A 72,089-nucleotide genomic window follows, 5' to 3' on the forward strand; every position below is an offset into this window, starting at 1 on the left:
ACTAACTAATTCTCCTTTATCCCTTAAAGTGCAGTGTAAATTCCACATTTATTTTGAACAATTCTGGAGTGTGTATTGTCTGGTGCATGAAGTGATCTTGCATTGAAACGGTTAATATTATGTTAGGAAGAGGTTAAAACCAGGGAAATGTATGATGCATATTATATAAAAAAATATTAAAAATTTAAAATAAAGGGGTTTAAAATTAAGGTTTCACCATAATGCATCATCGTTTTTTCCCCAGAATGTGCCAATTCTTCCCACAATTCTAGCATCATCATATTTACCAACAGAAAGAGGAACAAAAAGATTTGCCGTGCGGAGTTTGGCATTTTTTTGACCATGACCTTTTTTTGTGGTCACACCCCCCCCTTATTACCATGTTCATTTTACCAAATTTGGCAGGTTATGAAAGTTTGAACACATTTCTGTGTTTTTTATGTGTTATTACAGTTTTGCTAATGTAGGTGAACTGCCCTTTGAGCTGCACGTCACAGTTTCCCCAAAGAGACCTGCTTATCTTAAATTGTTACAATTGTTTCTTTGCTTCTCTTAAATTGTTATTAATGTATCTAAGTGCACCTGCCACATATTCTGGGCTCTCTGCCAAAAGCCAAGTAAGTTTTAGAAACTTTGTATCTATTTCTGGCTGTTCAGTGCAGGAGATCAAAAAGAATGTTCGGGACATTCCAGTAACAATCCCGTTGAGTTGTCAAAATCTGGATGGTCCCACAAAAAACGTGACTGTTGGGAGGTACGCATCATTGTGGTCGAGCTCTGAGTTGCACCTTCTGGGCTAATGGGAACAAGTCTGCAGTGATGGGCGAATTTGCGCCGTTTCGCTTCGCCGAAAAATTCGCGAATTTCGCGCGAAATTCGCAAAACGGCGCCGGCGTCTCGTTTTTGACACTGGTGCCCGTTTTTTCGGAAATTTTTTTTTGACGCCGGCGATTTTTTGCCGCGAATTTTCGCGGGCGTTTCGCGAATTTATTCGCTGGCGGCGAAACGCGCAAATTCGCCGCAAATTCGCGCCTGGCGAATAATTCGCCCATCACTACAAGTCTGCTGTGTCCACAGAGAGAAGCCAGAATTACCACCAGATTTAATGTGGCAGTTAGTGATGGGCGAATTTGCGCCGTTTCGCTTCGCCGAAAAATTTGCGAATTTCGCTAAATTTGCGAAACGACGCCGGCGTCCGTTTTTTCGAAAAAAAAATATACGCGGGCGTTTCGCGAATTTATTCGCTGGCGGCGAATTGCGCAAATTCGCCGCGAATTCGCGCCTGCCGAATGAATTCGCCCATCACTAGTGGCAGTAGCTCCAGGGTTCCCCTGTATCAATAGGAGTCATTTGGATGAGGTGCCAAATGCAACTATAGAGAAAGTGCAGTGATTGCTGTTGGAAACAAATAACAAACGACATTTATACCGACAAAGTTGACTCTGAGTTTGCGCAGTTGCCATTTTGGCTGTGTTCGTAAATGAGTCTTCTAGTGATGGGCGAATAGATTCACCAGGCGCAAATTTGCAGCGAATTTCCATGTTTTGCCACCAGCGAATAAATTCACAAAACTGCAGCGAAAAGTCAATGGCGAAAAATCCGCCACGTCAAAAAAAATTTGGATGCGTATCAGAATAGTCGCACGCATAAAAATTGCCCATTGACTTTAATGCATTTGGACAAAATAGGCGCGAATAAAAATTGTCGCAGGCGTCAAAATTGTCAAAATAATTTTATTGACTTCAATAAAAGTCAATATTGACTACAATGCGTTTCGTGAATTTTTTCGCCCATCACTAGAGTCCTCTAATGTGGGGGACTCATTGCATGTGGGATTTTCTAAGTTCACTGTTGTACATTAGGGGGCCGATTCACTAACTTCAAGTGAAGGATTCGAAGTAAAAAAACTTCGAATTTCGAAGTATTTTTTGGGCTACTTCGACCATCGAATGGGCTACTTCGACCTTCAACTACGACTACGACTTCGAATCGAAGGATTCGAAGTAAAAATCATTCGACTATTCGACCATTCGATAGTCGAAGTACTGTCTCTTTAAAAAAAAATTCGACCCCCTAGTTCGCCATCTAAAAGCTACCGGAGTCAATGTTAGCCTATGGGGAAGGTCCCCATAGGCTTGCCTAACTTTTTTTGATCGAAGGATATTCCTTCGATCGTTGGATTTAAATCCTTCGAAAGGATTTAATCATTCGATTCAAAGGAATAATCCTTCGATCATTCGATCGTACTATCTGCGCTAAATCCTTTGACTTTGATATTTGAAGTCGAAGGATTTTAGTTCCTAGTCGAATATCGAGGGTTAATTAACCCTCGATATTCGACCCTTAGTGAAACAGCCCCTAGAAGTCAATAAGAAGTGCAACATGGTGCAAACACCTTTTTGTAGATTCACTTTGCCTTGTGAATGTTTCTGACCCTCTGAGTAGCTACAGGTCGATCTGTGTCATGTACTTCACTGCTACTTTACCATCAACATACACTGCTCACACTACAGTGAAAAGTCTTTTATAGCAATGACTAGTAGTGATGGGCGAATTTGTCCCATTTCGATCCACTGAAAAATTCGCGAAGCAGCAAAAAATTCACGAAACCGCCGGCATCAAAATCTACAGCGCCGACTATTCCGACAATTGCATTAAAGTCAATGTGCGTGCAGTAAAGTATCGTTGACGTTGGAATTGGCGCCAGCATCAAAAAAAGTTGACTTTATTCAACGCTGGCAAAATGCGGAAATTTGCAGTGAATTCGCGCATGGCGAATAAATTCGTCCATCACTATTAACTAGTGATGGGCGAATGTCTCCCGTTTCGCGAAAAATCTGTGAAACTCGAAAATTGATGCCTGGGTCAATTGACGCCAAAGTCAATGGGCGTCCGAATAGTGTTGAAATTTTTTTAACTTTTCATGGGAGTTACGCAAATTTATTCGCCGGTGGCTAAACCAGAAATTTGGCATGAATTTGCGAATTTATTCACCCATCACTACTATTAACTAGTGCAAAGTAGAGTAAAACATGGAAACATATGAGACACATTGACATATTGCTTGGAGTAGTTTATAGTCTATCAGCATGTCAGCACGACAGCAGGGCCAATAGTGGAATAAACCACACAATTAAATAAATGACTCTGGCAAACTTTCTTTTGCATTGGCTTTGTTCAATTTCAGCTGTGTTTCAATGTTTCATTCCATTAATATCCCTTATGAAGTTCAATTGACTTTGACAGCGTCGTAATTGCTCCACCAACATTTTGCATAATGGAAATGTTATGGAAAGCATTTATATTCAAAACAAAGCCTTAAGCTCAGATTTGACTCAGGCTACTGGTATTCATATCAATTTGTCTTGGAAGAACCTGAGCCCTGACCAATTGTACAAGTGAAAGAACATATTTTTTTCCCATTACATATCTGGGCTTAATCTGGTAACTATTAAAGGGGTAGCAGCCCTTGGAATAAAGTACTATTATATAAAAAAAATATATGTGTATAGTTTCAAATGCTGATTTTTTTATGGGATCCGGAATCCCGTTAACAGGAAAGTTCCGAATTACGGAATGTTTGTCCCCCATAGACTGCATTTTAGCCAAATAATCCTATAATTAAATTATTTCTCTATAATAATAAAACACTACATTATACTTGATCCCAACTAAGATATAATTACCGTATATACTCGAGTATAAGCCGAGTTTTTCAGCATCCAAAATGTGCTGAAAAAGTCTACCTCGGCTTATACTTGAGTCAGTAGCTGAGATTGCAGTCACTTTTAATCATTCCTATACCAACAGTTCGCTTTGAGAGAGACTGCAATATCACACAGCGCCATCTGTTGGTTATAGGAAAGAATAACAGTGACTGCAATATCACACAGCGCCATCTGTTGGTTATATGAAAGAATAACAGTGACTGCAATATCACACAGTGCCCTCTGTTGGTTATATGAAAGAATAACAGTGACTGCAATATCACATTGGCTAGACTGCAGCGAAGCGGACCTATAACAGTTGTGAGTGAGAATGGAGATAAGATCCTAAGTGGATAGGAGATAGGATCTGTAGTACAGTTGGGCTGGAACCACTTGACCAAAAAAAAAATACTGTTGAACCTTGTCTTTAAGGTGCAACAATATTAGACTCATCCTCTTCACAGATGAGTAGAATTTTTATCCCAAAATTGAATAAAAATTCAAATATATAAACAAATGTAAAGGGTCAAAAGATGTAAGCCAGGTTAACCAGGTTAATAGGACTACTTTTAATTTTGCCCCATGTTGAAAACACATGAACAAGATGATTTCAAAAGTAGGATCTGTCAGTGATCACTGATCATAGATGGGACTTTATTCCTAATTTAGTTCCAAAACAAGATTCTTAAAAATGTTCAGGCTTAAAAGGTATCATTTAACCAGAGTTTGTTGCAAACTAAACTGGAAATACAAAAATATTGTTGTACTGAAATCATCCTTTGTGGCTCTCAGCCATAAGCTAATGGTTGTGTAGAAATATGAGGAGAACATCTTGTGAATCAGCCAAGGAAGTTTGTATAATAGGCCTTGACAGTAGGGGGTTCTGAATGTTTTCTCACTCCATCCAGTATTATGGGCAGTAAGTAATACTTGCAGTTAAATGGAGTCAGTTTTTCTTATTGCAATGTTCTTGGCCGGTATTGGTCCACATTAGTTGCATCCCTGGGGTATGGATGGCAAAGTTGTTGAGCAATGGAAAGCTAGCATGGAAAGTTTCTAGTTTGGTAATATAAACTCTGACTACATTGAAGTATTGTGTCTCGCAATGTTTTCATAATCAAAGGTAACTGTATCCAACACGTTGCCGTATTAAGCACAACATGTTACCGCTTAAGCACAACCATTATTTTATTTTCAACCCAATGAAAATTATGAGAGTTAAATACTGCTCATTATAGCGGGTAGCACAGGCTTCATATAGGTGTTTGTCAAGTGTGTGCTATGGCCATGGGTTAGCTTAATGGCTTGAAGATTTGGACTAACCACCACAACAAGAGCGTAACCAGAGCACATATTGTATCTGTACCTCTTATTGCTCATTGTGTAGATACAACAAACTGATCCTATTGCCTGAGGACCTCCGTGTTCTTATTTTTCTGTTTAATAACCATTCCTCATAGAAAGGTTATGGGGTGTTGAATGTCAGACTCTCATAGATACACAACCAAAGACTCTTACGAGCTGAGTTTCTGTTTTTTGGTTGGTGGTATGTTCATGGAGAGAAGAAGAAGAACAGCAGGCACTCACAGGACAGGCAAAGTAAAAGAACTTCGGACTTTCAGATTTTATTAAGCAAAGATAGACAAAGTCGTACGTGTTTCATGCACTTGGAAAACTTAATCATGGGCTCATGAAGCCTTACTAGCAGTCTATTAGCTGAACATGGGGAGACTGATTTGTCAGTTTTCGAATTTAAGTTTTTTCAAAATTTAAATAAAAATAAATAAACATAATCCCACCCAAAGGTCTGGTTACTGCCAGGGTAATTCCCATAAGGTTCCACTACCATGCTGAAGGAGAGGAAAATGGGAAAATTCTATGCTTACCGTAATTTTCCTTTCCTGGACTGAAGCATGGCAGTGGGCACGACCCCCTCCAGTGCCTTAGCTCAGATAGTGTAAAGAGATGAGGTAGGGGGTGGGAAGAGTCTTTTTATTGCTCTTCCTTTCATTTCCACAATGCAAGGGATTAACTGATTAGTGCCCACTGCCATGCTTCAGTCCAGGAAAGGAAAATTACAGGAATTATGATAGAATTTTCCCATTATTTGTGTCAGTACACAGTCCTGTGTACAGGTATAGGATGCCTTATCCGGAAACCCAATATCCAGAAAGCTCCAAATTACGGAATGACTGTCTCCTATAGACTCCATTTTATCCAAATAATCCAAATTTTTAAAAATGATTTCCTTTTTCTCTGTAATAATAAAACAGTAGCTTGTACTTGATCCCAACTAAGATATAATTAATCCTTATTGGAAGCAAAACCAGTCTATTGGGTATTTAATGTTTACATGAATTTAGGGCATGAAGACCCAAATTACAGAAAGATCCTTTATCCAGAAAACCCCAGGTCCCGAGCATTCTGGATAACAGGTCCAATACCTGTACTAACAGTCCTGTCCAGTCCTGTGTACTAACACCTATTCAAATCATTATCCCTCCATGCAAATCACGAGCGGAAATGAACAATCTGACAATTATTTTCCGAATTGGGATGAACCATTCCAGCATGAAAAATAAATTGTTAAATCTTATACTTTCATTATCTCTTGTATGAGTGGTACAGAACGGTACTATGAGCAAAATTAACCCCTATGTCAACTTCAAATTCATTTTCCATATAAAAATAATATTTTTAACTACAATACTTATTATTGCAAGAGATCAAGGTTTTCCATGTTTCCTAACAAATTCGTTTTTTTTATTATTTATTAATTATATTTAATAAGTAAAATAATAAAAAACAAAGAACACTGTGTAGTTCATTAAAGACGTTAAAAGATGTTCCTTGTGTCCACACCTGCTTAAGGACTTGTCATATTAAAAAGAAAAGCCACTGGGATTTGCTTTGTTTCTTTTCCGGTGTAGACCACAGGAATATGCAATAAAACCACAGGGAAGACAAATACCATTCCGTTCACTCAAGTGTTCTGATGTCAAATCCATTCTATTCTTCTTTCTTTCTTTTTTTTGAAGGTAGCCACCATTCCCAGGGGCTGGAGTACAATATAATCCATTCGCTTCATATGAATGGGCACAAACAGATTTTTTCACCATTTCAATATGTCTACATTTGCAGGCATATCCTGTTGGCCAACTGAAACAGCCTTATTTTCAATTTACTGTCTCCCCAAGGAACGTGCCATTCTCTTGAATGTGGAAAAGGCAATGAGCCTTTATTTTCCAAGCTAACATCTCAACTGGAAGTCTGACTTTTTCTTAAGATTAATGAACTGTAGGTTTGATGTCTATAACAGGACACGTCAACCTTATAAAATAAATAATGCAAAAGATGCTCATTTGTGGACGAGTTTAATGTTATTATGCAAAACCTATTTGATCTCTGGAACAGTTCCCTGGAATGTGACTTTTTTATGACTATACCATAAAATCGGGATTTCATTCAAAAGATCTTTTATTTAACGCTTTCTTCTCATTGGTGTTGGCATTAACCAACTGAGGTTAATAGTCATGGGCATAGAATAATTGCAGGGTCAATCCTTTTAGGGAATAAACCCAATACAGCTCTCTGTAAATGGGGTTTGTTGCTTTTGTTATGTAATGATTTCTCAAAAAAGAAAAAAACGTATTAGAAAATGTGTTTTAACTGCCAAGACTAATGATGGGCAAATCTGAAGTCAATGGGCGTCAAAATAATTTTGATGCAAACTTGAATTTTTATACGCACGATTATTTGGTCCAAATGAATTATTTTAATTAGTCCATTTTTTTTTTAACGCGGTAGATTTTTTGCCAGTGAAATGCGGAATTTCGTAAATTTTTATACGCGTGACTATTCGGTCCAAATGCATTAAAGCCAATGGGTGTCGGAATAATTTTGGCGCGTGACAATTTTTATGAGCAAGTCAAAATTGACACACAGATAAAAATTGACGCTCGTCAAAATTATTCAAATAAGTACATTTTCTTTGCAATTCTCTGCAAATTCGAGTCTGGCGAAAATTCACTGGTGTCAAAAAAAATGGACGTTGACATCAGTTTTTTTGGATGCCGGCACCGTTTTGCAAATTTTTCCCTGTTTCACGAATTTCAAGGGAAATTTGCACATTTTGCGGCGAAGCGAAATGGCCAAAATTCACCCATCACTATTGATTTCTAGCAATAAGCACATCTGTCCCATTTTGCCATAAATGGCAGGAAAATTTGCAAAACATGTTGAAGTCAATGGGAGTTTTTTGAGTAAAATCTATTGTTTTTTAGCTATGACAACTTTATTGTCACAGGCTCCATCTCGGGTCATTTTACCTGGCCATGTGCTTTCATAAAGAGTCAGCACAAAGAAACTGCTTTCAGATAAACTATTATTTCTGCTACTCAATGTGGGACTTTTTACTATTGAGTACTATTCTCATATCTACCAGAGGGCTGTTATCTTGTTGAATTCCTATTGTTCTGCTGATGGGTTGTTTGGGGGGAAGAGAGAGGGGTGATATCACTATAAGTTGCAACCCAGTAGTAAAGAGTGACTGAATTTTATCAGAGCACAATTCCCATTACTGGGGGCACCTGGAAAACTGTTAACATGTCTAGCCCCATGTCAGATTTCAAAATTAATTATAAAAAGTGTATGTTTGCACTTTTGAAAAAATGGATTTCATTGCAGAATTCTGCTGCGTTGGTGCTATTAACTGATGCATTTTTATAAAAAGCCATGTTTGGATAGAATCCCTTTAATGATAAGGATAAAATATTAGTGGCAAAAAATAATGTCCCTGACTGGTGTCTCTACAAACATGGCCAGTGTACTGAATAACATATTTCCATGACAGTAGTCATCGTATTTATCATTTATCACTCTTCATTCATTGTTTTCATGATGATATATGTGCTTGTATGGCCACTAAAAGTCACGTTTATCTTGTACCTGCTCCAATCTTGCGTCTATAGCCTCTGCTGATATTGGGTCCAGTTTGGTTTTGCAACTATATTTCCATTGGTCCAAAAATCATTGGTGAAGACCAGTGCTAGTATGAATTACCACCATCACTAGGGATGTAGCGAACTGTTCGCCGGCGAACTAGTTCGCGCGAACTTCGACTGTTCGCGTCCGCCGCAAGTTCGCGAACGTCGCGTGACGTTCGCCAATAGGCGTTCGCGTCAAAATCGTTCGACCATTCGACCATTCGATCGCTAAAATCGAACGATTTTCGTTCGATTCGAACGAAAATCGTTCGATCGAACGATTAAAATCCTTTGATCGTTCGAATCGAACGATTTTCGGATGTTCGAAGTTCGCGAACTGTTCGCATTTTTTGCCGGTGTTCGCGAACGGCGTTCGCGAACACATACTCGGCGGTTCGCTACATCCCTAACCATCACTGTTGTTTCTGGTACTTTAAAGCATTCCAAAGCTAGGGATGCACCGAATCCAGGATTCAGTTCGGGATTCGTCCAGGATTCTGCCTTTTTCAGCAGAATTCGGATTTGGCCGAACCAAATCCTAATTTGCATATGCAAATTAGGGGTGGGGAAGGAAATCGTGTGACTTTTTGTCACAAAACAAGGAAGTAAAAAATGTTTTCCCCTTCCCATCAATAATTTGCATATGCAAATTAAGATCCGGAATTCAAATTCGGTTCAGTATTCAGGCCGAATCTTTTGCGAAGGATTTGGGGGTTCAGCCAAATCCAAAATAGTGGATTCGGCACATCCCTAACTAAAGCATCTCCAACTGGACACAGTCCTTCAAAAAGTCCAAAGAGAAGTCAATTTGTTTCTGTTTTGTTGAGAAATGGTCAAACTGATATACGGCTTGACACCCCAAGTTTTTGTTTATCAGTAAACACAAGTTGCATAAATACATACAGCTTTCAAGGCATTTTATATTTCATGTAACTATACCAGATGCTGCCATTGTTATGGCTTCAAAATTAAATTTAGCGACATTTTGGTGGAACCTATCCATACTATAAAAACCAAAGCACATTGTTTTTTTCTTGACCTTCCTAAAATGTTCTTCATGAACCTTATTAAATTGAACTTCATTTTATTAAACCTATAAAGTTTTTTCTCTCCTCTGGGATTTTATCTGACATCACCAGTATTTCAAAATTATTCTTAATGTTGGCAAGTATGGGAGATTTTTGTAAATGTTTATAATCTGAAATGACACAGTGAAGGGAATAATATGTTAGGAACCACGTTCTCATCTCCTTGGACAAATGTTGTTTTGACCAGCATCTCCCTTAATTTAGGAATGAAAGGTCTAATTCATAAAAATTCTTTTTCTGCCTGTAACATTCCCTTGGCTCTGTTTTACAGAGCAAAACATGACCTTGAATAGAAAACATGTAGAAGAGATAAGTAAAAAAAATTACAGCTTTCTTATCACTCCATAAATCCTGCATCTTAATTTAGAGATAACCAGGAAAAAAAAATAAGCATATTTTGAAATAAGATGGTTTGACCCGAAGAACCAGAAAAATATGTATTATCATAAAACTTTACTTCCAGTATTAAAGGGCCAATAACCCAATAAACTAAACATCAGTGATGTTTTGCTGGCCTGTATTTGAAGTCTTCACCTGTATGCCTTTATACAGTCACAGAACCCCTCAATTGCTTCTAATATCCTTATAATACACAAGATCCATGAATATCCTGTAAACAATATCCTTAGAAACGGTGCTTAGTGATGTCATCGGTCATCAGTTATAATCTCCTTAGAGTTCCATGACCTGTATTAAAACACTTCCGCCTCTGCAACTTATAATATCCTTATATTTTACAAAAGGGGGTACATTATTCACTATATAATTTACAACAGGGAGTACATTATCCCTTATAATACATGAGCGATACTCAGAGTTCCCTGTATAACTCAGCCTTCAGCCTTGTACCTTTATATGGTCACAGAACACCTCAGTGACTTCTAATATCCTTATCATTTACAGTAGGGGGTACATTATCCCTTATAATAAATGAGCGATACTCAGGGTTCCCTGTATAACTCAGCCTGCAGCTTTATGCCTTTATATGATCACAGAACAACCCCTCAGTGACTTCTAATATCCTTATCATTTACAGTAGGGGGTACATTAACCCTTATAATACATGAGTGATACTCAGAGTTCCCTGTATAACTCAGCCTGCAGCCTTGTGCCTTTATATGGTCACAGAACCCCTCAGTGACTTCTAATATCCTTATCATTTACAGTAGGGGGTACATTATCCCTTATAATACATGAGTGATACTCAGAGTTCCCTGTATAACTCAGCCTGCAGCCTTGTGCCTTTATATGGTCACAGAACTCCTCAGTGACTTCTAATATCCTTATCATTTATAGTATAATGCACCCTTGTGCCTTTATATGTACATGGGTAAATTCAAAAGGTCAACAACTTTACTTTAATCTTCCTGTTGGTTCAAGGTTCATTATGGACTACTGAATGTTCTTAATGGCAGGTCTTATTGATTTGGAGCCACAGCATTCCATTTTTGGTAAGTACCATGTATCAGTATTTTGGACAATGCAAGAAGTTTTGGCTTTACCGGTTACAGATAGAATAGACAGGCATGTGAGTGGTGTAATTACCAGGCTGGGGATGACAGGCAGGTTCCTGTATTGAGCTATTGCAGGTGACTCTGAAACTTGATCTTTAACAGCTGCAGAAATGGAGGGGGGAACCAATTTGCAGCGCAAAGTTAGAGCAGGTTGACCTTTGTAAAACCAACATCTTTCTGCAGTTTTCTGCACATGAACAACTTATCACCATGTGGGTGAGTGGAGCTGTTTTTCTTATATATTTTTTTTTAATAGGGTGAAATTTCCTTTCAAACAAATAAATCATTTTATATGACCTCTTAATAAAGCAGGAAGGATTTGGAACACTAAAGTAAATGAAGCCAATGTCCAAGCCGCAAAATGTACTCGTGGAATGCCATCAGCAGTGTTTTCGTGAGGTTCATAAACCTAATTATTTCTGAGTGTTTAAAGCTTTGTTTAGTTCATCATGGGACTCAGCATCTCAGCTTGGTAATTTGATATAAAGAAGATGGATGAGAGTGCCCGGGGTCCATGTGCTTCCAGCTGGGAATGTTGGGATATGTATAACTGCTATTTAGCACAAAAACAAAAATTCTGACTATTGTTTGTTGTCAGCGATCAATCAACTTACTCTTGTTTTCCTAAAACAAATGTTAAAACTTGAGGGTCTTGCTCTCTAACTCAAGCTTTGTTACAGTGCTTATTTATATATTGGGCAGTATTGTACTATAAGATATGGCAATACTGATACAGTAGAAAGGAGATGAACACATCAGCTTCAGACGCGGTGGAAACCCAAACCTCAATAGTCCTTTGAGTGACATTTTACTTCTACTATGTAAGTGCAATCAGATGTTTCACAGATCTGGGACTTAGCACTCAAGGGCCAATGATGACAGTGTTTGTGGGTCACTCTTTGGAGGGGATTTGATGCCTAAGAGCAGTGTCATCGGGCAGGTGGTTCATGAGTTGGGAGTAAACGTGGAAAAGCCAAAGGAACCTTCAGCAAAGACATTACAGATGATGATACAGTGACTTCATCAACATTATGTTCTCTTTTTGATCCTGCTGCTAAAACTGTCAGTCTGTCTTCAAGCTACAGCATATTTTCCTATACTGGGGGGCTCCAGACTGTACCATTACCTTCCAGATGCAGGGATCCCCTCATTCCACTTTGCATTGATCATAATTACAGTTTTACATTAATAACATACCTCAGGAACCATTGTGCTACTTACGCAAGCAATCATCCTGGAACATATTACATTAATCCCATGTGCCTAATTCAACTGCTCCCACTCTTGCCTTTCCCAAAGACTATGTTTGCTTAAAGGAGAACTAAACTCTAAAAATGAATGTGGCTAAAAATTACATATTTTATATACAGAACTTATTGCACCAGCCTAAAGTTTCAGCTTGTCAATAGCAGCAATGATCCAGGACTTCAAACTTGTCACAGGGGGTCACCATCTTGGAAAGTGTCTGTGACACTCACATGCTCAGTGGGCTCTGAGCAGCTGTTGAGAAGCTAAGCTTAGGGCTCGTCACTAATTATCAACAGAAAATTAGGTTCCCCTGTAATATAAGCTGATGCTACAGGTTTGTTGATTATTAAATTCTGATGCTAATTGCACTGGTTTCTGTGCTGCCATGTAGTAATTATCTGTATTAATTACTAATCAGCCTTATATTGTGACATTTCTATTCTATGTGTACTGTATATTGTGAGTGGGTCCCTAAGCTCAGTAAGTGACAGCAGCACAGAGCATGTGCAGTGAATCAGCAGAAAAGAAGATGGGGAGCTACTGGGGCATCTTTGGAGACACAGATCTTTACTAAAGGGATGTGGTTGCCTCGGGCTGGTACAGAGGCCCAATACATAATGTACAACATTTCTAGCTACTTCTATAGTTCGCCTTTAAAGCTCAACAATGGTCTTGTTATTTATCATTGCATTGAGTTCAGGCAAAGCAATTTGAAGTCTATGAAAGAATTTGAAGTCTGTGAAAGAAGTGTAGGTTAAAACGAATTGTTTATTGGTTCCCCATAGTATTTTTAATTATTCTACTATCAGTTAGAAAAATTAAATCAAAGATCATCTAAGCAAATTAGCCATGGAATCTTACAGATACTAGTCATGCTCATAGGCACATTTGCAGTCTCAAAAGCACCAGGACTAGATATTTCAGGTTTTCTCAAAGTGCAAAGTATACATTTAAATATGGCAGTTCTGCTGAGTTTGGGGAGGCAACACTCATGACATCAATGTAATGCTGATTGGCTGGGCAGATACCAGTAAGGCGATACTAATTTTATTTTACAATGACATTGATTGAATATAATCAGTAATTTTTTTTGAAATTTAAGCATTGGTCTAGAAAAAAATATCCTGCCTCTACTTATTAATGGTGGCACAATATTGATGTACGGAGTCATTTATGAACACGCTGCATCAATATTCGCTCTTGTGCTTCCACATAACTGCCAATTCTTCCCTTTCCTGATGAATGGTGCAAATCTGTGCCTAGTGATGCTGAAAAACTCTGGAGCCATTACCACCTGGCTGTAGCTCCAGGCTTTCCATGGCGAGTTATATCAATAGCCGCACCAGACTTGCATCTAGTGAATTGGATGAAAACACAGTTTTTAACGTGTGCTCCAGAACTGACAATCCTATTCTGAAAATGATGGATGCAACTTGTGCAATTTCCAAGTGAGAAGCACTGTATTATGAGCAGTGGTGTAACTAGCACCACCACCCATGGTGCTCGTCCTAAAAGATTCCCACTGCCCTGCCATCCATGATTCCATGTATCGTGGTTCTGGGCCCCAAGGGGGTGCGGGCCTGGGTGCGTGCCTCCAGTATCCCCCAGTATCTACGTCACTGATTATGGGAAACAAATACAGAAACTATATCCGAAATTGCATTTTACACTCTGCACTCTTGCATTCATAATTGACACCTGCTGAGATGTTATCACCTAGTGCTTTTCATCTACTGGAAATTTAATCTCTTAAATGTTACCAATACAGTGACTACCATCAACATGAATGAAACCAATGGACTTATTGGATCAGCTCTGCCCAGGCTACAGAATTCCATGTCTATTCACACCCTGGCCCAAGTTCATTGCTACATATCCCAAATAAATAATAGAAACAAGGGGAAGGGCTGCATTGACTCTACATCTATTATGTAACCTATAAAAATGGGATTGGTAGCACTAAAGTGGTGAGTAACACATCACATAGGTGTCAATGAAAGAAGCCACAAAGATGGGAATGTGCACTGGCTGCAATTTCTTCCATCACTGGCACTCAATGCACCCACATCTTGGTATCTAAAATCAATATAATAAATTAAAAAATATTGTATTATTTTTGCAAAAATTCATACAACATAACTAGACTAGAATAAGGCTTCAGAGTTCTGCACAGAGCGACCCACATGGAAAGCTCAAAGACTTGTATTTAATAACTGACATCACAGCCCCTCGATATCTGCACAGCGTTCTGGTCTTGCACGTTCACTCACCCCTTTACTGATACACCAATATATTTTAAGCAGAGGTAAAGGCAGTGCCATAAACTTCATTTTGAATTAGTGTAAATATCATGTCTGACCTTTTTCTCTTGTCTCTAAGTACACACCGGGGAGCTCGAGTAGCCCTTGCAAACAGCTTAGCCCAGAGTTAAGAAAACAGGAACAAAGGAAACAGCTGTTATAACTGCAAAGAGCTGTACTTGCAGATTTAGAAAGTGAATGAAACGAAGTACCTGTAAGAGTCGTTATGCCCTAACCCGGCGTAATGTGAATTGTTTTTACAGAAACACATGTTCCTACACAGTGTTTGGTTCCTTTCAGTAGGGAGCCCACTGTAAGACTCCCCTATTCCCCCACCTTGTTGGCCATCTGTAACGGTATGAAAAACTGGGGAGGTTTCTGCTGTATTAGGCACCAGGACAGGAAATAATATTACTACAACATTTTTATTTTATTTAAACACATATTTGTTATTATTAGAAATGTTTCGTTAAAAGGTCAACCCCCAGCCAGGGATGTCAAAGTCAGGATCCTCCAGTATTAGGCAGGGAAGATATGAGCAAATCTGCTAAGGATCCCATTCACCAAAAGGTCTGCTTTGGAGGGAGTCATTTGATATATTGAGACTTGAGTATCCTTCAGCCCAAGGGGCAGATTTACTAACCAGTAGAAAATTCGCCAGTGTCCACTTCGCACCCATCGCAACACTTCGCCAAACAAAAATTTACTAGAATTTTACTAATCAACTAGAATGCGGAGTTTCTTCCTGGGCGCCGGACGCTGGAGAATTTTCGCTAGCGTTACTTTGGCAATGAAAACAATTCAAAGCGAAGATGCGCTAGCGATCATTTCTGCCTAGTGCAAATTCGCTAGAGGTCTTGCGCTCATGTTAATTTGCTTACAGCTGGAAATTTTAAGTTGAATGGACGTCTTTATGTTATATGTTGCAACACATACATTACATTTCCACTGTTAATTACACAAGTCCAGGGAACCTTAATAAAGACATTACAATTGTTATAATGTCCTACACTTGAGCCCACTGTATAGTTAATGTTCCATATGTTAGCAAATGTATGGGGTAAACTGGCTACCCAAAAAAAAATTTTTTTAGAACTTGCAGGCTATCACTCTGAAAAAAGAAAAAGATGCCAAAGTTTTTTGAACTTTAATGCTTTTTTTTATGATGTAAGTAACAGAATATTGAGGAAGATCTTTGCACTCCATTGCACTTCGCCTGGTCTGAGCTGGCGAAGGCAAGTCTGGCAAAAGAGGCAACTTTCAGTAAAATCCTCATTTAGCGAAATTGTGGAGTAACGTCCATACGCCAGAACGAAAAGTCGCCTGGCGATGGAATGAGAATGACCGCTAGCGTCTATATCTTTTACAAGCAAACTGGCTCCTGCGCCCATTAGTAAATTGGCAATGTCGCTGCGGGCGGTAATACTAGTGAATTGACACTAGTGTTAGTCACTTCGCCCTTTGGGAAATCTGCCCCAAGACACTATCTATTTCAGGGATGTGTAATAAGATAGATCTGTATAAATAAAGAAGTATGATAGTATAATACAGGTATGGGATATGTTATCCAGAATGCTTGGGATCTGGGGTTTCCCAGATAATGAATCTTTCCATAATTTGGTCTTCACAATGAAAAATAATTTAAACATTTTATAAACCCCATAGGCTTGTTTTTCTTCCAATAAGGATGAATTATTTCTCACTCTGGATCAAGTACAAGCTACCGTTTTATTATTACATAGAAAAATATTTACAATTTTTAAAAAATGTAATTATTTGAATAAAATGGAGCCTATGAGAGACAACCATCCTGTAATTCTGAGCTTCTGGATAATAAGCTTTCTGGATAATGGGCTTCTGGATAATGGATCCCATACATACCTGTATGACATTTGGGCTTCTCCCTTTTCAAAATATAGACCTAAAACAATTGACAACTCTTCAGTCAAGAAACTCTTGGCAACCACCACAACGACAGTTTTGGCAAATTGTACAATTTCATTTCTAGTTGGCTGACTAAGGGTCCCATAGACAGAATTGGAAGGGATATCTATTGCAGATCATTGGACGACTCCCTTTAACGAGATTATTAGGCCCCCACATGATGTCCATGTAGACATGTTTTGGCAGCACATTGGTACAAGAAGAGACATATTTTTGTTGTTACTGATAAAGAACCAGTAGGTTTTGGTAAATGTGATGATAATAACAATGGGTTCTAATATGATACCTGCCTTGAGATATAGAGTGAAATAATTGACAGTGATAAGGAATTTGAAAAGTGTAGTCTTAGTCATATTTAGTTTCAAGTAGTAAATTGCCATCCATGATGCTATGGCGATTAGGTATTTTGTTACTTTTGCCTAGATAGTAGGGTTAAGGTCAGGGTAGAAGAATAGGAAATGAGTGAAGAAGTCAAAGGATGTAATCAAGAGAAACAATGTAATGAGAAATTGCCCTGAGACCCTTGGAACGGCAGAGAGTTCAACAGATGATGATCACCAATTAGAGTAGTACTACTGAAGGTACGATTGGATAGGAATAGAATCAGGATAAGACCATTCATTTGAAGGTTACTTAAAGGAGACAGTGGTCAGCCATTTAAAGGATATTGAGAATAGAATAGTGTCCACTGTCCTTAGCAGCATACAGTTTGTGTCCTACAGGAGCTATCAATCATAAACTTGAAGTTGCCATTTTTTCCATTCCCCATCCCGAAAACACCTACATCCCAAAAACACCTACAGTTTTTTGTTATTAACAACAGATGGGTTTTTTTTTTGTATGTGTCCCAAACATTATTTTCCAAGTCTAAACTCTTTGGTCTTTTCCATTTCTACCTGTGTTTGGCATAAAAGATTCCTAACCTTTCCGGAGCCACTGGGCCTGTTGCCCTATCGTTACTCCCCTGCTTCCTCGGTACAAGAGGGGAAGGGGAAAAAATACCAGGGAATTCACGTCAATAGAATGAACTCTGTCCATACTTTTATTTTATTGTTTCTCAATACATAGAAAGAGAAAAGCAATTAGATTGAGTGCGGCCAGGGAATTGTACAATTATTTTGACAAACATAAACTGTGCAAAGAGCAAATGATTTGGGAAATAAAGGTAGGAAACGATTGCTCTGCCAACAGTTACAATAGACTAAAGTTCAACAGGAAAAACAGATCATGTCTCGGCAGAGGTACGTCTGTTTTAACATCCAAATAAGCCCTAACATGGTAAAACATCCAGGTTTGCGACTCCAATAGGGATTCGTGTGAGAAGCAGTTATCTGCCCTTTCCGATAAGGCTGTTGCACATATTCACCCACTGACATGACGTGCCTGGATTCCAGTTGTGTAAGCTGCAGCAAATTCGATGTTTATGACACGAAAACGAGATCCATCATCTGGTGGATATGTCACAGTTCAAGTATAAATAGTTCACGGCTCTTTGCCAGCAAAGAATGTACTGTAGCAATGAATTCTGGATTCCCAAAATGTGTTTTAGCACTCTCGTGGTCTACTGCAACTGGTTTCATGGGCCCATACAGGAAAACAGAGCTTGCAGCTAAAATAACATCTCACTAAATTAATATACTTAAATATACACTATAAAGTGTGTTAAAATTCTTATCATCCACAACTGGAAAATTTCCTTTTTCTTATGTTAAGAGCTTTGCCATGAAATGCATCACTTAGCACACATTATTTCATTTAAATGTCCGTCTCATTCCAAGCTGACAGCCCACATGAAATTAAAGTAACTCCATTCAAGAGTCGCAACATTCCCCCCTTCCCTGTTACTTCATTAGTGTTTTTTAATCTCCCAGTTATCATACGTATGAGTTTTCCAAATGTCATTTTAATGAAATTCATTTTTAAAAGGAATGTTCTGAGCTGGCAAAGGGCAAATTCAACTGTTCTTTTTTTCCTTCTGGAATATATCCAGCAGTGAAGAGTCTCAGATGGTTCATAGAATGAATTAAATGTTCCATTGATTTTAGTAATGCTTTATATTGCACATACACCTCGCGGTATATCCAAGCCAATGGAAGACAACTGGGATTAACAGGTTTTGTTGTCCAAAAGCATACACCGGTATCATAGAAACGTAGAAATAAATTGCGATCCTACCTTATGGCATGGAGATGGGGCCTACAAAGTAGCTGAAAGGAAACTTTTGGGGACATGTGTGATTTATTTGGCTGTTTTTCATTTATTTGTCCCAACTACTTAATTCGTTTGTTCATTTATGCTTTCAAATGTGTGTATAAGAACATGCTTGGGCCAAACTGGCTTGTCATAGGTCACTTAGGTATACAGTATAGAGGAGGTTCTAAGCTACAGATTTAGGTGGCCCTAATACCATGTATTTGTTGGAATTATCTGTCCCTAGCTTCCACTCACAACCAGTAGACAACACAGAAAATTATGCCACATGGATCCCTGATATGGACCCCTAATGCATAGGGAACAGTGGGGTAAAGAATGGGAATGGGTCAGTCTTAAAGTGTCCATTCACAGATACTGTAGGCATTTGTTGCCAACTTAGATACTCTTGACTGAAGCTGACCAGAAACCTGGGGGCAGATTTACTAAAGAGCGATGTGGCTAACGCTAGCAACTTTTTGCCAGCTTTGTCACCCGCAAAGACATCACCAATTCACTAACAGGCACCAATTCACTAGGGAACGGGACCGTTGCTAGCGGTCATTCATACTCTATCGCCAGGCAACTTTTTGCTATGGCGAACAGACGTTACTCCGCAAATTCACTAAAATTCGGATTTTACTGAACATTAGCTCTTTCGCCAGAGTTGCCTTCACCAACGCAGACCAGGCGAAGTACTAAAAAGCAGCTAAATCTAAATCTCCTGTCACTTACATCATATCCTGTGTGCCAAAAATGCATTCAAGTTAAAAAAAACGCAGGTGACTTTTCTTTTTTTAAAGCTGGATTGCCAGCAAAAGTCCTAACTTACTTTTTTGAGTAACTGGTTTTCTCCACACATTTTATTACATATGGAACATTAATTTTACAATAGGCATTATTTTAACTCTCTTGTCTTTATTAAGGTTCCCTGGACATATGTAATATGAATTGGTAACTTTAACCATTTGTAGCAACATTTATAATAAAAACCTCCATACAACTTTAAATTTCCCGCCCTATGCAAATTGACATAAGCGCATGATCACTAGTGAATTTTCGCTAGGCACAAATGAAAAGTCGCCAGCATTCGATGCCCGGGACGGAACTTCCCACCTTAGTGAATTAGTGTATTTGTGGTGTATTTTCGTCCAGCGAAGTGGTGCAATGGGTGTGAAACGGACACTGGCGAAAATTCGCCCATTAGTAAATCTGCCCCATGGTGATTTGCTCAATTGGCAAGATTGCCAAACAAGCAGATCTCTGGCTGATTTGGTTGGGCTAAATCAGGCAATGATGAGAATACCAGTTGGGCAAGGATCACATCAATGTTCTGGTGCAGTCTTTGACCAACAATCCCCCCCCCCCCATTCTGATCTCTTTATTGGCTCAAGAGCCTTATTTTTTTCTCTTTTGACTAAATCACCCAGAGAAAATCCAATCTGCCCCTTGTGTGTTCCTCTTCTGTGTTGGCTTCATATCACTCCTTATGCTTTACACGTCTCTCTGTTTAGTTCTATACAGACTCTTGTTTTCTCCCAGGTTTCTGGTCCCACCATGATTTATCCTTCTCCATTCACCACCATTGTTTAATAGTATCTACAAAACAGTAAAGTTTTATTGTTTTTATACATTGCAGTTGGATGATATACAGCAACATTGTGTCCCTATGAAGGATCACAGTGGAATGTTATTGGAAGTAATTACAGTCATTTTTAGTAAATGCAACTGTCTTAATTGCGTCCATTTTGGTAAAAACAATTGTTCCTTAAATAAAATATTATGGCAATGTAATAACCTTCATAAAGTTTGCTTCAAAGCAGGTAGCCCATAGCACCCAATAATATTTTGCTCATGGAACCTGCTCATCGGTTACTATGGGTTACAAGAACCAGATTAAAATTTCACCTCTCCACCTATCTAAATGAACCCCTGTGTTTTGACCCTTCCGGTCCATTTTGTTGTAGCCACTGAACACATTAGGGCAGATTCACTAAAGGGTGCATTGTTGGCAGCGACCGCTTTGCCATACCTCACACAACTTTGCCAGGCGCAAATGCGGTACAGGTATGCCAATTCACTAATATGTGGAGTTTCGTCCTGGTGTCACGACCGGCACCCAATACCAGAACAAGTGCCAAGTACCCTGATCTCGGCTTCACTGGTAGTGTGACCACCTTTGGGCTTCGGGAGGAGCCCTCAGCTTACTTGGGTGCCACCTGGACTTAACGAGAGGTACAAACCAAGATGTTTTGGCTGTTTAAGGGGCACCGCTGTTAGCAGAGTCTTTTGGGCCGAAGGTCACGGTACAAAAGGATTAGGCAGGAGGATGGTCAGAGAGCCTGGGCCCCATAGCAGATTATTTTTCAGGCCCCCAGGTTGACCAGTTTTACCAGTATTTATTGAAATTGTATATGAATTAGGACCTCATGGGGCCCCTATACCTCCTGGGCCCCCCTGCAGTCGCAGGGTCTGCTTCCTCTATAGTTACGCTCCTGGGCTGGGTCGAGGCAGGCCGATATCAGAATCGTCAGGCAGGCAAGGGTCAAAACAGGGTTGTTAATCAAGGCGTTAAGCTAGAAGAGTTGTCGTAGGCAGGCAAGGGTCAGGATACAGATTGGAGAGTAATCAGGAACAGGCTGGGTCAAACATGAAGAATCAGAATCAGAATAACTGGAAATGGCACAAGGCACAGGAACCACAGAACAAAGTTCTATCACGGGCAAAGGGCTGTACAATGAATGGGCCTTAATTAGCTTTCAAAATTCGCGCCAAAGCGTGCTGGGGAAACATGCCAGCGCACCCGCGCTTTTAAGAGGCGTGCAGGCGCGCCGTAGAACAAACATGGCACTGGTGCTTAAGGACCATGCGGCGGGCGTCCCCGCCGCACAGGTACTTTTATTATACCTGGGCACCGAACGCTGGCAACTTTTCGCTAGCGTTATTTCGGCAGTGCGAGCATTTCTTAGCGAATATGCCTAGCATTCGTTTGTGCCTAGCGAAAATTCGATAGTGATCTTGCGCTTAAGTCAATTTGCATAGTACAGGGAATTTAAAGTTGTATGGACGTCTTTATTATAAATGTTGGTGCAAATGCTTGAAGTTACCACTTTTTCTTACAAATGTCCAGGGAACCTTAATAAAGACAAGAGAGTTAATATAATGTCCTACACATGAGCCCACTGTAAAATGAATGTTAAATATGTTGTGAAATGTCTGGAGAAAACCGGTTACCCATTTATCAAAAGAACCGAACTTAAAAAGCACAGGATAAAGTTGTGAAAATTGTTGTATGATAATTATGACTTTTTCATATTATCACACAAAAGCCAGAGTCAAAAACACCCGGAAAACCTCAAAAACCATGAAGCAAAGAAAGATCATGCAGTGTAAAAGGGACATCTGCCATTGACTTCTACAAGATTTCAACAGGTTTTAGCTGGAGTATTTTCGGATTGGGAATTGTGACATAATAAATAGCGGAAATGTTTTTATTCCACAACTTTTTCCGGGTTTTGGCAACAAAAAGCCTGACCCGAAAAAGTCGCAGTTTAATAAATGCCCTTGACGGTATTTTATAGATCAAAGGAGAACTAAGAAACAGTAAATACACAGTACTTTAATGCTTGTGCTATAGATTCTATAATAAGTGGCACTTAAAGGAACAGGAACATCAAAAAATGAAAGTGCTTTAAAGTAATGACAATATCATGTACAGTTGCCCTGCACTGGAAAAAATGGAGTGTTTGCTTCAGTAACCAAACTATAGTTTATATAAACAAGCTGCTGTGTAGCCATGGGGGCAGCCATTCAAGCACAGGATACACAGTAGATAACAGATAAGTACTACTATAGTTTATATAAACAAGCTGCTGTGTAGCCATGGGGGCAGCCATTCAAGCATAGGATACACAGTAGTTACAGATAAGTACTACTATAGTTTATATAAACAAGCTGCTGTGTAGCCATGGGGGCAGCCATTCAAGCACAGGATACACAGTAGATAATAGATAAGTTCTAAAGAATCCCATTGTATACTACAGAGCGTATCTGTTATCTGCTGTGTAGCCTGTGCCTTTTCTCCTTTTTCAGCTTTGAATGGCTGCCCCCATGGCTAAAAAACAGCTTGTTTATATAAACTATAGTAGTGTTTCTGAAGCAAATACGCCAGTTGTACCAGCACAGGGCAACAGTACATTATATTTTCATTACTTTAAAACGCTTTCAGTTTTTGGCATTACTGTTCCTTTAAAGGTTAAGGTACATCTTCTCTTGCTCTATTTGTACCAGTATTAGACTGGAGTTCCAAGAGTTAATAGATTTTAGACTTTACAACTTAAAAGGTTCAACAGGCATCACTTTCAACTGAAATAGGCAGCCAAGTGCACCGTTGTGTATCTGGCAACATCACTATAATAATCATTGTGCAATCCTACATTCTACAGAGGTTCTCCTACCGGGCCCTGTAGGAAAGTTTTCTTTTCAGCAGTAAAATAAACTCTACACATAAAAAAAATGACTTTTGGAAAAATCGCCCTTAATCCAGAAAGGATTAATAGTTTGGTTGCTAAAAAAGTCACTTTTTCTTTTGCTTTTCTTTGGTTTTTGGTTTTTTCAAGACCTCAAATGCGCACAAGGCAATTTTCAAGAGGACTGTAAATTTTCGACCAAATGTGCAGTTAATATGTTCTAAAACAAAAATGCCACTGTTTTCTCTGAGTCGTTCATTAATCTGTTGGTTGCAGAACAGAATTCCATTGAAACGTAAAGAAGGCTCCTGTGGAATAAAATCGGAATGTATTTGCACAAGTGATTTCCCTGTTATTGGACTGTATATTGAAAGATGAGCAGCTACTGTCGTCCTTCTCTTTATGTGCCAGACTACCAACTCAAACAGTAATTAACAACATATTGCAATCCCTATGGGAAGAGAACTCCATCCGGCAGGTCATTTATACGCTGTTCTCACTGAGACTAATGACCAACTTTATGGAATCCCTTGGAGAGAATCAAATGAACCTGTTAACGAGCAGAGAACTGAGTTAGGGATACCATGTTGAACAGAGACAAGCGTGTAATGGAACCAGTGTTTTAGCTTGAGGTGTATTACGTATCCCAAGGTCCAAACAGGAAAACTGAGGAAGTGGTTGACTTGGTCATTATTTTCAGTTATGAATTGATTCTCTTAAATTCAAATGATGAAATGCAAAACCCAGAAAACCCAAATCCTAACAGCCATCTTGAATTGATTGGATATTTGTGCAACCCAATGATTTGTATGAAATATTTAGCAAAAATAATTCTTGGACACCTGGGGGCAAATTCATCAAGGGTCGAATTTCGAGGGGTTAAATCCCTAGAAATTCGACTGCGGAATAGAATCGAATAGAATCGAATAGGCAATTCGGGCGAATTTAGTGAATAGTCATATTGGCGAATATTCACCAGGCGAATAGGCGCTCGATCAAATATTCGCTCGAAGGATTTTCATTCGATCGAATGCCTTTTTATTCGATCAAAAACTTGGAAAACAAGCCTATGGGACTTTCCCATAGGCTTTTAAAGCAATTCGGTAGGTTTTAGGTGGCGAAGTAGGCAGTCGAAGTATTTTTAAAAGAGACAGTACTTCGACTATCGAATGGGCGAATAGTCGCAGCGTTTTTGCGCTCGATCCAGTACTACGACTATCGAATGTCGAATAGTCGCAGCGTTTTTGCACTCGATCTATTCGAATCATTCTACTCAGGCGAATTTACGCCAATTCAATAGTCGAGGAGCACAAAAAACTACTCAAAAATCGAAGTTTTTTTACTTCGAATCCTTCACTCGAGCTTGGTGAATTGGCCCCTAGGTATTTGGAAAATGTGACCGTTTTAACCCATAGAAACCTGACAGTTTAGATTTCTAATTAAAAGTGTTAAAGGGTGACAACTTAAAAATGTTTTATGATTGATTAACCATAAAAATAAGGCCATTAATGATTTTACATTTAATATTTGACCCTTCAGTACAGATGTTCTTATCAATGGCTCAGTGAGTGATTGTAGAAGCTGCAAATGTTGTTAGTCATGTTTCCATGTATGGAAGAACCACCCATGCCATTTGTGTTGTTTCACCAAAAAAATAAAATGTATCCGTTTTTCTGAAAAATTCCAGCAGACGCTCCTTGTCTTCCACAAATCAAGCAATGGCATTGGCACCTACTCCTGTCTAGAAAGTGGAAAAATCCAGTGTTCCATGAATTAAATCTTAGTACAAAGTGGATCTATGGACTAGTCCGATTGCCCTCTTGAGGTTAGAAGGAACAGTTGAGGCAAACTGGAAAGGCATCAGATGTTTTTATCACCTTACTCTGGATCAACTAAGAATTAGGTAGGTTCCCTAAAAAAAGTTGAACATGACATAAAAAGAAGTATTTTTTCAACCTCACCTGCTATGTATATTACTATATGGAGTCTATCAAAAGTCAAATTTGTGAATTTTTTTTTTTTTGTAATTGGAATCCCCTCAAAACTCACCAAACTCGAATGCTCTTATTTCTTAGAAACTTTGGTCACTTAAAGATGTGGAAAAATAGTCTCAATAGCAATACAAGCACATTCTACTCATCATTTTCAATGTGTCTACCAAATTTCAGCAAAAAAAATAAAAAAAAACGGAATGGGACGACTCCCGTTGACTTCTACATGAACTCGCCAGCTTTTAGATTTTCACATTTAAGTTTTCAAGTTTTTTTGCACTTAATAAATCTCAGACCTTGTTCTTTGTATAAGGCAGTTTTTATACTTTTGAAATCTATTCAATTACGCACACAAAATAAATCTGAAAAACTTTACGAACTATAATTGTTATCACCAAGTTCTTAAGTGCAATTTGTAAATTAGCACTGATGGGGATTTTATGCGTATATGAAATATATATATTTATATACATATATTATACCATATTATTTTTTTAAACTTGTTGCATTCAAAGATTAATAATTCATAAAGAATTCATTAATGAATTTATTCATTTTCAATTTCTGTGAGATAAATAAAGAGTGGATGCATATCTGAGTCTATTTTCAACTACAGAGTCAACTAACCACCCTTTTTACCATCTAAAATAGATAAAAGTTTCCTTTTATTTTCTCTCTTATATTTTAGATAAAGTGAAAAAGAAATTTTAAATTTGTGTGAACGAAATATATATAAAGTGCTGCATTTATATTTTTCAGTGTTATTACCATAAGTAATGAGCAAGATTGATATGTTGGGTCGATTTCTGAATAACTTTAGTTTTATGCATGATTTCTGCTGTTTTAGGAATGTTTTTACTCTTTTGCATTTTGTATTCTAAAACACAAAATTGACTGTTTCTTTTATGTAGAAGAAAATAATTATTTTTTCATATAGGGAGTGTTTATTAAAATCTCTATGTTAAAATCTGGAAAAATTATTTGAGATTCATTATACCCCAATGCTGCAAATAGCTAGAACCCGAAACCTGTCGAGGTCTTGTATAAGTGAGAGGCACCTATCTCCATTTGAAGTTTTCATGGTTTGCGCTAAGTTTAGCCCCAAAAATCTGACTTTTTGGGGGGTTTTGGGCAAAAACTTGAAAAATTTGAGCAATTCGGGAAAAAAGCCAGAAAAATTTGAGCAATTCGGGAAAAATCCCCAAAAATCTAGCAATACAGGAAAAGGCCAGAAAAATTCGAGCAATTCAGGAAAAAAGCCAGAAAAATTCGAGCAATTTGGGAAAAAAACCCCAAAAAATCTAGCCATAAAGGAAAATGCCAGAAAAATTCGAGCAATTCGGGAAAAATCCCCAAAAATCTAGCAATACAGGAAAAGGCCAGAAAAATTCATGCAATTCAGGAAAAAAGCCAGAAAAATTCGAGCAATTTGGGAAAAAAACCCAAAAAATCTAGCCATTAAGGAAAATGCCAGAAAAATTCGAGCAATTCAGGAAAAAGCCAGAAAAATTCGAGCAATTCAGGAAAAAGCTGAAATATCGAGCAATTCGGGAAAAATCCCCAAAAAATTTATCAAAATGGGAAAAAGCCAGAAAAATTAGAGCAATTTTGGCTTTCACTCAATTTTATTGAGTTTTTACACAATCTGATTAAATCTAGTTTTTTTATTTAAAATAAGTTAACATGGGGCATTGGAGTTTGGTCGTGGTTTTTTTAAATAAAATATGAGATAAATTTGGATTTTAGAAAATAACCCCCCTACAGTGCTAGAGACAATAATCAGTGAATTGTTCAAATGTGTGCCTCCAAAAAATAATACGTGTATTTTTTTATTTTCTTTTTTTTTAATAAACAATTGTTAAAGTCTGCCAAGAAACAAAGAGCATGTCATATTTGGATTGCTTACAGTAACATAATTGTTTTCATGGTTTCCACACATTTGGTCCTAAATACTGAGAAATTCCATCTGCGTCTGTCTCTTCACAACTGAAAATGGAAAGAAGGATTTAATGATCTGTTAATTCATATTGTTACTAAGAAAAACAGCAATCTAAAAGAGGCATAACTTCATTACAGAGCCGTGTACATAAACTGATCATGTCAAGGGGGGAAACGTCTGGAAATGTGTGCTGTGTAATGATGTGGCAATGACCCTCTTTTTCCTCTTCTAGAGAACATATCCACACTTAATCCAAGTACTACCGGGTCAAACTCCAGGTAATATGGTGCTGGAACAGATCCGAAAGTGACTTCACATGATTTATGGTCTTAATATTTACAGCTCAGAACAGTTTGCTTGCCCATTAGTCTGCGATACATAAACCTCCCCGTTAAAGGTAGCTATGTTTTTGTAAATAAAAATTTAAGAAAGGCAAACGTAATCCAATCTGCGTGCAACTGATAAAAAGTCTGAATTATTCAATTATCTTTCATGTTATACCTTTAGGCCAAGGCCACACTAGGCGATAGCGCCGCGATTTGACTCGCGGCGACTTTTCGCCGCGACTTTTAATCCGCAATCGCTGGGGAAACTTTTGCGCTGGCGTCAGAATTGGTTAACTCAGTATTTTAGAAAGGAATGGACAGATAATAACTGTCTTTCATATTCCATTGTATAAATGAGGGATGTACAAAATCTGTAATTTTTGCATTCAACCAAATGAGAAAGGTTTCACCAATTTGAACCAAAATGTGCATGTTTATATTTGAGAAGAACCATAAAAAAATCACAAGATGTAGTATCCAGTCATAGTTGAGATCCAGTCATAGTTGAGACTCAGGGGCTGATTTAAGACTGCTGGAACCTTGGTGTGAGTTAACTAATCACACAATCACCCATGGTTTCCAAAAAAAAATGTTGGCAATCTTTATTATTTTTCCAAACAGGCTTTTGAAACTTTGTTTTGAAAGACTCAAGCACTTTTAAAGGAGAACCAAACCCTTTATATTAAAAGCCCCTACCCTCCTACCGTACATGGACCCTCCTCCCTGCTTCCCCCCAGCCTAGGTGGTACCTTTGATAACTCTTTAATCAGCCCTCATTGTATATTCAGCGTATCTGAGTTCACAGGCACCATCTTCTTCTCTTCATTAATCGTCGGGTCTTCTTCCGGCACTTCGGCAATTTCCGCCACTTTCTGGGCATGCGCAGTCGTCAAAAACCAGAACATTGCTCCAACTGCGCATGCGCCAATATGGAGCTTACTTCTCGAAGATTACCTAAGAGAAAAAGATGGCGCCCGTGAACTCCTTTGCACTGAATCTGCAACGACGGGTAAGTAAAAAGTTAGGGGCATTTACCGAAGGTAACACCTGGGCTGGAGGGGAGTAGGGAGGGGGGTCTATGTAGGGTAGGGGTTAGGGGATTTGCTTTGCTGGGAAAAATCAAGATTTTTTGTGATTTTTCACCTGAAAACTCTGATTTCTTATGCTTTTTGCCCGAAAACTTCGGGGTATTGCACCAATCAGCGCACTTAAAAAATCATTGGGACTTCTCCCATTGACTTATATGCAACCTCGGCAGGTTTGAGAATTCCGATTTTCTAAAATAAAAAGTCTGAATTTATCGCAATATTTTCTGCTACAAACTCCGATCAAATCCGCTCTGGCTTTTTACACTTATTTATTATTACATTTTCCTGAAAATTTGCTTTGCTGGAAAAAATCTGATTTTAACGATTTTTTCGGATTTTTCACCTGATAACTCAGATTTCTTACGCTTTTTTGCCTGAAAACTCCGGGGTATTGCACAAACCAGCGCACATCAAAAATCATTGGGACTTCTCCCATTGACTTGTATGCAACCTCGACAGGTCTGAGATGCCGGATTTTCAGATTCAGACTTTTCCATCCTTGGGGTTTAATAAATTCAGAAAATATCGTCTAAATCGTTTTCTAAAAGTCAGATTTTATAAATAAAAATCACGAATTTTTGCTCAATTTAAATTCGCAATGGCAATTAAAATTCGCAATGTAATAACGGTTTAAGAAAGAATATTACATTGCTGGATGTGGATTTTTAATCTTATTGGTGCGAATTGTTTTGCTCTTTGCAAATTTTATCCATCAGAAAAATAAGAGTAATTAGTGAAATCACTTGGCACATGGCCACTATAAGCAAGAATGTTTAACCCTTTCAGTGCCGTGGTCAGCTCTTTAATCTAAGGCAAAAGCTGTCTTGTAAACATATACATGAAAGGGCCAACTGGAAATGGAGATGGCACCAACACTATGGTCTTATTTAGTAGATGTTATAGATTCGATGCTTTGGCACCTAAACAGTCAAATGTGTTCTCTTTGAGTTCTTGAATTAATCTTTTCCTTATTGCACGTATTAGCACGATAAAATAATGAGCGCAGAAATTGTATTTGGCAGCTTCTCCTTATCCCAAAGCCTGTTCTCCTGGTACAGTCTTGTGGACACCAGCTCAATGTCACTGGAACAATGCCAGGAAGGGGAAATGGAGCTGGATTTTGAGCTGACATCGCTTCAGTGGGATAATTAGGCAGCTTTTTGTTCCCAGTTTGTTGACATAAATGTGCTACAGATTAGCCTTTTAGCTGGAGTCCGGAGTAATGATTGGGATTAACAGGTGGCAAACTAATGGAGGAACATGGAATTAATATTCGCTTTCCTGGTTACTTTCCTTTCTTGTTGTCTTGCAGAGGATTTACAGAAATCTTCCAACACATTCCCAACACCTTTGTGAGGTTATTTGACTTTTCATTAGGCTTGTTACGAAAGATCCGGGCAAAAGCTACACTTATCCTACTTGCATTTCTTCATGTACGTAAGGTTCTCGCGCGGGGAGAGCTCAGCTCTTTGCCTGGCTAGTTTTTTTTGTTTTTTTTTTAAATTATAAGATGTGCGAGAGACAATTTGACTGGTATGCATGTCTCCGGTTTTAGTGCTATTATTTTAAAATGATCTGCAAATTTGCTGGTAAAAAAAATGAAAAGTAAATATATAAAGTAAGAATTATTGCTCAGCTGCAGTCCTAAGCAGCTGCAATAAAGTGGGTCAACAATATAAAGGAGGAGGAGGAGGAGGAAAGAAAGAAAAAAATAAATGAGCTGGCAAATTGTACTGAGGATAACAGCAGCTGCACAACAACATTCAATTCTCTTGCTCCTTCTCCTTAAATAATGACCCTTGTGAGGGACTTGGTAATAATGTGCTTTATATGATCCCATTACTGTAACCCGCGCAGTCCCGCAAGGAATGTGGTCACCGAGTCTCGCGCTGACGTCACGCTCTGTAATGAGAGCAATGTGAGAGCAACGTGCAGCACACACCACCCCCAAGTGACACATATCTTATTTTATGTGACGGCTTATAAAGCACAGAGGCTGGAGAAATACTTCGAGCTTGAAAATATGGATCTTTTATTTTCCAACGTTGTCATGTTTGATGGAAACGTTTAATTCCAGGAAGACGTTGATATAATTTCCAACTCTCACATCCTCATCAGCCGAAATATCACTGAACATTGTCCATCACCTTAAATCAGCTGTAAGTTCTTATGGGAGTTAAAATGTATTTGCTTTGGCAGAAGAATTGCTACTTTACTATCTAGCGACAATTTTGTTTTTTCAAAAATGTCTTCCTCTTGCTCTGTACAAATGAGTATAAAGCTGATTTAAAGCTGAGTTGGGGAGCCAGGCACGTACCTTCTCTGCCACCTACCCCTAGTCCAGTCCCCTCTCTCTTTCTGTCCATTCGCGCTTGCAGTAGCGTCACTAGAGGGGGGCGGGCCCTGTTGCGTGATGCGCAGCCGGGCCCCGCCCCCTCCATATGGCCGCATTTGTCAGTGGCGCGGGAGCTGCCGGGGGCCCTGAGGGGGTGCGGGCCCTTGCCGCAACCATTTAGGTGCTGGCAATAGTAAACGGACGCCCACTGACTGTAATGGGTGTCGGCGGCAAAATCGTCGTTTTGCGGGAAATCCATAGAATTCGGGACAAATTCACCCATCATTACCCGTCCGCTGCACATGCAGTTCTTTTTTCATCGTTCCTGCCTCTAATTTACATATGCAAATTAGGGTTCCGATTCAGTTCGGTATTCACCTGAATCTTTCATGAAGGATTCGGGATTCGGGCAAATCCAAAAATAGTGGATTCAGTGCATCCCTAGATTGAATCTATATGCTACAAAAAGTGAGTGTTGGGGCAAAAATGTTTTTGTGCTTTTCACCTTGTACCCCGTTTTGTGTCTTATTACTATTCATGCCCACTATAAGTACAGGACATGTGCTCCTCAAAGTCCACCCTGTATGGCATTTATAAGAGGGGGGCAAATTTGCTGAGGGGTGAATATGCACTGATATTTCAGTCAAAGCTCATGTGACATACCATGCTTGTTGGGAATCAGATAATAGTTGGGAGGGTGCATGTTTAGAAGAGGTCAATAACCAGAACACCCCGGGACCCAGGGATATACATAATTGTGAATGGGAACAGGTGTAAACCCATTCAGGTGTAGGCAGGAACTATCAGTGGTATGAAGACTCCTATTGGTGCAGAAATGTCAGTGGTATTTCCCTGGTGGCATTCAAGGTATGGCGGAAGTCATTCATGCCTCTTGGATTCTTCTTGTGGAGATGTGGGAATGTTGCCAGGAACCTGGAATCTAGAAGTTCCTACTGAAGAATATCCTAAAGTGGCAAACATGAACCCTATAAATAAAAACTTTGGAAGGTCATTTCCTACATTTAGGGGTTTATTTACCAAACTCCGAATGCAAAAATCTGACTTTTATAAATTCACAAATTTTTCGGAATTTATTAAACCCTGAGGGTGGAAAAGTCTGAGTTAGAAAATCTGGCATCTCAGACCTGTCAAAGTTGCACATAAGTCAATGGGAGAAGTCCCAATGATTTCTTGATGTGCGCTGGATTTCATGCAATAAAAGCATAAAAAATACGTTTTCTGGTAAAAAATTCGAAAAAATCTTGAAACTCTGATTTTTTCCTACAAAGCAAATTTTCGGATGAAAGTAATAATAAATAAGCGTAAAAAAAAAACAGAATGAGTTTGTAGCAGAAAATGTTGAGATAAAATCAGATTTTGATAAATAACCCCCTTAGTAATTTTTGGAACAAGGACAGACACAGATATCTGAGAGAAATCTGATTCAGAATGCTCCACAGACTGTGACTAGAACCTCAGAATGAGTCGCATTTCAGCCTGTATCTAAACTCCAGGCCTGCTCTCAAACACTGACCCTTGAATTAGTATTGGGAATCTCATTGCTTAATAAGAGTCTTACCCAAAGGGGCCAAACCTTCTTAGATCACTCACCGATAACAAGCATTAGATAAACAGGAATCCACCTGCTGAAACAGACTCAAGCCAGTGAATTCAGCTCAATGGTAATGGACGATACAGAAAAACAAGTGGTTTTGCCGAGTTATCAAGAATGTGCCCATATTAACAGTAATCAGAAAATCCCCGGAGCGCTCTCCAAAGAACCGCCAATATGAAGAAAATATCTCTCTTTGCCTAAAATGTCATGTATTATTAGTCAGTGATTTCATTTTCTAGGGAGCACAGCCAGTATTTCCCAACTCATTTCAGAGCAACAGGTGTTATTCTCCCATGAGGATTTGTTCCTTGCATTTATAATGTGAAGGTAAATTTGGAATTCCAATTGATGATATATAGTTCAATATCCTTATTTCTGATGCCAACCCCTTTGGTCCCATGTGAAGTTTTCAAATCAAAAACTAGTTTACATTTATTACAAATCAACTCTCAGCAGTTTAACTGTGGCTGAATCAGAGACATTGAGAGTAACACTTATTAACCTTTTGCCTGATTGCCTGGCCCAGCTGTTGACTCACTTCTCTACTATTATTTGTATTACAAACAATGCTGCCATGTTGATTGTACAAAAAGAAAGGAAGTCAGCTTTAAAACGAACAAAACACTATGTATAAAACAATGTCTAATGAAAGTAGGGATGTACTGAATCCACTGTTTTGGATTCGGCCGAATCCCCGAATCCTTCGCGAAAGATTTGGCTGAATACCAAACCGAATCCTAATTTGCATATGCAAATACGGGGTGGGATGGGGAAAACTTTTTTTACTTCCTTGTTTTGTGACAAAAAGTCAAGTGATTTCCCTCCCCACCCTAATTTGCATATGTAAATTAGGATTCCGTACGGCCGGGCGGAAGGATTCGAACTCCGAATTCGTAGTCCGAATCCTGCTGGAAAAGGCTGAATCCTGGATTCATGCATCCCTAATTGAAAGCAAATAGAAAATAATCTTTTTTTTTCATTAAAAAAAAAAAAAGTATTTTGGGATATACAACCCCACGCGTTCATGGAGCTATTGATTGAGCATTTTTTAAATACTCAAGATAATGAAAATTTTGAAAACTTCCTTGTTTATATTTTAGTTGTACAGTATATAATTTAAGGATGGGCCGATTCCATGATTTTTGGGTTCAACTGAATACCTAAATAATCCACAGACTAAAATTTGAAGGCAAACCAAATAAAAATCCAAACCCTAATTTATCTATTCAATTTTGAAGAAAATTTTAAACAATTCCATTGACATTAAAGGGGTTGTTCACCTTTAAATTAACTGTTAGTATGATGTAGAGAGGGATATTCTGAGACATTTTGCCATTGGTTTTCATTTTTTATTATTTGTGGTTTTTGTGTTTTTTAGCTTTTTATTCAGCAGCTCTCCAGTTTGCAAGTTCAGCATTACCCAAATTCCCCTAGCAACCATGCTTTGATTTAAATAAGAGACTTGAATATGAATAGGAGAGCCCTGAATAGAAAGACAAGTAATAAAAAGTAGCAATAACAATAAATGTGTAGCCTTACAGAGCATTTGTTTTTTTTAGATGGGGTCAGTGATCCCTATTTCAAAGCTGCAAAGGGTCAGAAGAAGAAGGCAAATAATTTAAAAACTATGCAAAACAAATAATGAAGACCAATTGAAAAGTTGCTTAGTATTAGCCATTCTATAACATACTAAAAGTTATCATAATGGTGAACCAACCCTTTAAAGCTTTGCTCTTTAACGTCACATGACTTTAAGATGCCAATTTATTAAAGGTTAGCATTTAAGTGGTATTTATTTTTTTTCTCTTAAACCACAAATGGCATAAAAGTTATTAAAAGATACAAATATAAAAAGTAAAAACAGAAAAAAACGCATTTTTTACTAACTAACAAAAAAATCCAAAAACCTCTAAAAGTCTGAATGGTTAAAAATTAGCTCCAATCCCCGTTAACTTCTATGGGACCTCAACTTCTTTTACTTGGCAAAGTTTTGTATTAGAGTTCTTCATGGTTTTTACACTAAGGGGCCGATTCACTTACTTCGAGTGAAGGATTTGACGTAAAAAAACTTTGAATTTCGAAGGTTTTTTTGGGCTACTTCGACCATCGAATGGGCTACTTCGACCTTCGACTACGACTACGACTTCGAATCGAAGGATTCATAGTAAAAATCTTTGACTATTCGACCATTCGATAGTCGAAGTACTGTCTCTTTAAAAAAAACTTCGACCCCCTAGTTCGGCATCTAAAAGCTACCGAAGTCAATGTTAGCCTATGGGGAAGGTCCCCATAGGTTTGGCTAACTTTTTTTGATCGAAGGATATTCCTTCGATCGTTGGATTTAAATCCTTCGAATCGTTCGATTCGAAGGATTTAATCGTTCGATCAAAGGAATAGTACTACGATAGTACGATCGAACTTCGATATTCGAAGTTGAAGGATTTCAATTCCTAGTCGAATATCGAGGGTTAATTAACCCTCGATATTCGACCCTTAGTGAATCAGCCCCATAATAAATAAATCGCAATACGAATTTATAGAGTTAAAATGGTTCATGAAAAAAATAGAGATACGAATTTTAGTAAATAAGCCCTAAGTAGTGATGGCCAATCAGTGCCGTGAAACGTACAGCGAAATTCGTGAAATGGTGAAATTTGTCAACGAGCATCAAGATAATTTTGACGCCAGTCAATTTTGTCCAAATGTCAATGGGCGTCTGATTAATTTTGACAATTTTTATTTTTGACGAGGAGGATTTTTCACCGGTGAATTGTCGCCTCAGTTTCACAAGTTCATTTACTTGCGGCGAAATGCGCAAATTCGCGTCTGGCGAATTTATTTGCCCATCCCTAGCTCTAAGGTTTCCAGTGCAGTTAAGATGTAGAATTAGAATTTAAAGAATGGTCAGGCCCGGATTTGTGGCAAGGCCACATAGGCCTGGGCCTAGGGCGGCGCAATTTCAGGGGCGGCCCAGCCGCATCAGTAACTAGCACTGGAGACTCACGTCAGTCTCCAGTGCTGTTCCCAAGTGTTAAGATGTGCGCATGCGCGGGCACACACTGAGGGGGAAGAGGACGGCACCTATTGGAAGGGGAGGGACATCGCTGGACAGGGGGAAGCGGAAGTGGAGGCGACAGTGCTGGACAGGGGGAAGCGAAGGGGACGGCACAGTGCTATTCCCGAGTGTTAAGCTATGCGCATGTGCACACACAGAAAGCGGAAGGCCCTGGAAGGCAAGGGGACATCGCTGGACAGGGGGAAACCGGAAGTGGAGGTAACAGTGCTGGACAGGGGAAGCGAAGGGGACGGCACCGGCAGGGGAGCGGGGACGATGAGTAGAGCCGGCCTAGGGGCGGCAAGTTTGTAAATCCGGGCCTGAAAATGGTCAGGTATTGCTGTTAATCGTCAGTTTACCACTGAATCATGGATCACTGATCGATCTTAAATTTTTCAGTCAATTAATGGCTTCCACAAGTAATGATTCTGAACCTCTGCGATGTACCAAATCTGGAATTTGGTTTGCAGTATTCAAATTCAACCAAATTGCAAGGAAAAATCTTGATTTGTTGCATCTCATTGGTCCATTATTGGGTTGGTAAAAGCTACTGATTGGCTGAATGTAATGCGAGACCCATCAGTGACCAATGCCAGGTCCCTAGTTCTTCCTCTAGTTAAGAAGAAAACGATTTATTGTTCAAAGGGTGGTTGCAGAATCGCTTCCGAGATCTTTCCTATTTCTACAAAAGAACGTCATAATTATACTGGCCCTCTTTATATCTTACAAAATGAAAAAAGAAGAGGATGAGCCTCCAGATTTTTGCAATTAATACCCCTCTGCCCAAGTAATTGGCAATGGACATAAAGGAAAAAAACAGCAAGAGTTCTAAACAGAGAGGTTTTTCATCATTCTTTCAACTCAACTTGGTTCAACAGGGGAAAAACAGTGAGGACATATGGAATAGAGGCAAAGAAAAAAAAAAAGAATCTTATGACAAAATTGTGTGTTTATCAGAAATCTGATTAAAGTCACCTGCACCAAAGTGTCCCTGGAGAAGCCATAGCAGCAAGAACCAGCACATATATAAATAACAAAATAATTACAAATATGTTCCATGACATGAAATCAGACTTTATGATTTGTTCTGGATTTTTCTCTATTTCCTAAACTATTCTTTGGAAAATACGAACAGACGGAGAAAGGGCTGGCTATTCTGCCCAGCCTAATGAGATATTAACTTGTCTCCACTCTCCCTACACCAGTTATCATTTTATTCTCCAGGTGGGGAAAGTGAGAAGCTTATTATATTGCAAAATACCTTCTGAATTATGACTATTGCCCTTTAGGACTGGCAGTACTATGTTACAGGGTGACCCGTTTCCTTAAGGGGTTTCGAATATTTATAACAAATATGTTTCTGAGACAATGGGTTGGGATTCTGTAAGGAGAAATAAATCGTCCAAATTCAAATATTCTCCCTTAAATTGCCAATATATCATGATGCCATATTCCTATTTGTTCTAGCGCTGCTGTAGATGCAACATTCAAAGAAACGTGTACTTACAGAACCTCAGTTTGTTATACACTAACAGAAAGGGGGATAATAATTTAACATTAATTTCCATGATGTAGAGGCTATTTTTTATTAAACTACATTAAATTTGATATACAGTAAGCATTGATACGGCCACAGTATTTGATTCAGCACCACACAGAAAGTTTCTCAATGCAGGAATATTGAGCTCATACATTATATTTGTACGTGGAATGGAGAATTGGCTGATATATGGATCACAAAGAATAGTGATAAATGCAATTGGACCAGTGGGTTTAATGGAACACTTCGGGGCACAGTTACCTAGGGTCGAATATCGAGGGTTAATTAACCCTCGATATTCGACCGTCGAAGTAAAATCCTTCGACTTCGAATATCAAAGTCGAAGGATTTTGCGCTATTCCTACGATCGAAGGAATAATAGTTCGATCGAACGATTAAATCCTTTGAATCAAACGAAATTGTTAGGAAGCCTATGGGGACCTTCCCCATAGGCTAACATTGGCCTCGGTAGGTTTTAGGTGGCGAACTAGAGGGTCGAATACATTTTTAAAGAGACAGTACTTAGACTATCGAATGGTCGAATAGTCGAACGATTTTTAGTTTGAATCGTTCGATTTGAAGTCGAAGGTCGAAGTAGCCCATTCGATGGTCGAAGTAGCCATATTCGACCATTTTATAATTCGAACTATTTTTCCTCTATTCCTTTACTCAAACTAAGTAAATGGCCCCTTCATGTATCCTTGCTGCTTTGATTATTAAAGGATAAGGAAAGGTAAACACTCGTGCCAAATGATAACACCTACCTTGGACTTTACAAGAGCTAAAGACCTTTAAGGGGAACTATTGTGAAAATTCAAATTTAAAGGACCAGTAACAGCAATTTTTTTTAAAAATAAAATTTGTTTCTTTTTAACGAAAAAAAAAAAAACACCAACACAGTTTAAACTTTTAATTTGCAAAGCTTTTATTAAGAAATTACTTACCGATTCTCTGCATGCGCTTCTCTTCAGAAACGGAGCCAGGGTGACAATCCATCGTGCAGCGCTCAATTTCTCCTCCCTGGATATCTCCTATTGAAGGCAGGGAGGAGAAATTGAGCGCCACATGATGGATCACCGTTTCAGAAGAGGAGCGCATGCAGAGAATCGGTAAGTAATTTCTTAAAGAAAGCTTTGTGAATTAAAAGAAACAATCTTTTTTAAAAAAAAAAAAAAAAAATTACTGTTACAGACGTCAAGCTGGTCTTTCAGGTATTTCTTAGGTATCAACTAGACATTTTCCCCAAATCTCAACCTAACTAGCCTTTATGCTGCACCCTATAGCCACTTCTCAAAGCCCCCAATGTGAGGAGCACCTCACCAAAGTGCTAGTAATGTCATTTCTAGTGATAGGCGAATAAATTAGCCAGGCACGAATTCCCTGTGAATTTGCACATTTGCTGCCGGCGAATTAATTCGCAAAACCGCAACAAAAATTTGTCGGCAAAAAATCCGCATTGTCAAAAAAATATGGGCGAGCGTCAGAATAGTTGCGCACATGAAAATTGGGGCACGTCAATTTCAGATGCCTATTGACTTTAATGTATTTGGACAAAATAGGCACCTGTATGAAAATTGTCGCGGGCGTCGAAATTGACACACATCAAAATAATTTTGACACCCATTGACTTTAATGCATTTCGCAAATTTTTCACAGTTTTGCGTGAAATTAGCAAATTTCAGGGGAAATTCGCTAGTTTACGGTGAAGCGAAACAGGACAAATTTGCCCATTACTAGTAATTTCCAGTAGAGGGGAGCTATCTCTAGTTTACAATCTCTACGGGTTAATACTGTCTGTTTTGGTCAACAAATTTGTACAGTTTGAACAAAGAGTGCTGAAACCAGTCCCAGAACTGGACTGAAACATCAGCCTAAACATGTTATTTTAATAATATAATTATTATAATAATATAATAAAGATTTCAAGATTTTATACAAATCCTGTTATGATCTTAGAGATAATTTTTATGGATAGTAATACAGAGATACAAGTCAGCTGGCTTTATTTCACAATAGTCTTGATTTAAAGGGGAACTGTCATTGTGACAGTTGTTTAAATGATACCCATCCATCTATTGGCTTGTTGGCTGAATGCAAACGTTCAGAGTAATTTTGTGGCCCACAGACCACTCATGTATCCACAGACTTTTATATCTATAATTGTTATTTCAAGGGCACCCTATATGGGATGCACCTACACACAACTGATTTCCACCTAATGGATTGCATAGTAATACTTATTGGTGCCTTGTAGTGGGGAGCCAATCAAATCATTTTGAACCCCAACCCCCTGCTTCCCAACTTGTACCCATTCCAGTAAGAAGTCATCTTCTAAGGGGAGATGGTTGTGCAATTGCATCACCAAAGAGCTCTGCCAGTCCTCAAATCATGAACCTGGGACTTACTTTCTTGTCCAGAACCAATGGATTTTGAGTCAACCTACTTAGGACTAGTGCCTTGTGAGTCAGGGTATTGGACATTTTACAATATACATGTAGCGCTATAGTAAACTGACTTTACTGTAGTCAGTTTAAGCTACTATCAGTGTGTGGTTATACCAGATATGAGGCCCTCTCTCTCAGGGGTAAGCCCTCGCAGCGGGGTGGAGGCAGGGTGTAGTGCAACTGTAACCAGGTACAATAGCACAATGATGGGCGCCAGTAGTTCTTTAACGCTTAAACAATGAACTGTCTTTATTAAACATAGCACATAGCACATAGCACATATCCACAATGGAGTTTAGAACAATCAGACAGCATAAAGGAAGCATTTACTCACAGAACCAGTATAGGCTGAATCCCTGCAGGACAGGGAATATACAGCAGAGAGAGTTGCAGCTTGTGAGGGGTATTGCCCAGTTTTCAGGATATCTTCCAGTGGCAGTCTAGGGGAATTCCTACCATCCCTAGTCTCAACACTTTAGTCACTACTCCGGGTCAGTAATACCCTGGGATCTTAATCCCACTAATATCCTCGGTGGAGCCTTGAGGTGCTCAACTATATAACCTCTCTATCACTCCTAGAGTGATCTATAAAAGCCTATGCTATCTAATTACTAGGGCCAATGCACCTAGGGTTGACATGTACCAATTCCCTTCCAGCCTGTTTGGTTGGGCTAAAGTAATGGACCCAGACCTCATGGTTTCCAAGACCTTTATACTCTGACACAGTGCCATCCGGTGTACACTGTGAGAACTACAGGGGTTACATAAGCACAATGTCCCCATCAGGACCCACTTAGGTGTCCATATTACTAGGTATGTGCCTGTCAGTAATGTGTATGGGTGTCGAAATTTTCACATCCCTACATACACACCATAGTTGCTTGGAAAACATGAACTCACATTTTGACCCATTTACCAATGCATAAACAAAACATTGTCTGTATTGGCAAATCATTACTATTGTGTCCTTTATGCTGGAAAATAATGCTGCATTGTAGGTAAAAACATGGTAATCCAAACAGTTTGTAAACACAGCATTGTGCTATGAAACAATCTCTTTTATTAATACATTTTTTCTAGCATGCCTACATTATACATAACGTGGAGCCAAATGCACTGAATAATAAAGCAGGTATTGTGTCTAAAAGGAGAGAGTAGCAGGCTATTTCTCTAAAGCTTTCTGTAATATAGGTCCTTCTGGTGGTTTTGTAAGGAAGTTTAACTATGGCACCTCTATGGCTCATATAATCCATAAAAAAAAATTACATCTATTTGAACAAGCGATCACCATTAGCTTGACTACCAATAAAATCTTCCGGCAGTCTGGACCCACTCAAAGGTACTTCACAGGTGCCAAATGTTAAACAGCTGCGGTTTTCTGATGAGAAATTTTAGGGGAATGGTGGGATGCCCAAACGAGGTTTTACAGGGCATGTATTATATGTTAAATTGGGAATGTTTTATGGGGGGGGATATCTTTAGAATTCCCACTGGGTATTTAACTACTTGTGACCAATAATTGAATGTTCTAATGACCGGAATATTTCTGCTAGGTTTTAATGTTGAATAGGTGCATTATAATGGAACTGGAGGAATAACATGACATTTTTTTAGATAAAAACAAAGATTTCTTTGTTTCATGTGGAATTATAACTACAACGAGGAAATTTAAAAATAGTTAAGAAATATCAGTTTTGCTGAACCAGGATCATAACAATCAGTCCACCCTTAGTAATCACCCTACAAACCTATGAGCGTATTGATGATATAATCTAAAAAGTCATCACTAGAGAAGATCATGCATTTCCCACCAGTGATCCAATCAGATTGCATGATGTTAATTTTAAAAAGCCCACCTACTCATAGATAATCCAGTGGCCCAAAAGTAAGGTCATAATACGCCAAGTAGCACAACCATGGATACCATGGACACACTGAACTTAAAATGCACCAGTTTTGGTTTTTGAAGACCCCACACAGCCTCGCAAAGAGGCTCCTCCAACTACACAGCAATAAGCTGCATAGTGCCTTAATTCCCCATAAATTATATTCAAAAGTAAATAAAGGTAATGAGATAGGGAAGGATCCTACTGTTCCTTGTCAGAAGAACCATGTAGTCATGTAGTATTAAGTCTTCAAAGCATGTAGATGGCAATGCCCATTCACAAATACCCAATATCTTACAAACTGTCCGGGCCTAGCGACTTTAGCAAGGTTGGAGTCGTGACTAAGGAGAAACTGGAATACAGAAAATTAAATTCACTGTACTGAAGGGTTAAGAACGTTTTTAGTCATATCCAGGCAAAAGATCAGGCAGGCAACGAATATCAAAGTCAAGACAGGAAGTTAGGAACTGAAGAATCAAGTCAAAATAGCAATTTAGGAGCACCCAGGAACCAATAAAGACCTATGAGTGTACAGTTGAACCCAGGTCATTGACATTCTTTTATTTTCAAATTTGGCTCCAAATCGTGGCATGATGATGGTGACATGGTGGTATGATGATGTCACTACACCGCACAGTGACCCAAGTGCAATGTAACGCTGAAGAGGAGAGCCATAAGGGGCTTTCTACACAAACACTTATATAGGCAATAGAAAAAAATAGAATTAAGCTATGGGCACACAGGCTCTGGTTGTTGGCAACCATCATATCTTTGCAGGTTGAGAGAAGCAGATCTTCTCAGTGCCCCTGCTCCATTGATTTGAATCCAATCAGCCTGTGTGCGCACATTGGAGCTGAATCTGAGGTCAGCCCGGAGATGCTTCCTTTTGTGTATTTGGGCTGTCCTCAACTTCAGCTCTAATGCTTGGATTAAAATCAATGGAACAGGGGCACTGAGCAGATCTGCTTCTCTCAACCTTCAAAGACATGATGGCTGACAAGAACCAGAGCCTTCAGCCTGTGTGCTCATAGCCTTAGGAAAGGAGGATGGGTTTATTTTCATTGTTGAAGGAGGTGACCGATTGACGTTTTTCAATTGGAGAACCTAAAATTACAAGCTAGAATGGACACATATTGCACCTTATAAAAGGTACCTGTGTTCAAACACACTCCTGGAACTTTCATATACTATCAGCAAGTGCCAATGCACCTGTCCTGCCTCTTCTGTTGAAAAAGCTGAAGCTTTCAATCAGTAAGTTAATGAAGAATCACTTCATGTCCAATGCTCATAAATAATAGTGTAGGAGGGGCAGGTTTGGTCCATGGTTTTCTCTAAATCGTTCATGCCAACATTGTAGCCATTGCAACTCCTGAAACATCAGCAAGCTGACTCTTTGTTGCTGCAACTCATGTCTCTCACTGCTGTCCCTTTTCTAAGTACAGTAGACAAAATATCTGTCAATTTGGCCTGCTCAGCACTTGGCATTCCTGGATGTTAATAATAAATGTTCTTTTGTTACACGTTATGATATCATTTTATAGACCCTAATTCTCTGTCATAAGATAATTTCACGGATCTTTTTATTGCATCTTATATTCAAGCATTTTTATATATTTATCGCCAGTATGTAAAAACCAGGTTTTTGATGGAAACACATGAGGCATGAGGTCAATTACAGTATGTTCCAAGATGTCTTGATTTTAATAGACATCTGAATAGGTTCTGAAGAACATTAAGAAAACAAAGAACACACCACGCAACCATAAAATATTAGAATTCCCAGGTACCAATCGGAGACTAAGGACTCGCCATCACTTAAAGTGCTAACGGTAGAAGCTGATGAAAGGTTTTGCAGATGGAAAACAGCTGAAGACGACTGAATGGAAAGTATCAAGCCATCTTTATGCACATGATTTTATAGCCTTCCATCCTAATGGAACAGATCTGCCCATGAAAAAAGTCAGTTATTCAAAGTATTGCAACACACACTCACTCAATAAAACTCACAAGGTTTTCTCCACTCCTCTGCTCTTTGTTTTATCATCGTACAATTAAAGACATGTTTTTAATAAAAACTGTGAATATTGTTATGGTTTAATTGATATAGCACTGGTAAGGATGGGGGATATCCTAGACATGCTTAGGAGCAAACCTGTCCAAATATTCCAATAACAAAATTCACATGAGTCTTCTGTATGAAAGAGGGATAAATGAGGAGCAATCAGATGGATTTCTTTAATTTAGCCTTAACTAATATTATGACAGTTATTTTGGCCTGTCCAGCTCGAAGTCCATGGGTTGAATACAGCTCTCTAGTAGTAGTATATGGCAACATTATTTTATCTCATGTATCCCCTGGTTGCAGATATGGGATCTACTATCCAGAATTAGTGGGACCTGGGGTGTTTCAGATAAGGAATCTTTCTGTTATTTGGATCATCATACCTTAAGCCTGGTAAAAAGCATTTGAACATTATATAAACACAGTAGAATTGTTTTGCCATTATGGATTGGTGCAGTTTAGTTTACATCAATTAAACTAAGTAAGCTCTATCAGAAGGGTCTTTATGAATACATCATTATTGCTCTGAGTCCTCAAATGAAACACAGCATTTCTTTCCTTCTATTGTGTAAATATGTACTTCTGTATCAGACTTCCTTTAAACCTCCAGGGCACGGGCTTGAGCATGCTCAGTTTGCTCCTCTCTCCCTCTCCCCCTTCCTTCTGAACCTCCCCTCCCTGTTGTAATCTGAGCCCTACGCCATGAACGAGCAGGGAGAGACAGGCTGGAAGTGATATCACACCAAGCTAATATGGCAGCTGCTATCCTAAATAAACAGAGAGAGAGAGAGCTTCTAGACCTGTTTACTCAGGTATGGTAAAGCATTTTACAGAATATAGCTTTCACTATTGTGGCTAATCTATTGGTAATAAACTTTCCTTCTCCTTTCTTCCTGCCTAGGTCTATGGGTTTGGGCCGTCCCGTAATTCAAAGAGAATTCTGGAGAATTCTGCATAATGGGTTTCCAGAAAAGGGGTTATCATACCATATAGTCAAACCTTATCAGCCCTGAAAACATGAAAACCTGCGTATATCATACAGTATAAAGCACTCAATAAGCCAAATATGAGCTAAATAAAATGCCAGGAGATATGTTCAGTTACACGAATCCAACAAAACTTAATTTAGCAAGCCTAAAGTTAAAAAGTAGGAGTGTCTCAAATTTAAGACATAAGAAAGAAAAAAAGCCACTCAAGACTCACTGCCATTCGCCTTTTTTTTTTTTTTGTCAAATTTATGGTCCATACATAAACAGTTCCTTGGTGCATGTTCTTTGGCATCCCACAATGCAAGTTTGCTTGTCGCCAGGTTCCTGAAAGGTCAATCATAGTTTTACTGGTTTAATGCCTTTTTGTTGTAACTTGAAGTGTTCCTGACTTTGACTGTGTAACGCTATAGTAAAGAGCAATTTTCACCAGAGGAGGGACCTGTTTGGTCCGAAACATGTAGGGCTATCCATTTTCAATAAACCTAAAACTATTTTTCTATACTTCGCTCTCCAGTGGATCCTTCATGTATATCTTCAGCATTTTCCACTGCATGATTGTCCTATCTCAATCCAGGGGTGCAAGTGTAAACTGCTTGTAAGCCCACAATCTGTACTTGAGCCATGTCATGTATGGGTGGCAGCTCCAGATTCTGTTAAAACCAAGAGTTTATTCGTTTATAATTAAAATTCAAGAGTTCCCACGCCTACACATTTGGGTGTGCCCAACCTTAACCACAGGCTATTCATAATAAATTACCTAATGCATGATCTGCTGCCTATACATGATAAACCATGACAAATTACAGTATATATGACCCTTACTGGTTGACTTTGCAGGAATACTAATGTGATTTTTTTTTCTCTAGAGGGCAGGGGAGGTGGGTGGAGGCAGAAAAGCTAAACTTGCAGCAAGACTAAAACATGAATGAATGGATATAAGCCTTAAAGACATTAAAAAACCCTTCAAATATCCATTATGATCTAAAAGAAAAAACACCCCAAGGGATGTGCTCAGTCACACTTGATAATTTATCAAATCAAATAAAAATATTTTTATCAGGCATAAAGGTAGAAAAAACATGGGTGTGTATCACATTTAAACAATTAACAAGGCTTACTGTATACAAAGGGAGAAATATTTTGATGGGTTAACGTGCCAGAGGAATATAATTAGACCTTGTTTTTATATTTACTTCCTTTATGTTTCTTTGACGGGAAATGAAATAAAATGTCAAGGATTTTGCACAGCAGATGGTTTCTAGCTCAGTATTTGTCTTGGTCACTCTGTTTACGTCAAATAAAGGAATGAATAAACCCTTTAAGAAATATGAGTCATGTATACCTACAGCATGATGTAAACCTCTTGGGGACGTGGACAGGAAACAGAGGAGAAAGGTATCATATCATTAGCTTTTATTATGAACCTAATTAGGTCTCATTAATTAATCTAGCCAATACTGTTATGACGTCTCAGTCTCTGCTTACAGGAAAAAATTATTGTGCATTGCCAAGTTGAAAAGACAATTGCAGGAAGAGTAAATTATGCATGCAGAGAATTCCCCCAGGGCCTCAGGCCAAGTTCATGTCAAATCAATAATAAGCTGAATGTCTTCACTAAAAAACATCTTCTGAAGACCCACGTCACAGTCCCTCTCAAAGCTCTTCAGAGGATGTATCAATAGATCTTGGGTTTCCTTTCTCAGATGCTCACAGGAACCCAACATTAGTGCCTTCTGGAGAACCCTACTGAGTCAACATGAATCAGGCCGGCTAGCGACTGGAGCGATGAAAAAGCAGACATCAAAGTTGATATTGCTGTAAATGTGATTAGAATAAAGGAAAAGCCATACTTATCTGAACCTTCAATTCAGTCAATGGTGAAACAATTAAGGAAGGACTTCATGGGACTTGAATTTTTATGTGTATGATTGCTAGCATGCTGAATTAATGTATCGTATTGTCAGGCTTGTATTTAGGTCTGGTGCTGCCAGATTTGACAAAATGAGAAAACTGGGAAGCAAACTGGAAAATGAGGTTCAATGTCAATAAATGCAGGTTATGAACTTTTGTAGAAATAATATAAATGCAAGTTATACACTAAATGACAGTGTGTTGGGGGTTTCCTTTATTAAGAAGAAGGATTTGGGGATTTTTGTAGATAACAAGTTGTCTGATTCCAGGCAGCGCCATTCCGTGGCTACAAACCAGATACTGTCTTGCATAAAAAAAGGACATTAACTCAAGGGATGAAAACATAATTTTGCCTTTTTAAAGGTCCCTGGTAAGGCCTCACCTTGAGTATGCAGTGCAGTTTTGGACTCCAGTCCTTAAAGGGATACTGTCATGGGAAAAAAAATAATTTCAAAATGAATCAGTTAATAGAGCTGCGCCAGCAGAATTCTGCACTGAAATCCATTTCTCGAAAGAGCAAACAGATTTTTTTTATATTCAATTTTGAAATCTGACATGGGGCTAGACATTTTGTCAATTTCCCAGCTGCCCCAGTCATGTGACTTGTGCCTGCACTTTAGGAGAGAAATGCTTTCTGGCAGGCTGCTCTTTTTCCTTCTCAATGTAACTGAATGTGTCTCAGTGGGACATGGGTTTTTACTATTGAGTGTTGTTCTTAGATCTACCAGGCAGCTGTTATCTTGTGTTAGGGAGCTGTTATCTGGTTACTTTCCCATTGTTCTTTTGTTTGGCTGCTGGGGGGGAAAGGGAGGGGGGTGATATCACTCCAACTTGCAGTACAGCAGTAAAGAGTGATTGAAGTTTATCAGAGCACAAGTCACATGACCTGGGGCAGCTGGGAAATTGACAATATGTCTAGCCCCATGTCAAATTTCAAAACTGAATATGAAAAAATCTGTTTGCTCTTTTGAGAAATGGATTTCAGTGCAGAATTCTGCTGGAGCAGCACTATTAACTGATTCATTTTGGAAAACAAAATTTTTTCCCATGACAGTATCCCTTTAAGAAGGATATAAATAAGCTGGAAAGACGTGCAGCTAAACTGAGGGTAGACTGGTTGGAGTTGTTTCTCTGGAAAAAAGACAATTGCAAGAGGACATGATTAACCTTTACAAGTTCATTAGAAGGCATTATAGACAGATAGCGTGGGATTTTCTTTCCCATTGTATAGACAATATTAAACATATTTAAGAAAAAAGATTGTGTATGGAATGGTGTAAATAATACAATCTCAACTTTAAATAAGTGGGTCCCTTAAGCTTCTGTCAAATCAAAATCCTTCGAAAACTGCAAGGATTCAGCCAAATACCACACCAAGTCCTGGATTCGGTACATCCCTACTAATAATTACAGGCTGAGGCAACAAAATTTCATTTTGCAGTGAAAATGTTCAAGTTTTAAAGTCATTCTCACAGTGTCCCTTATTATCCAACGTCAGTGGCTCCCAATATTCTGCACCCACTCGATGATCCAATAAAAATCATTGAGTCATCCAATCATTCTGTGTTGCAGAAAACATCTATAATTCTCTGGACGTGAACTAAAGGTATGTTCAAAGCCCATTTAATAAAAAAAAATCATAGAATCTGCATAAGAACCTGCATTGTCCATTTTGCAATAGATTGTTGGAAGCGTTTTACTCGGAAAGGGGTTTTTAAGAGTTTAATAGTGTCAATGACATTGATGAATCACGTGAGACAGAGAAATTGGGTTCATTTAATGTTTGTTAGATTTATCTAAGTGTAAGAGGAAATAAACTGTTTAAACAATGTTTATTCAATCCGCATGTCTCTGCTATAATTCCTGATCAATATGGTGCTAACCGGAATGTTTGGAAATTCTATCACATCTGAACATATACAAAGAAAGAGAGAGTTCTGTCTTCATCGCTGTAAATATTTGTTATTGGTATCACAGTTCAGCTGGAAGCACGAGTATGTTTAACTGGAAGCAGTGGAGTTTGGATTTTATTAGGATAAAAGGTAGAGAAATGTATGTACAGGCAGGTCTGGTTGTCGGCTTGAGCAGAGTGTGAGTCTTAGGTTGTATAAATATATGAGAAGTGCGCCTTTTGATTAAACTGGACTTAGCATGCATATTTATTTGGAAGAGAAATTGGATTGTAAGCTCTGGTGGGGCTGGGAATAATATGGGAATGGGAATAATGTGCAAACTCATGTAAATTATAAAGTGGATAATGTAATGTAGATCCTACTGGAATTCTGAAAGATAAGTAAGTGAGGAGTTTTGGAATGGGATCTATTATCTGAAATTTTTGGGCCTGTAGGACACCCAGGAAGAAACTTTGTGGGCCCTGACCTTCATGGACCCTGTTGACCCAGTTCTGTTCCCCATGACACTGAGGACACTACCCCCATCACTCCATTTAACTGCAGGTTCAGGTATACCTTATGTGATGCGGAACAATGGTTGGGTTGGATGGAGGGCTGATGTCAAGAGAGGGGGCCTTGATGTCGCAAGGGCTGCAGATCTGGTGGACACTGGACAGCCAGTCCAATGCTGCTCATGGGTTTTCCAAATAAAGGTTTCTTTATGTTATTTGGATCTCCATATCATAAGGCTGCTAAAAACATTTAAAGATAAAATAAACCTAATAGGACTGAGTCGCTACAAATATGGACTTGTGCAGTTTTGTAGTCATAGTTGACTCCGTGGTGATGACCTTTCCATAATCTGGAGCTTTCTGGATATCAAGTTTTCAGATAAATGATCCTATACCTGTAATATTAATGGAAAAGACCACAGAACAAGTGCTTTTATCGAGGTCATGGAACAATGAGGAAAATAGTATTGTAGCCGTTGAAAAATGGAAAGGGATCTGTCTGCTCTGTCTGTTCCCTCTGGTTTTCTTTACTGGTCCTCAAGGTGGTACAGGGACTGCAAAAGTTCCATGAACCTGTTGTGAGGTATATTGCCTGGACTGGTATACAGACGTTATATCAAAGGTGGCCATATTATAATAGGGTTTGCAAGAGTCAACAGGGGGCAGTGTCCCAAAGAGTAATGGCAAGGGGCAGGTAACAACTAACAGCTTTTCAAGACTAATTCTTCTAAGTCATATTTCCTATACAGTAGTGACATTACTACTAATTATAATGATGACATCACTGAGCACTTTTCAAAATAAATTTCAATTGGATATGCCCTAGTGGATGAACATCTTACAGAAAAGGGTAAATTAATAAATTGACCCAATAAATGCAAAGTGGATGACCAAACCCTGCTAATATCTTAAAATGTAGTGGTTTTCAACAGTTTTATCAGCCGTTTCCCCTAGACTGTAATATAATTGATACATTATATATATATATATATATATATATATATACAGTATATATATATCTATGCAAATACGCCCAGCGCTGTTTCTACCACATAGCCACCTGTGAGCTTGTGACTACAAAGGCAACTTAGGGGGGTGCCCACATATACCTATATGGTAAATACAAAAATGTATTTGAAAAAAATCCCCCAGTCTGCCGTCTGGGGGACCCCGGGTACACCAGTGGGGCCCATGAGGGCCAGGGCTCATCGGATTTATTCCGGTGTCCTGTCGTCCCAGTCCGACCTTGGATACTTTCTTTAAATCTTATGGCAGATCTGAGGCTAAGGGGCGTTTGTGATTCTCTAGTGATTGCCACATGCTCCTCTCCAGGAGAAGACAGACAGCTGAGGTCTAATGCCAGTACCCAACCTACATAGTTTTATCGACATATATTAAAACAGTTATTTAAAAATCTTGTTGTTTACCAATAAAATTAATTATAACTTTAACTTGGGCTGAAAATACAAGCAAGTAAAACGTATATACAGTAACTTAAAGTAAATTAATAAATATATATTTAAACATGATTTCCCCTAACAATATGGAGAAAGAAACAGAAAAAGGACGAAAGCTCAAGTTCTGCTAAATCAAAAGAAAAGGATGCCAACAAGAATCAAGGTCACTTCCCATGTACAATAAAGTATGTTTTTGTATTTTGTGGAAGCGACAGAACTGTAATGCAGAAGAGTATGGAAACTAAAAACCAACCGTATTTCCCGGAGGAGCAATAGAGAAGAATCCAACAGCAATTCATAACAATAAGTTCTATTTTCCAAAACTCTTCTCCAGAAAACGTCTAGCTCATGGATTTCATAAACAGTTTACCCCAAACATGAACCCAATCAAAACATTAGGATTTTGGGAGGTCCCGCCATTAGATGCAATGTGCTAAACAGTTGGCGAGCCCCTTTACGGACATATTTTGATTTAATGACACAACTGAAGAATTCTGTTTCTTGTGGGATCAAAACCAGAAATGAGTAATGAGTTTAAATTAAGACTAATTTCTCCCTGGAACAAATCACTGTGAATGAATGGATTTAAAACAAGGGAGGCACTCGGATTTTGCACAGGGATTAGTAATTGTGTAGTGAGAGACATCTGTTGGTCAGTGGGTAGAACTACCGGGCAGACAATCTCAAGACCTTTCCCTCCATTGTTTGCAGGGATTCCATTCGACAGGAGATGCAGAACAGCTGTTACTAGAATTATTCCCACATTTAAATCTCTGGACATCCAAGACATCTATATCAGCTCTAGGAAAGCCCAGGGCTAGGAGATCTGTAAATTATTTAGAAATCAGAACAAAGTAACTTGCAAACAATTTTTACAAGTCATTAAAAGCTCTTAGCTTAAAAAGGAGATAAAAACAATGGAAACTAATAGCTCTTACTAAAGAACATTGATGTCATCATTTTTATTAGTGATATTATTACTGATGAGTAGTGATGAGCGATTTTTTTTCACCAGCCATGGATTCACAGCAAAATTCTGCATTTCGACATCATTTTTTTCCGGGGAAACTGTGTCAAAAATTTGCCTCGACAATAAAAAGAAATATGGCAATAAGAAAAAAGGCCTATTGACTTTAATGCATTTGGACAAAAAAGTTGGCATAAGAAAAAACTACAAATTGTTGCGTGTAAAAAAATGTTGATGTCCACTGACATTGCAAATTTTTTTGCAGTTTTGCAAATTTTTCGGAGAAGCAAAATGGGAAACTGACACTTTTTTTTTTGCTTCACTGGAAAATTTGCAAAATCACAAAAAAAATCAGATGCATTAATTATGATGCAATTTTCTTTCAACCAAATGATGAAATTCTAGCACAGATTTGCAAAACAATCACCACTGGCAAAAACGCAAATTTTGCCATAAAACTGTACCAAGCCAAAAAGTTTGTTCATCCCTAATATTATTTTTAGACCAAACCAGTATACTATTTTAAAAGCATGCTTTTTTTTAAAAAAAAAAAAATATTAACAAAATTTACAAATATTTCTGGTAATGATGAAAATGATAAAAAATATAAATTCTTGGATATTTAAAGGGATACTGTCATGGGAAAAAAAAAATTCAAAATGAATCAGTTAATAGTGCTGTTCCAGCAGAATTCTGCACTGAAATCCATTTCTCAAAAGAGCAAACAGATTTTTTTATATTCAATTTTGAAATCTGGCATGGGGCTAGACATTTTGTCAATTTCCCAGCTGCCCCAAGTCATGTGACTTGTGCTCTGATAAACTTTAATCACTCTTTACTGCTGTACTGCAAATTGGAGTGATATCACCCCCTCCCTTTTCCCCCCCAGCAGCCAAACAAAAGAACAATGGGAAGGTAACCAGATAACCGCTCCCTAACACAAGATAACAGCTGCCTGGTAGATCTAAGAACAACACTCAATAGTAAAAACCCATGTCTCACTGAGACACATTCAGTTACATTGAGAAGGAAAAACAGCAGCCTGCCAGAAAGCATTTCTCTAAAGTCACATGACTTGGGGCAGCTGGGAAACTGACAATATGTCTAGGCCCATGTCAGATTTCAAAATTGAATATAAAAAAATCTATTTGCTCTTTTGAGAAATGGATTTCAGTGCAGAATTCTGCTGGAGCAGCACTATTAACTGATTCATTTTGAAAAAAAAAAATTTCCCATGACAGTATCCCTTTAACAATCTCTTTTCCATGCTGGGATACTTTGTTCCAGTGTTCAAAAGAGTTGTTCAAATCCTTATTCAGAAGAGTGTTAGAGCTCAGCTCTGTAAATAAGCTCTAGGACACACCAGTGTTCAACTTCCCAAAGAAGAATTGGAAACATTTTGACTGACAAACTGATATATTGATGATGTGGCAGTTTGCTGACTGTTGAGAAAAAAAACATGGATTCCCAAAAACTGTGGATGACCCCAATTGAATATTTAATACATCTGTTCCTCTAATTGATCCATATGCACTCACATTGACATGTTTTGATGCCTGGGATCTAGAGGTTTAGACGGTCATCCAAGATAGCACCTCGTGGATACAAATCAATCGAACTTGGAACAATTTTCCAGTTTTTCAAATTTGTTCCAAAACTTGGAAAGGTGGAGAATGATGCAGAGCTTGGCACATTTAGCTCTCAAAAACAGAGAATACCTACTATATATTTATATATAATTGGAAGTTCTCCAACAGAAAGCCTTCTACTGGTAGCCTCTTTAAAGACAAATGCCACCCTCCTCCACTGAATGCCTGTGTAGATGAATACATGGCTTTCCTTTGGGTGCTCAGGTGCGTTGACATCAAGGCAACTTGCACCTTATGAACACGAGTTTTAAAAATAATATTTCATCTGCAAAAAACACCCACTTGCCTCAATAGAATCTGAGATGCTTGAAGGCTGGACACATGTACTGCTACTGTATTTATTTCTCCAGAACCATGAGAAGAAGAATACAATGAGTCATTTACTATTTCTAAGGAATGCTATATTAATTTATGTATATTTCCCATAAAATGGATAATGTGTCCCACTATCCTGTCCTGGCCAAATGCTCTTTCTGTCTCACATTTGCCAGAAGGCTTTGGCATGCTTAGTAAAAATCCTAATGATTTCCCCCAATTTATGGATATAGTGCCAATTGCATTGAGAAATATGATTTTCTGTGTAACTCCACAATTAGTTGCCACCTTTTCTGGAAAAAAATACCGGCCTTATATATATATCTTTTTTCCCAATTAATAACATTGGGAACAGCCTTCATTTTTACCAGCCAGGCCAGTAAAATACTGGCCAGGTGGCAACCCTATCCCCAATATGAACACAGGAGCACCAAGTTATAAGAAGCTTTATGTGTTTATGGCTGCTGCCACAAAGGTTGAGGCTGCAACAAAGAGACAAAGCACATTTCCCCCAAGAGCCAGGATAAAAATAGAGTTGCAAGATGTATATCTAACAAGACTTGGACACAAACAGTAAGAGGCCCTTCAACAATATGGCAATGTTTGCAGGGAACATAAACACTGTGATGTACTGTTTATTTTTGCACACGGCTTTGTCATTGCTGAAAGAGACTGGAGCTTTGTTATAGTTTACTTGGCTGTTAGGCTGTGCCTACTTGATTGGAGCATTGGAAGCTGGCTATGTACCTATATAAGCCACTTGAATTGGATGCTAAAAGGGCCTTAAATCAGTACATGGCTCCAAATAGAGGAAAATTGTTAAGTAAATGCTGTTTAGCCTTCCTCTTCAATTGTTGCACTGGAAAACCCATAACTAAATCAAAGATGATAGAATTCAATAGCATGCGTATCAGGTCCATGAAAGGAGTGCTTCACCTTTAAGCTAACTTGTTATATTGTTGAATGTTATCCAGTGGACAATTCTAAGCACTTTTCAATTGGCCTCCATTATTTCTTTTATAGTTTTTAAACAATTGGCTTTCTTCTTCTTACTTTTCCCAGCTTTCAAAGGGGGGTCACTGACCCCCATCCAAAACCAAATGTTCTGTATGGCTACAAATGTATTGTTATTGCTACTTTTTATTACTTTTTTTTGTATTCAGGCCTCTCCTATTCATATTCCATATTGAATGCATGGTTGCGAGGGTACTTTGGACCCTAGCAACCAGATTGCAAATATTGCAAACCGGAGAGCTGCTGAATAAAAAGCTAAATAACTCAAAAACCCCAAATAATAAAAAATGAAAACCCAATTATAAATTGTCTGAGAATATCATTCTCTATGTCATACTTAAAGTTAATTTAAAGGTGAACAACCCCTTTAAGAATGGATCTTGGGTTGCCCCCCTCTAGGTATATTTCTAGAAAACACTGCACACTAATGCATTTATTATTATAAATATAAAATAAATAAATATAAAATGTTGGCCTGTGACATTAATCGAATCAGGTGGAATTAAAAAAAATATTATGGGAAGATTATGCCAAAAAAATGCCTTAACCATTTTGAGTCTGGTAGGGGCTCTTAGCCATGGGCTGATCGGGACACGACGAGCCATATTGTGGCGCTTGGAGAGGTGTATGAGCCACATTGTTTAGATAAAGTTTTGCCCATTTGGACTCCGTAAAGCTTGACGTTACAAAAGTTAGCACAAAGGCTGATGGTGGTTGCCTTATTCTGGTGGACCCTAGTAAAATATTTTTGCCTATTTATTAAAACATCCTTGTTCTAAGCTGAACTGAACTCAGGAAAACAAACCATGCTCTGCAAAGCATGAAATGCGATGAGCGCAGTTTTCATCCATCTTTTGTGCCCATCTGCTTAAGTCCAGACCTGTGCGCCTAATTCTCTTTGCCACTATTGGTCAGTTGTGATAACATTCTTTCTTTTTTCAATAAGTAAGCAGGATTGACTTTTGTTTTGATTGGTTAAACTATTTTTAAGCATATTTTGAATATTTTTGAAACAACTGATAAACACTAGTATATTTCATGTCCAGCATTAAAAGCACACAAGGAACAGCAGTTGAGATCCATTGCTTAATTGGACCAATCATGGCATTTTTTAGCCCTAAGTCTGCCTCTGTAGATGTCTCTGTATGACATAAAATTTGGAATTGAATCCATACCAGTTGCATGTAGTTTTTCTGATTCGTGGCACACCATGATGATGTCCATATGCCAGATCCTCAAAAAAGGATCTGGAATGAGCAAGAAAGGCAATCATTAAGCCTAGTATAGGACAGAGGACTATTTATTCTGGGAAGTAGAATAGTACAAGTCACTTCTTTGCATGCCAGATCCTATTGAAACACTAATGTCCAACAAAAGAAACTAATGGAACTTTCATGAAGGCCGCGTCTATTGCAGGACCACATGCCAACCCCAAGTGTTGAGTGTTGAATTCTTGACTTAGACAATATATAAATAGTATAGAATTAGCAGCCATTGGGGCCCCTTATATGATCACTATTTAAATTCCTGGGGAAGCTGGAAACACTACCTAACAGGATTCAAAAAGATGTTTTAAAAGGATTTTATTTTGACAGGTTGTCTGACCGCAGAAGCATGCAAACAGTCTACTAATCTCCTGTAGAACATAATGCCTGTTGTAACTGAGAGATGCACAACCATTTGTATTTCAGAGGCTGGAGGTATTGTGTTGCAATATTTATTCTCTTGTTCTTCATAAACATACAGTACATATTTGTTACCATACAGCAATGCAATGCATGCCAGGGGCTTTGTTCAGTATTCTGTACTGTTGTTGTCGCAACATTTTTATGTGGTGTATCATTAAACAGTGGCAGGTAAGTATCTCCTTGTATTCACCATGATAGATTTGTATGTGTAATCATGAAAGGAGAGCTAATTAATTATTATACCCAGCCATGCCAAGTAACACGTTTTAGAAAGTTAGGAGAGATAGATGATAGATAGATAGATGATAAATAGATAACTAGAGAGATGATAGATAGATGATAGATGATAGATAGATGATAGAATAGATTGATGATAGATCAGAAATATACACAGATTATAGATAGATAGATAGATAGATAGATAGATAGATAGATAGATAGATTATAGATAGATAGATAGAAGGTAGGTAGGTAGATAGATAGATAGATAGATAGATAGATTATAGATAGATAGATAGATAGATAGATAGATAGATAGATTGATAGATAATAGATTAGATAGATAGATTGATAATAGATGTATGATAGGTAGATGATAGATGACAAACAGATATGTGATGATAGATGATAGATAGATGATAAATATATATATGATGATTATATTTATGTATTTAATAGCTGAAATATAGATATGTAGAAAGATAGATAGATAGATAGATAGATAATAAATAGGTAATAGATTGATGATAGATTAGATAGATAGATTGGTGATTAATAGATAGATTGATGATCACCAGATAGATAATAGATTGATGAAAGGTAGATGATAGATAAGACGTATTTATCATTTTCTGCTTTGTAGACAAAACCTAGTTTGTGTAGGATATTTAAGCGGTAGGAAAACTTTCTAAAGACTTACACTTCTGCCTGCCCATCCTCTCTTCTTTCTCTCTCACTTTAGAGGATTTATGGGTGCCTGCGGTAAGTGGAATTAAGAGAAAGGATCGTATGAAGTGTGGTTCTTGGAAGATGGATTCATGTGAGTAGGAGATTTGGAAGTGGAACTATACCACAAGCAGATTGGGAATACAATGCTAAAGTATACTTCCACCTCTCCTGTTGTTTACGTGTTTATATCTTATTTACAGTAAATCAATAGTAGGTTGGTTTTGTTTCAAGTTAGGACTAATTACAGCAAAGTCTGGATGTAGTACAAGGTACTGTTTTATTGAGAAAAAGGAAATTTCTGGATAATAGGTTTCCGGATAACGGATTCCATACCTGTATAAGAATGGCATTCAAGGTGGCACATGCATTAATGTTCCCCCAGCTCCCCTTCAAGTTTAGGTTCCTTTACCCAACCCAAACACAAGCACAAATAGGCCAGAGCTGTAAGGTGAGCTTTTGGGCACTGGGTACATGGGTTGCATCTTGGAAATGTTACTGCAGACTTACATTAGGTATTAATATTGTCTGAATTTTTTTCTACAATGAGATGTGGACTCTACAGCTCCCTATTAAGTTGCATTGAAACGTGGCAGGGGCATTTTTATGAAAATGTAAACTCCCCTACCACCCTTTGACAATATGCCCCTAAAACTCTGATACAATTGAACAGAGAACAGTGGAGTTCCCCTTTGACACCATTTAATTAACTTTATTTTCACCCTGAAACAAAGGTCCCCCTAAGTAACTCAAGACATGCCTTTGTCATGGATATTAATCGACCATGACCCATTATACTTATACTTATTACTTATATACTGTACCTAGAAGGGGCTTATTCTTGTTGTTATGTTCAATAAGTAATGAAAACAGGAAACCTAATGGGTTGCCATAGCCAAAAACACACCACAAAAGTGTAATCTAAGCTACAGACTTAACTATGATATTTAGGGAGGTGTCGCCACCATAATGATGAATTACAGGTCATGGTCGATTAATATCCATGACAAAGACAGTAGCTTTTAGAGATGACAAGCGACTATCTGTACAATTTCTAAAGCATGGGCAAATGAGCTTTATGTCTGGACCTCAGGCACCAACAATCACAGCTGGGTATGAAGGGCAAGGGCAAGTTCATGGTTCCCCACTATGACCTATATCTGCATACTAGCAGTAAATAACAAGCCAAATGGAAACAGCATATACCCAGTGGTCCAGGACAGATATAAAATAATACTCCATAATAGGGTGTTGGATGAGAGTGAAACCTTAGCTCGGTTCCTCTTGACCCTCCTAGAAATAGTCTGCATGGAGGCCAACAAGAAGCTTTCTATTGCGTGTGTGGTCCATTCCAGCTTTCAGTCTCATAACTGCTCCATTTTCATACCTACAAAGGTCAGTCTCCGGTTAATGAATCACCAACACTGAGTTATCCCTCAAACTAATGAGTGATAATAAAGCGAGTGACCTGGTTAATGCAACATAAAACTGGGGCCGGTTTCAGCGCAACTGCTTAATAAGAACCTCGGCCTGGGATCCAATTACAATCTGCTCAGCTAAAACTCTTATACTTGCAGTAACCGAAAGCAAGTTGGGAGTATCAGATATTGTAATATGGAAATTCCTTACAAATATAATCTGCAGTATTATATGATTACCTAATTCATTTAGCTGTGCAAATATGATCGCCCTGCCAACTGGTTCATAAACTGCACTGCGTTGCCTGGCGACCAGCCCCACACAAAGGCTAAAAGGACAGTATCGGTTTTCCCGGGGCCCGAGCTATTAACAGTTGCTTTGGGGGCTTAAAGGATGGAAAGATAAAGTTACAAAAAGAAGAGAACTCTCTTTGTCGCTGAATGGTGGATGCAAATGTTAATCCATCTCTTCTCTGAGTATGGGCATGTTGACATCTCATGCGCCTCATCATTAACGTGGAAGGAAAACAGTAAGAATCGTCCTTTGCCGGGTCTCCACTTACACGCCAGAAAGAGGGAATATCTCCTGGAAATAACAGTGATCGAAACATATCTGTTTTATTTTCTTCAGATGGGAAAAACATTAGCACGAGGTACTCAACGTGTATAGTGGTTTTATATTAAGTGCAAAATCAGCCCCCGGAATCCTAGACCTCGGTGAGTCAACTCACTGACAATTTATACCATAAAGGTTGTTTCAGGTTATTTATTTGTCATGTAATAGCCTATTAAAGGGGAATTAAAACCTTAAGTTTTTAGTCTGCAGCTAATAAAAACAAATTAGGTTAGTGTTGTTGGGTGTAAAACGGCACTGTTTACAGAAGTGAAAGCTCATAACCGCTACCCCATTGAAGAAGAACTAAAGTCTTAAAGTTAACATGGGTAAAAATGTTGTATTTCATATTAAAAAAAACTAATTGTACAATCCGGAGGTTCAGCAGCCCTATAACAGTAATAGTTCAGGCTGTCAAAGTTCTCCCCAGCAGTTTCCCATCTTGGATCTTGTTAGGCAATCTTTGGTGAGTCAGTGGCACTGCACATGCTCAGTGGGCTCTGGGCTGCTTTTGAGAAGCTAAGATTAGGAGGTTTGGGAACTCATCAAGCAGAAAAACAGGCTTGTCTTTGGCAGAAGCCATGGTTGGTCTGGTCCGGGCCAGACCCGCTTCCTCCACCTGCCTGAAACTACACGCTCCCTGACCTCAACCTTTCCACAATTGATAGAAGAAAACCAGGTATATGCTGATGGGGTAGGCAGGCAACGGAGGAGCTGTGGAGCTGGTGGAGGGGGCCCAGGGCAGGTGTGTGCACCAGCTCTGTTGGACCTGGACCCCCCAGTCCAACATTGGCAGAAGCTGATGCTGGCTATTAAACAATGCAGTGGCAGGTTGCACTGGTTTCTATGCTGCCATGCAATGTGAATTGGAATTAGCCTTGTATGGGGACTTTTATATTGTGCATATATACTGTATATTGTGAGTGGGTCCCTAAACTCAGGTAAGTGACAGCAGCCCAGAGCATGTGTTGGGAATCAGCAGAAAAAAATATTGAGGAGCTACTGGGATATTTAGATATTCCCTCTGATATTGCAGGGAATCTGATCTAAATGTAAGCAACATATCTATTCATGTAGATCAAAATCCTTGCAAAATTTTGCAGGAATTGGTGAGATTATCCCAGATAAAGCATTGTCTTTTATATCACAAATATGCCCACCGTGTTGAGTTGGCCTGGGCAATAGCATAGCTCCTTGTAACTTGAAAATCTTCTCCTTATTACTATCCTTCATGTACTGGAGCCCTAATATATTGAACTTTGCAGAATGATTGTTGAGTATATATATTCCCAACCATAAAATATGCTGCAGACATTTAACCCAGTGTTTGGATTGTGGGAGGAAACCTACACAAAGGGGAACATAAGGTAGAGACTCCATATAGATGACAGCAGTGTCACTGATTATACACTGGGACAAAATGATTGTTTCATTATTAACCAGTAGCACTTTGCCAATTTCACATTTGTTGAAGAAGTCTAGTTATACGGGTATGGGATCCATTATCTGGAAACCCATTATCTAAAATGCTCTGGATGAGGGAAAGGCCGTCTCCCATAGACTCCATTTTGTTCAAATAATCCAATTTTTTCAAAAATAAAACAGAATCTTGTAAAACCATCCAATTGGGTTTATTAAATGGGATACTGTCATGGGAAAACATTTTTTTTTCAATACACACCAGTTAATAGTGCTGCTCCAGTAGAATCCTGCCCCGAAATCCGTTTTTTAAAAGAGCAAATAGATTTTTTTATGTTTCATTTTGAAATTTGGCATGGGGCTGGACATGTTGTCAGTTTTCCAGGAGCCCTCAGGTCATGTGACATGTGCTCTGATAAACTTCAGTCATTCTTTACTGCTGTACTGCAAGTTGGCATAATATCACCCCCCTCATTTCCCTCCCCTGCAGCCTATCAACAGAACAAAGGGCAGCTAACCAGACAGCAGCTACCTGACACCTCTGCTCAAGGATTAGTTTACATTGCTAAAATTGCTCCCCACCTAGTGGTTGACATGAGTATAGCAGTTACATCCTGAAGCTCAGAAGCTCAGAATCAGGCACAACGCACCAAGATGGCTGCCTCCACACCAATATAACAGATAAAAATAAATACATTTGTTGGTTCAAGAATAAAATTTGAAATAGTAGAGAGGTTTATTTGCTAAGTAAAGAGTGTAATTTAGAAATAAAAAGCAAACCATAAAAATCATGACAGAATATGGGATTTTCTAGTAGACTAAAGGTATGAAGATCCAAATTATGGAAAGATCTGTTATCTGGAAAACCCCAGGTCCTGAGCATTCTGGATAACAGGTCCCAATACCTGTACTCCCACAACTGTGCTATACCTAGGCCAGGTACTTATCTGGAAAAGATTCTACTCTGTGGATCCACCTTGGCACATTAGTAATTCTATTAGAGCACAACACAGGGCAGTGCAACATTTCCATCCAGCCATCTCTCCATAAAATCCTATTCACCATCTGTGCTCTAAAAAACCTTTTAGCAACTTCAGGCTGCAGCATTGTGCTGGCTGATACATATGGTGGGAACGCCTGTCATGATAGAAAGCCAGATAATTACTCGGTACTGTATCTTCATTCTAGGCCGTTTCATAGCATTTATTCCAAATGGCATTTTAGTTTTAAGCAGTGGAATTCAATTTCCCCCTGAATTCTTAGTTACATTTTATTTTCATTTATTTGCCATGGTCAGGAACATATTTTGGTGATAATAGCAAGATTTAAATTCTGTCTGAGTAACTGTGAAGAAAACTGTTCTTAGTGCTCCTGGGCCCATTATTCTCATGAAAAATGATTTGACTTGTGGCTGAAGTTCAATTCCTTGCCCTTACCCTACTCCACAAGCCAACCCTTACTTGAAATGTATCATTTTAACCAATTAAAGGACTGCAGAGGGTTAATATATGGTGCCAGCATCTTACACTGGTGTGGCCACCTTTATTTAAATAGACATTGGAGATTCCTTGATCTCAATATTTTTCTTTGAATTTGCATGAAAACATTGATTAAAGACAAATACGGAGAAGCATTTCACCCACTTTGCTGGACTGCAATGGGGACCAGTTTTGCACCAAGTACACAAATTTGTTTATAGGATCCTTTAAACACCTGTTTTGGGAATGGTCTTATGTGTTCTGTCTGGTTCTCTTTCACAATTTTCTAGATGACATTCTTGTTCATTTCCATTATTCGGTTACGTTATTTGTGGAGTATTAGCAACCAGGAGTCTCAAATTTGCTGCCTCCATTAGTGATGGTGATATATTAGGGAATATTAGCAGTGAGGAATCTCAAATTCACTGACTCCATTAGGCATAGTGATATATTTAGTAGTATATTTAGATGTTTTATTGTCTGGTTGAGTAGGCTGTTGGTGTCGCTCCTAGGGTCTCCCAAAGGCCACAGGAGATTCTTCAAAACTTTATTTTGACTCCATTTGCCAAGTTTGCTTTATGCCTTAGGTAGGGGGGCTTACCTAGCAGTATATATTGTCCTGTTTTACCTTGATATAACCTGCAGACTAAGAAACACCTGCAGATTTCAACAATTAATTTTATATACAAATTCCTAATTTTTTTTTTGCTTCACGGCAGCGCTGGTGTTACGTACTCGTCAAACTGGAACCGTTGAAGGCAGTGGGTACATTCTGACGCACAAGGGAAACCTCTGTGGATTCCGGTGTTCACCGACGTCCTTTTGGGACCCAGGGCTTTCTGCTGCGGAACCAACCAGGAATTGGTGTGTTTAGGTAGTAACAAGTCCGTAATGAGGTACCACCAAAGATTAGGCAAAACGTAGTCACAAACAGGCAAAAGGGTTAAGGTAGGCAGCAGGAATCAAAGTAAAAAAACAGGCAGGAGTCTAAAACCAGAATTTTCCAAAAGAATATAATATAAAACCTTGAATAAAAAAACGTCCTTGAATGTTGAAAATACATTTCCCGTTGACCTCTGTGGTATCTATAAAGGTTTTAGTTGAGGAGAGTGTCAAAGGTTTTGAGGCTGAACACTCCCTGTTGACTTCAGTGGAATCTTGGTGGGTGTTCCTGTTTCCTGTCTATGGCATCTCAAAAAGTTTTAGTTGAGGGGAACTTAAAAGTATTAAAGGGGACATATATCATACTTTTGAACTCTATCTTGATCCACTCTTTTTGCAATAAAATTGAATAAAACTTTGTTTTATATACCTTTTGGGTCCACTTTCTTTGCAATCTTTGTATTTCTTATCTTGTTTCTCCCTTTCTCTTGATTTCCTGTCCTGTTATCTCTACAGCCAGCCAGGGCAGCCGCCGACTGTTTTTGGTTTTTTTTTTACATAGAACAGCAGCCACTGAGAAGGACTGGGCATGCAAAGGTGGGAGGCGCTGGTTATTGACGTCATCTTGTCGCCACGTTAATTCGCCTATGCACGACCAAACGCCCACTGTGCACCTGCAGACAGCAATGGGTGAGCGAGGTAGAAGGTCTGCACCCCCAAGCCCGGATTTGTGGCGAGGCCACAAAGGCCCAGGCCTAGGGCGGCAAATAATTTTGGGTGGCATGCCGCCCAGCTGCTTGCTAAGGAGCACTGGGGACGCGCAGTTCCCCAGGGCTCCGGCATGTGCGATCACGCAGCGGCTGGCGCTAGGACTGCACCGCCGATGGGCGATAGGACCGTTTGGCCTAGGGGTGCCCGTGATCCAAATCCGGCCCTGTGCATCCCTCGTCCTCACCCAGCATCCTCCTTCATATAGAAATTTCCTAGAGCAGAAACATTATACGTGCGCTCAACTGCTGCAAGTGAGGGAAGCCGGGAATGAGCATTTTCTAGATCGCTTCATTCTTACCTGCATTTTTAAATTTTCCATCAACAATGATCTATGCTGCAGGTGAAAATATATGTCAATGCTCTAAAAAAAAAAGAATGATTTGTCTTAAGGTCAGACAGGTGCAGAGTAGATAATAAAGCTCCATTCTTTTTCAAGTTTTGCTGAAGGATTGCGAATGTCATTTGGATACATTTTGGATGACATTTCGGTACATGGTGCCTAGGGTTGCCACCTTTACATAAAATTGGGGGCGGGGACAAAAGGGTGGACTGTGATGTAAAAGGGGCAGGCCGTAACATATACAGGGGAGGAGTCAGTGTGTGATGGCCAGAAGGCGGAGAAAAGGTATGTTTTAAGCGGATTGGGGGCGTGCCAATGGCTTTTGTTAGGGGTATTGCAAATTTACCGGTAAATTTGTAATACTGGCCCCGGACTTGGCAGGTGTTTTACCGCCTAGGCCAGTAAAATACCTGCCAAGTGGCCAGTAAAATACCTGCCAAGTGGCAGCCCGAATGGTGCTGAATCCCCTACATTATTACAGCCCATGGTAAAGGGTAAAGGACCAGTAAGAACAGGAAATGCATCTTTTTTTGGGGGAGGGGGAAGCTTAATTGTTTGTTTGGTTGTTACTTTAACCCCATAGCTAACAGTATTGGTAGCCATATTGAAAAATATTAAAAACCAGTTGAAAATACATTTTCCATCTTCCTTTTAACGATATGATCCCCCAGTAATCTTTCTCTCAGCCTCATAATGTTATAGCTCCCAAATTTAGATTAAAAATAAATATCTCTTTAACAGCTGATCAATGAGTAAAATATAGGTTGAAATAAATGAATAATGGGCTAGTAAAACTTCAAGAGGTTTTTATTTGCAGCTGATAGGCAGCGTGATTATTTCCACGTGCTGGGTCGAGGGAAACCTTACACATTAATAGTTTTTCCATTTGTGAACAATGCGGTCATTCGCAACTTTGAAGCAAAAGATTATTGTGACTTTTCCTGTTACATATCTCATGTTTATTTAGCGCCAATAATACACTTGGCAAGGACAAAAGAACACTGTATCATAAAACCTCGAGCCGCAGCTTAAAATGTAATATCGTTAGCGTGTTACCCTCGTACAAAGCAGCGTATTGAGATTGCTTCAATATATTAAAAAGCCAAAAAGGTAAATCTGAGATTATGATCCATAGAATGAGAATTTCTGGTTTTTCAAAACCAATCACTCACTCCTTTTAGCTATAACTCTTTCCGAGTCTGAATGGAAATACGACGTGCTTTGTTGGGGTATGTACAGTGGCGAGATCATGTATAAAACTATTTATCCCATCAATAAATGCAGTTCTAGGAGCGTCATGTTAACTTCACAGGAAAAAGCGGTGGCAGAAATTCCAGTGATTAGCCATGCAAAGGTGATAATGACCAGTGAGCTCCCGTACAATGCCGCATATATAGCAACGAATGGGATTAAAGAAAGTGCCGAAATTGTTTCAGATGATATGGGCTAAATTTACGGGTAGTGATGGGCAAATTTGCGCCATTTCGCTTCGCCGAAAAATTTGCGAAATTCGCGAAACGGCGAAAAATCCGCGATACGGCGCCGGCATCTCGTTTTTGATGCCGGTGCCCGTTTTTGACGCCGGCGAATTTTTTTCGGTAATTTATTCGCTGGCGGCGAATCGCACAAATAAATTCGCCCATCACTATTTACGGGGACTGAATTATCAAAATACTTATCAAGTCTGTGTAATGTTAGAGCTTTTTTCCTACTTCAAATAAACACTAATTATTTTTTTTTTTAAATTATTTATTTAAAGGGAAAGTAAAGTCTAAAATAGAATAAGACTATACATGCTGTATTTTGTGTACTAAACATTAACATGAATTTACTGCACCACAAGCCTAATAAAACAAATGATTTATGCTTTCAAAGTTGGCCACAGGGGGTCACCATCTTGTAACTTTGTTATACATCTTTGCAAGACCAAGACTGTGCACATGCTCAGTGTGGTCTGGGCTGCTTAGGGATCGTCATAAATTATCAAAACAGCACAAGTCAAATAATATTTGCCAGAAGACTGATTAATAATCAGAATATACAGACTCCACTGGGTCCTGTGTTGTCATGTAATCTAATGTGGATTTTATAGTTTTTGTATTGTTTAATACAAACAGAACCAGTGGCTGCAGCAAAACAATCATCCATATAGAATCCCAGTTTATCTGTTTAAATCTGGCTCTGTGATCTTTGTCCCTGCAGCTGGAGTTGGAAACAGTAAAGGGGATGTAAAGGCAAAAATAAAATCCAATACAAATCTCTACACAGTCGCCGACTGCTCTACAGGGAAACAAACAAAGCTCCTTGAGTTCTGCATGGCTGGGAAGTTCATAAGTATGATTGTTTGTTATAAGCAGTTAGGGACCGTCTGACAATTCCTATCCATAGCAGTAAATGAAGGGAGAATTTCACTGCATACAGTCAGGTTTCTTAAAAAAAATGCTACACATTTTTTAATTAAAGTATATTGGAGATAGGTTTCTTCTCATTAAAGAAAATAAAAATGGGATTTTATTTTTTTGCCTTTACATGCCCTTTGGGAAATGTATATAAATACATTTTGTGGACAAAATTCAAATAGCTTTTTATTTATCATTTTACATGGGTCTAAAAATTTGAAAAATTTGCACTGAAAAACGCTTTAAAATTGTCACGGCAGCTTTTAGATGGCAACATTTTACATTTGATCTTTATGAATTTTATTTGTACTTGCTAAATATAGTATATAGGAGTTTAATTCGAATTCGCAAGTTTTAGTGCAACAAATGTTGATTGGTTTTCAAAAAAACTGGAATTCGAGTGTTGACAAATCACCCCTTTATAGTTTGTTGCCCCCTCCAAAAAAATCAGTGCAATATTAAATACATCACTGTCATAAAACAAGTAATTAAATAGAGAATAAAATCTATGGTTCTCTGTTTTCCTCTACACTCACCCCATTGACCCCCTGTCTCCACCTTGTCCTGCCATTGTCATCTTGACCTACTGTCTTTATCTTGTTCCACTGTCACTACCTGGCACTACTGTCTCTATCTTGATGCTATCCTTATCCTGACCTACTGTCTCATTCTTGTCCTACCTTCACCATCTTGTCCTACTGTTCTCATCTTGACTTCCTATCTCTGTCTTGTCCTAATGTTGCCATCTTGTCCTACAGTCACCACCTTGAACTACTATCTCAGTATTGACCTACTATCCTCATCTTGACCTCCTGTCTCTTTGTCCTACATTGGCATCTTAATCTACAGCCTCTATCTTGCCTCACTGTCACCGTCTTGCACTACTGTTTTCATCTTGATGCTCTACTCATCTTGACCTACTCTCTACTGTGTCTTGTTCTATAAGCACCATCCGGCCCTACTGTACCCATCTTGACCTACAGTTCTCATCTTGTCCCTCACCACTTTGCACTGTTGGTTTAATTTTCCTGTACAGTCACTGTCCTTCACTACTTGACATGCTATCCTCATCCTGACCTATTGTCTCATTGCCATTGGCATCATGTCCTAGAGTTAATATCTTCACCTACTGTCTCTATCTTGTCCCACTGTCACCACCTTGCCCCACTGTCTCCATGTTCCATACTGTCACCAGATTTCATTACTGTCCTTATCTTGCCCTGCTGTCTCAATCTTGTTCTAAGGTCTCAGCCTTGTTCTACTGTCACATGTCTAACTGGTATACTTATTACCCCTCTTTCTCTTCCTACTTTCATCTGCTTCTATATGTCTCCTCCTCCCGCATCACAGATTTAACTTTTAACATTTAGCATTTTTTTTTAAATTGTTCTATTTACATTTTTACTAAATTTTAATAAAATATTTTCATCTCAATAAATGCCAACAGGGGTGAAAATAATGACATTTTGTTGAAATGTTCTGATTTCCTACTATGTACCAGTTGCCCTTCCTGTCAATGCATTGACGACAGCCCTGCTAAAGGTAATTGGGTGACCTTCCCTGAGATCTCAAGGTCATTCCAAAATGTTGTGGGTGGTGCTTCTGTCTCCTGCAAGTGAAAGAAGAAATTGTTTAGTTTGGAAATGACTTTATCTTTAGGCAAATGGCAAACGCAGTGACCTTAAATGTCTCGTTTAACGTATCCCTTGCAGAGGGCAAAACCCTTCTCTTTTTAAAATGCCTTTGTAAAACTTTAAAATAACATTGTTGTAACCAGATGAAAGAATTTGACCTTTTAGTGTATATAAAGTGCAGTGTGTGTCTGCTAAATGTTCCTCTTGCTGCAAACATGAACCAAGCCATTTGCAGGGAGGAAAAATGCTATAAAATAACCACCAGCATATTTACATTTGCCTCTTTTATAGTAAACTCTCGCACATTTGAAAGGCCGAGTGTTCCAGTTTGCTCCAATTCCCCTTTTTTATTTATGTTTTTTCTAGTCTATTGAATTTTTATAAGGAAGCTGTCCATTTGGTGCCTGCTGTGTATTAGGGTCACCTCTGCAAATTAAAGAAAGGTGGCGCCACCTAGTGGATTTTACTTGTTCTTTTCTTGCAAATTCTGCCTTTTCTGTATCAATTGAATTATGACTCTAAGGGGCACATTTACTATGGATCGAATATTAATTAATTAATTAATTAATTAATTAATTAACCCTCGATATTCGGCCATCGAAGTAAAATCCTTCGACTTCGAAGTCGAAGGATTTACCGCATTTAGTTCGATCGAATGATCGAAGGAAAAATCGTTCGATCGAACGATTAAATCCTTTGAATCGAACGATTCGAAGGATTTTAATCCATCGATCTAACGATTTTCCTTCGATCAGAAATTGCTAGGAAACCCTATGGGGAAGGTCCCCATAGGCTAACATTGGTGCTCGGTAGGTTTTAGGTGGCGAAGTAGGTAGTTGAAGTTTTTTTTAAAGAGACAGTACTTGGACTATCGAATGGTCGAATAGTCAACCGATTTTTAGTTCGAATCTTTAGATTCGAAGTCGTAGTCGAAGGTCAAAGTAGCCAATTCGATGGTCGAAGTAGCCAAAAAAACCTCCGAAATTCAAAGTATTTTTCATTCTAATCCTTCACTCGAGCTAAGTAAATGTGCCCCTAGTATGTGTGACCATATTGTATTGTATTAATTGAATGATGATTCTTGATGTATGTGTGACCATATCAAAACCCTTTCGGGGCCCAAGTAGAACTCTGTGCCACATCCCTCTGGTTCTAGAACACCCGCTGTCATTCAGAGTAAGGGGCAGACAGAGATCAACTAACACAGGAAGGTAAAAAAGAGACAAGGAGCTCTTACTGATAGTTTATTGGATTTGAGCAATAATAATAATACATGGTGATGGACACAATTTACCCTACACTTGCGTTAATATGTTAGAATCATTTAAAGGAAATATAAACCTTCAAAACAAACTTGTAAATTGCTCTTTTGCACTGCACATTCTTATGCTTTCTGGATTTCAAGATACAGGTATGGGATCCGTTATCCGGAAATACTTTATCCAGAAAGCAACAAATTACGGAAAGGCCATCTCCCATACTACTACTACATTTTAAACAAATAATCCAAATTTTTAAAAATGGTTTCCTTTTTCTCTGTAATAATAAAACAGTAGCTTGTACTTGATCCAAACTAAGATATAATTAATCCTTTTTTGGAAGCAAAACCAGCCTATTGGGTTTATTTTTTTTTCAGGCAAGTTTTATTGTTATATTAAATGTAAATGGTGATGAGCAAATCTGTCCTGTTTCGCTTCACCAAAAAATTTGCAAAACTGCAAAAAAATTTGTGAAACAGCTAAAAATTCGTTATTTTGAAAAATAAATGTTTACACATTATGCAAGCGAAAAGATTTTTTTGCTCCAAATGCATTAAAGTCAATGGGTATTTTTCCTTATGGCAGCAAGTTTATTGTCTCTGCAACATTTATGTCTTGGAGACTTTTTTGACGCTGCAAATTTTTCTGCGGCAAACTTTTGTCAAATTGTGAAATCTGGAATTTCACCGTGAATCTATGGCTGGTGAAAAAATTCTTTCATCACTAGTACATACGATATACAGAGACAGATGTACAGATGAGTGAACATCCTTTGCCAGGGGAACAAAGCTATTGGGTTTATTTAATGTGTACATGATTTTCTAGTAGACTTAAGGTATGAAGATCCAAACTACGGAAAGATCTCTGATCCAGAAGGAGGACTAACATGTCTCTGCTCTTTCCTACATGGCCCCTAGCAAAGTTCCAACTCTGGTTACATGAATTTATAGGGCTCATTTACAGATATTAAGAGCAGATCCCTGGATCATCATACGTCCCCTGGCACTCCTTCCTGGGACACCATGTCCATTGCTCCTGTATACAGGCAATGCAGGTAAAACCAGCCTATTTGCAAAAAGTTTATTTAATGTTTACATGATTTTTAGTAGGCTTAAGGTATAGAGATCCAAATTATGGAAAGATCTCTTATCCAGAAAACCCCAGGTCCCGAGCATTCTGGATAACAGGTCCCATACCTGTACAACTTTCTGTGCTCCTTTCCGGAAGTTGCCAGTAGGTGCTTTGAAGGCAAAAAATGTGGACATTATGTTCATCTTTTGGCAAAACAATAGAGGCATCAGAAGCAGCTAGAACTGGGCTGCAGAAACACAAAAAGTCTGATGTGGCTTCAGTTGAGCTGCTATGGGCGGCAGAATGGCCCAGACCAACTGGTATCTTTTTTCAAATTATTTTGTTTTGGGGGCAGGGAAACCCCTAGAAAGACTTTGCACCTTGCTCTGCACCCACCAGTAGTAAATGAGTTCCTTTGTCTCTTCCTAACACTTTGGAGGCTAATTGAATAAATGTAAAGAAAGGGAAAGGTATACCAACAGCATCCAATTTGCATGCAATCGATCATTTCATAGTAAAGATCTCAGGCCTATGAAGTCTGGAGGGTGCAAAAAATGTGCTGCCCTGTTTCTTTGCACTTTGCATCTTGCCCCACACTTAGAACATTGACACTGCTCTTTCTGCAGTGCAGGGACCTGAGCTTCTCCCATGAATGAATATAGCTCTGCCTGTGTTCAGCACTGTGTTCCCAAGGGGAGCTTTGGGGACAAAAAGCAGGTATTCCCTTCTCACTCCCAGTGGCCTGGACAACAGCACAGAAATGTTATGGAGGAATCAGGCTCTGGTGGACTGGCCTGGCGGGACACCGGGTATAAACCTGGTGGGCCCTGCCGACCCACAACCACACCCTTCTGAAACCCTGTGCTGACCACCGATCTCCCTCCCCAGAACTTGTACGCCCTGGAGGGGGGATTGTGGCTGGGCACGGGCTCAAGGGAGGGGGTGGGGCCCCTGTGGCAGAAGCCCCGGGGGGGTCTCAGACCCTCCATCCAATGCTGGACACACACAGCTATGGGGTCTGCTTCCTTTATAGAAACAATCTGCTTTGTTACTAGACCTGGTGCAAACTTGGCAACATTGTATTAGCCCCAATTTACCAGTCAACTTAGTTAGTGGTAACAACTATACAGTTCCCAAATTCACTCACAAGGGCAGAATCCCTATGGGGTTCTTTAAAAAAAACAAGTGCAATTTCAGATGCAAATAACCATGGTTTTTATCCATAATGCAGTTTCTTCCCCATAATTCCTGCATTTCGGTGGCTGCAACAATTATATCTCATGCATTAATATGGGTACAGTTGTGCTTGTGATTTGATGCAAATTGGGTGCCAGTCAGGAGCCTAGCTTCCATCACTTAGTATGTTATAGAATGGTTTATTCTACGCAACTTTTCAATTGGCCTTTATTTATTTTTTTATAGTTTTTGCATTATTTGCTCATCTAAACAACAAATGCTCTCTAAAGCTACAATGTATTGTTATTGCTACTTTTTATTACTCATCTTTCTTTTCCAGTCTCTATTATTCATATTCCAGTCTCTTATTCCAATCAGTGCATGGTTGCTAGGGTAATTTGGACCTTAGCAACCACATTGCTGAAATTGCAAACTGGAGAGCTGCTGAATAAAAAGCTAAATAACACAAAAATCACAAATAATAAAAAATGAAAACCAATTACAAATTGTCTCAGAATATTAAAAGGTGAACAACTCCTTTAAAGGGCATGTAAAGTCTAAATT

The sequence above is a fragment of the Xenopus laevis genome, chromosome 5L, assembly GCF_017654675.1.
Source record: "Xenopus laevis strain J_2021 chromosome 5L, Xenopus_laevis_v10.1, whole genome shotgun sequence".
NCBI classification, from domain to species: domain Eukaryota; kingdom Metazoa; phylum Chordata; class Amphibia; order Anura; family Pipidae; genus Xenopus; species Xenopus laevis.